The sequence below is a fragment of the Eriocheir sinensis genome, chromosome 1 (assembly GCF_024679095.1).
Source record: "Eriocheir sinensis breed Jianghai 21 chromosome 1, ASM2467909v1, whole genome shotgun sequence".
NCBI lineage: Eukaryota > Metazoa > Arthropoda > Malacostraca > Decapoda > Varunidae > Eriocheir > Eriocheir sinensis.
Genome location: NC_066509.1, coordinates 9,275,828 through 9,347,916, shown reverse-complemented (window position 1 = coordinate 9,347,916; position 72,089 = coordinate 9,275,828). Strand labels below are relative to the sequence as shown.

Sequence of the window (72,089 nt, the reverse complement as noted above, 5' to 3'; positions counted from 1 at the left end):
CACACATTTGAGAGCACTTGTGACGTTCCGAAAGTCCCGATTCCCTCTCTGAAACACAGCCCATGAGTGTTTCTAGGGAGGGCACTAATTTTATACGGATTTTTGAATAGTACGGGAGTCCTGGGTCCCTAACCCCCGTACTATTTGAGGGACGACTGTATGTATGTATGTATGTATGTATGTATGTATATATATATATATATATATATATATATATATATATATATATATATATATATATATATATATATATATATATATATATATATATATATATATATATATAAAATCCTATTAAGCATTTACCTTACCTTATACTAAGTAAAATTCAAAGGCAACAAACAGTTATTGATTCACAGTTCATATTGGGCTCTGGGTCCTACCAGACCCACCTGACCTAAACATTCCCTAGACTGAGGTTTTGCCACACCTTCCCTCACCTTTCCCTTGGAGTAAAGTACATAGTTGCTCCACGACCCGCTGACCCACTCCTCCACAGGACGACGAGGCTCTTGACCGCAACCTCCACCTGCGAGTGTCTCATAAGCTGGGCCTCCACTTTGACACCAATGGGCCCCAACACAAAGCAGCAGGAATCACCCTGATGGCTGTAAGTCTATGTGTAGTTTGTCTATACTCATGTTATAGATGAATGTTGCAAGCTCTTCTTCATGTTTGTTCAGATTACTTTAAATATTATGGTCAAACATTTTTACAAGTAGAATAGCTATTGAATTACTGTTTTTTCCAAATCTTTAAGCATCACCAGATCTTTATTTTCAGTCTCCATTTTGGCATGTTTAATTCAACTTGGTGTGTGTGAAGCAGCTTGATTGGGAATTTAATTACAAGATTCCTGACAGTACTTCACTGTCATCACAAGATGATAAATTAATAGATTGCTTTATATTGAGCAGCTATATACTAACCTTACTTGAATACCGTATAATTGTTTAACAAAGACCACAGCTGTTTTTTGGTCTTGCCTTAGTGCAAGTATAATGACATATGGTGTGGCATTTTATGGGCAGTCCTTGACATCATTATCATATATATCTTATTTATAATCTAATGCAGTAAGTGATATCACCTAATTCATGAAACTTCTAATTCGAAACTGGGTGTACTGCAATTATTTCCACAAACATCAAACAAAATGTGATGACAGTATATGTTCATAGTATATGAAAATGGTTTCCTTAAAAAATTGCTATATTCTATTAGATACATTATTCATACACTCCAAAACAATCATGAAAAAAAGCACAGATACAAACATACACCAAGTTGACTTTTCAATGAATGTGTTTCCTTAGAAAACAAGTATTTCCAGGCTTTCACATTCATTTTTGGCCACAAAATACCATAATGGGAAAATATTTGAGAGTTTATCTCTCGAGCTTTATATTAATGAATGAAGATATCAAGTTACTTATAGTAAATTATATAACAAACTTGAATCTGAGATAAACTGGATTTAAAATATTGAAATTCTGGAAAGTGACATTTAGTTCATGTTAAGACCCAATATTTTGTAATTTCTCTTGCCCTCCCTCCCCTTGTCCATGGTAAACCTTTTGTGTTGCTTGGAAGAATTAATTTATCAATTCTGTTGTTTACTTTGTGGGATTGAGATAGTCTTTATGTGAGAAGTAAATCTCCATCATAAAATAAAATATTAAAGTCACCCACTTGAAGTGAAGTTTCTAGGCTAAAATGATGAAAACATTATTAGCATTTTCAAAACATTTAGTAATATTTACTAGCTCATGCATTGTTTAAAGAAGGCACATGTATATTGGAAAAAATTCATTTTTTCTTAATCATAGCTACAAAGTGAACTGAGCTTTACTATACATACCTCTCTGAAGTACTGGTGAGGCATGACTTGGTTTACTTCTCACATCCAATAGCACCATGTGTGTGCACCATCCTGTTTTTATATTTTCTGATATTTGTTTTTTTTTTTGTTTTTGTGGCTGTTGTGTCCAGGCGGAGTCCACCCCCTGCTTGCATACAGTAGAAGTTCAGTAATGTGTAGCAAGCAGGCGGTCGTGGGCGGGTTGCAGCAGTAGGGGGAGTCTGGGGCCACTGACCACCTCCAGCATCACCTACACATCCCACACTTCTTACTTCTACACACTATACTTCAACTGAGCAATTTAAATGCAGTGTATATTATAGTCTATACACACAGGATCAAAATGATTTGCTCATATCCACTGTATTAGCCAGTGAGGCTAAAGCAGCTTTCCAAAATGATTGTAATATTACTTATAGATGTAGTCTGAGAATTCCTGTATTTATTCTGTTAAACCAACTAGTCATTTCTGCATTCAGCAGATCACTCAAATCTGATGGCTAACATCCTTTATACTTTTGTTACTGAAAAGATATACATAAAACACTGATCACGAACAAACCACATGAAGTAGGCGGCCGCTAACAGTCATGAGTCAGGTGCTAACACCGCGGCCACACAGGGGGCTTGACATGGCTTCTGAAGCAGGTGGGTTGTGTACTGACTCCTAATGTTACCTCTGCTTTCTGCCTGCTTGACAAATGCTTCAATTTCTGTTTCAAGTTTGATCAAATGACTTACAAAATTTGCTTGCTTAACCCTTAGAGCGCGGGCTTGTTTTGCCGTGCCTGTCCTCCCACGCGGGCATATTCAGGCAAAAACAATACCTCAATTCAACCTTTTATATCTTCACTTCTATTTACCTCACATGACTGAATGAAGTATCATTGTAAAGTACATACCCTTAACCATCCTTTGATGTTAATTTGAAGACTATATAACCATTGCTAGAGGAAGTACAGAATATTAAATAAGGATCACTGAAAACACATTATTATAGACCGTTTTCCACTCCTAGTGGATTTCCCTTCTATGATTTGGTAATAAAAAGCATAACTTTTATACAGTATGTGAAACACCCCCCGAAAAAATTAACTTCCGGGCCTTCCTGATGCCCTTGATTGGTGCTGAGGTCAAAGGGCCCCCATCTTGTGGATGAAATTCACTGGAAGGTGAGAATAGGTGGGATGTCTAGCAGACATCTTCTCAAAGCTAACACAAGGCACTGACCATTTATTAGTCACGGGAGCATGTTTGGGCATTGTTTGAAAGAAAACAACATGCTTGCTCTACTTCACCATAAACAAATTAAATTTGACAGTGTGCTAAGTCAAAAAATGCCTTGTCAGCTATTGTCAACACCCACGGTTTGAGCCCAGGCACCAGCTGTCGACTATTGTTGACACCCACGCTTTAAGGGTTAAATGACAAGTCTCTCTCTCTCTCTCTCTGGCTTCATAAACACTTCATAACCTATTTCAAATGGTACTGTACAGGTAAGATGGTTTGTGAATATAAATACAGCTCCAGTAACCCACAAGGTACAGTGAATAACATAATCTCTTCAACAGGGTTATGTTCTTCAGGCCATATCAGTTTTTAAATGTTCACAATTCTTGTATATGTATGTTTTTCTGCAGAACTATCTACTAACTTCATTTTCATAGATCAGTAGCATTTAGTCGGTGGTTCTCAACTTACTCATAGTTACTTGATCCCTTTCTCTCTTTTCATACCTGTATATGTGTGGCAGATGATTTTTGAGTGATGTAGATAAGTTTACAATGGAGTCTTATCCCTTTATGAGGAAAACTGTACAATGCCCTAAACTCAAGTTCCAAGTACCCTCAGTTAGTAGATTTGCCTCATCAATGGCTCCAGTGAATCAAGTAGCATCCCCACACTTCAGACTGCAGTCACGAGTTAATGAATAGGGGGGAAAAAAAGAAAGAAAAATATTTAGAGGATAGCTATTTTCTTTAGATTATAATGCCTTTATAAAATATGCTTGAAAATTTATAGTTGCCTTTAAACACTTGTTATCTGTGGGCATTTAACTTTTTTATTTATTTATTTTTTGCAACCTTGATTTGCCACTTGGATACATTTGGGATGTTACAAGCCATTTACTGTAGTTATAGTCTTTCAGCTGAAAGGGACAACAAACTATTAGTGGTTACTGAGAACCCACCATATATACTCGTGCAAAGGTTGAACTTAAATTTTAATATGTTAAGGTCAAGTGGCTTGAATGTATAACTCAGTTCTATGTGTCGTACCTAAGTAGAAGTTGCTCCACTAAATAACTTATTCATTATCTCTACTATGCTGTCTGTCTTATCCATGGTTTTCTAAAATTATTATATATACATCTTGTTTTACAGCTTAACACCATATCATGCATATACCTTACTGATGTCAGTTAGGTATCAGAGCTTAGCATGTTTTCTAGGCTGGAGTTGCACTCTATGCAGCTGGCATTTCTTGGCATTACTGCATTTTGACCAACCTTTAATTAATTCTTAGCAATTTTTGGCACAAATTTATTGATAAGCTTTTTGCTGTAAAATGTAAAATCTCTTAAGTAGTAGGTCAGTATGGGGTACTTGAATGCTTACAAGAAACTGATTAACTTATTTTCAAACACAGAGTTCATTATGTGAGAAGCATAACCCTAAAAAGAATATTAAGTAAATTAATAAAGCTTCAGTGGGGTAATTGATAGTGTCACTGGTCCATTCCAAAGGGCATGACGTTATGCAGACCCTCATACAAACTGAAGATCTAATGGGAAAAATTAATTTGGGACCTACCTACCCCATAAACAGCTTGAAATAAAAAAAAAAAAAAAAAAAAAAAATGTACAAATGCCATCTTAAACCCTTAATATTACCAACCTTAGTTTGCATTTGGTTTATAATATATTGAACTATGCTTGCATAACCCAATGTTGCCTTTGACCAGATTAGCCCTGTGGTATATTTAAACGGAAGTGGCTATTTACTGAGCAGACTTGCTGTCATTGGGTAAAGGAGGAAGAAAATGTGTGTGCATTAATGTGAGTTTATTCCTGAGTAGTTTTGCTTTTGCTTCTTTGGGGTAACTGGATTATTCAAGTGTCATCTTGCTATATACAGGTCAGTAAGAGATGCCCTGCTCACTGAGGGCAGCACAGAGATGTTACTTTCACTCATCCTAGGCTGCATCACTCCCACGACTGTGGCTGCACAGCCACTGGCATGGGAGTGACACGGCCTAGAATGAAAGTAAATATAACACCTCCATGCTGGCTGTTGAGTGATGGACAGAGGAGGAATGACTGACCTCTGAACAGCAAGTGGGGTGCCTCATGTGACCTGTATATAGCAGGATGATACCTCAGTTCCCCTGAAGATGGGAAAGCTAAATTAGTCAGGAATAAACTCACCTCAACACACTTATATTTCCTTCCTCCTCCTTTACCCAACTTGTCAAAATTGTCCTTGCCTTCATTATTTTATGGTGATTGATTTTACTTGAGTATATATGACGGTTGCTTGTCCTGCTTTTAATAACCAATATTTATTTTCTTGCTTTAATTTTAATACTTCATTTAGGTTTGGAATTGTAACACAATGGTAAGTATCTGCTTATCTAAACATACATATTCACCGAATGAGAAAATGTAAAGTTAGTGGCGGCAGAAAGCACTCACCATAGCTTGTCCCACACCAGGCCAGGCCTTTGTCCACCTATCAAACCATTTCATTTCCAATTAATTTACTTGTTGTGGCCTCTTGCTGGCAATATTTGCAGAGAATTTTGTATACTTAATGGCAATGATGATTTAATTAAATCAAGCACAAGGGAAAATGTCAATAGAGTATTTTCGTTGCATAAACGTTCAGATCAAAGAAAGCTGGAGGTACAGGATGGAAATGTTTGGGCAAGTCCTACATCCTGCTGTGGAATAATACACACTTATTATGACAATATACATATATGCGTCCGCAATACACATGCGACGTGCAGGCTTATGGTGTGGGCACTAGTTAAGCCTTATGATGGATCACCACTGACGTGCAAGCATTACATAGGCTCTTCGGAAGTGTAGCTGGCTAGCAAATTCTTTGCTGAGATATAAAATTTGGCATCTTTTAGGATAACCTGTTCCATCACAGTTAGGAAATTGTTCTGTAAAGTACTCTCTTTCTTCAATGATACCACACTTAGCTGGTAACTTTATGACGTCAACCTTTGCTATCTTCCAACCACACTTTCAAAGCTTCTTTCTGGCTTTGAAAGTGCCTTATTACTAACTAAAGACACCATTTGCCCTTCTTCAGGTACAACAATAAAACTAGCTCATTACGTTTTCTTTATCATGTAACTCAGTTATTTTTCAAGCTATCTTGTTATTTTATTTTGTTAATGAAGCTTATAACAAGTACAATTCAGTGATGCGTGTGTGTAAGTCCGTTGCTAATGCAGAAAATTGATAGCGTCACAGAGCAAGCTATCACAACAGCGTGTGTAAAGGGACTCTGTTGTCTGAGTTATGGCTTTGCCAGCCAGACTGTCCGCTGATTGGGTGCTGGGTCAGCGTCACCTCCCCATCACCCCCTCTGTACCCTGCCGCCTGGGATGTGACTCCCTTCTCTTGTGCCAGCGATCTCAGGCCGCAGGCGCAGGGTGTCAATAGGAGTGAGGGAACACACATTTTTGTAGGGACTTTCTACCTTACTTCTAACGGTGCAAGGGAGTCAAATCCACTACCATTGGATAGAAGAATGATTTATTCTTTCCATGTTGGGGGCCAACTTCAGCAAGTGACATGCTGCATTGGCATGGAAGGATTATCATCACTTCTCATTTGTTGATCAGAGCCATAACATCACTAATCTAACAACTGACAGCAGGAAAACTACTTATATAAAGACCATTGCACACAAGAAGTAAATACAAAGGATATAAAGACCATTGCACACAAGAAGTAAATACAAAGGCTGGTTAATTGAGTGGACACTGGTTTAGTCTTTTGGAGGATCACCCACAGCCATACACAGGACCAACATTCTCAGGTTCGAGTGGTATGTTATTAATGTATTGTACATTGGTGTACAGTAAATTGTAAGGAGAGGCTGTTTACCAAAAGTATGCGATCTTGATTTTGCCAACATTATTTTATACTAGCAGTATGCTCCCAGTTAGGTCAAGGTGGGCATCTGCTAGTTTATTAATATAGCTGGCCCACCTTATCTCCAGATACGTGCTTCAAGGATTGCCGCGAATGGGCAAAAACCAAGAACGTTCATGCCCCTGATACTAAGATATACTTTACCCTATAATGTCTTAATAATTTGCAACCCCATCTCTACGAATCACTACTAAATGCTTAAACCCACACAAATCATACCGACTACATTATTCTGTATTCTATTACATATTGTATGCCACCATGAGGATACAACTTAGTGTGAGGCTACTTAATGAGCAGTGTTCGGTAAGTAAGGTTGCTGAGCAGCCTAGCAAGATGTGTAGCTTGGTAAAATCAGTAAACTAGTAATCTACCATTATTTATTGAACTGAAAACTATTTATAAACTAACAGCACTCCACCTTAATCTAACTGACACTAAACCGTCAGCGTAAAATGGGGACACCAAGCCCATGGCCGCACACTGCTCGGTAATTAGCAACTCTATAGAAAGTTAATGTACAGTTATACTATACACCAGTATATATAGATGTACAATACAGTATCATACAAAACGTCAAAAAAAAAAAAAAACTTTTTCTAGAGGTTCAGATTCAACAGCCAGCCATACCTCTTAAATGTTGAGCCTCGGTTTGGCATGCTGGATCCCTTGCTGAGTAAGGACTGTGTAACAGATGAGTTAAGAAATATGAATATTTTCTGAATCAGTGAGTGTCGGGTGACAGATGTCAAGACACCCTTCCCACAAACAGCCAATCAGCAGCATCTTTACTTACTCAACTAGGAGCTAGGGACCCAGTTTAAGTGAAGGGACTATAGAGTACACTTGCTAGATCAGACCTTGTGTTTACTTTGTATAAGCAATCATACTCCTATATATAACTTGCTGCCCTTCATTGCTTCATCTGGATCTGGATAATAATGCGCAGGGCACCTATCAGGTGCATAGCACGCATCAATGCTATAATTTCAAAGAGGCAGAGGAAGAGTGATAATAATTCCTTCTTACCAAAGCAGCAAGTTCCTAACTAAAGGTAAAAGGCAGAGTGGTCCTCACATGGCTGCTTGTTGAGCACCCATTGGCTGCATCTACATCATCACTCTTCAATGACTACAGATTTTACTAGTTAAAATAAGCCTAGCCTCAACTTGTTATCTGTATTAATTAACCTGGTAGCAGCAACAGGCAAAATATGTGTGGCTTTACCGTGTACCAGCGACAGGCCAAATTCTTGCCATGACATAAACCCCTGAAAAAAAAAATATATATATATATATATATATATATATATATATATATATATATATATATATATATATATATATATATATATATATATATATATATATATATATATATATAATATGATCACAAATGCATTGATACATATAATATAATGGTTTGTGTGAGTGATGATTTTTTTCTCATTAATTCGCTTAGAGGGGTTCAAGAAACATGATCACCGCAGCTACGGGGTTAAATATCTCCTTATATAGGGCCCTTTTGGAGTTTTGGCCACTGAACTATTATGTTGATATCCTACATTAGGTGTTGAGAACAGGTGTGATTAAAATTACCTGTCTATCTAGCTCCCACCAGGGGATGGCCACGCCAGAAGAGTTTCCATCTCTCTCTATTCAGGCACTCCCTCCTTGCCTGCTCAAAGTTTCTCACTGATCTTTCCCCCCTCTCCCTAACATACTCCTGTACCCTATCTCTCTATTTCACTGGAGGTCGTCCTCTAACATTCCCTCCCTCTATCTCACTCACATACACCCTCCTGGTCATCTTATTCTCCTCCGTTTGCTCCATGTGACCAAACCACTTTAAAGTCTGTCGCTTCACTACTTCTACCACTCCACACTTCTTCCCTTCACCCCTGTGACACATTCCAAAACACTCATACACACTTTCATTACTCATTCCATCCACTCAACTCACACCACATGCACTCCTCAAATAACTCATATCCACTGCCTGCACTCTAGACCTCTGACTTTCATTCCACTAAACTAAACTTTTAATTATGTATACTTATCTTTGTCAACTTATCCCTTCCTTTTCTATTTCCAAATAACTTATGCACTTTAGATGAAAACATGCCAGATTCCTAATTATAACATGTAAACTGCCTTCCTCTTTACTGATTCTTCATTCATACCATGTCACTCACAAAAGTACCCCATAAAAATAATACACAAGTTATCTACACCCATCCCCAAATAGGTATCAGTGTATGAAACAGAAAGCTTGTAATTATGCATTTCAAAAATTTGCTTACTTAACTATGTGTGACTGAATGCCACAAATATACTGCAATGAAGTGGTTGGCTGGATATATTTGTGGCATAGCTCAGTGCTATAATATGATTTTCAATAGATGCAAATACCTAAATGTGACTGAGTAGATATTCAGGGAAACATTTACTTGAATGGCAACTTCTTGGAATGCATCCCTAGATGTTTACAGGGAAACAGTTTACAATGCATACCTTAGGTCATGTATTGGTTCCTTGCCACTCACATCTCTTCATGTTGCCAGGTCACTGCCCTTGACAAGGAGAAGCACAGCCTCTGTCGGGAGAATGACATCAAGGACCCTGCCAGCCCTCCCTGCAGCCCAAGACTCTCTCTCTTCACTAACAGCAGCCAAGTCTTCTGAGAGGCCTAATTATTGCCTTCTGTGGTGCTCTGTATGGCTGTAATAAATCATCATCATTATCATCATCATATCCCTTTTTTTTTCTCAATGTAAAATGACCTGATCAGATATTTTTATTAACAGTTTGATTGGTTATAATCACTGATGCCAGAATCTCCTACTGTTTGTCAAAGATGCTGAGCCATTTTAATTAATTGCAGATACTTCAAACCAAGAGGCAAGCTTTTCAGTAAAGATATGGACATTGTTTTCCCTGTGGGTGGGTAGGCTTTGGGCATCTAATGTGCAGAGATCTTAGTCAGCAGAGAATAAGTCAGTCACCTCTCATAAAACCACCAGACAGTGTGAATCCAAGGACCTTATAGCATCAGTATTTGAGTATATGCCATCAAATCTAAATGTAAATGCAATGTAAAATTACAGTCCAAAAGAATGTTTTTTATTCAGTGCCTTGTCGAAAGCTCCAAGGACTTTTTTTAAACTTTTAATTTACATGAATAAACACAAAGGAAAGGTGCTCAACTGTGAATTGATTTGCCAATCATTCAAACTTTTTACATCTTTTATATCCAAACTGTACTTCATGTCTCAGTACATTTCAGGTGGAATATATTTTCTCTGAATGCTTCCTTGTCTGAAATTTGAAAGATAAACTATTGTTAGGCTTCATCATTATCAAAGATCCAAATAATAAAGAACATTCTGTGCACATGAAGACCTTTGGTATCATGGGTGAACAGCTGTGCTCATAATGGCAGATGTAAATATTTTGTGGTTCTATAAAGGAACAATGACTACTTAAAATCTTTGTTGTGCTTGTGGCTTTACATCCTTAGTTTGGGGGTGGGTGGCTGTAGCACAGGTGGTGTGTGCTGTGTCTCATCCAGCATTGGTGTCCCTGATTTGTATTCTAGTAGCCAGGGTGAGAAGTGTCATGCAAATATTTTTAATGCAATACTTAATCATGATAGTTTGTATTTTTGTAGTGTGGTTATGATTTACTGCTGTATAATGACCTGAGTTTTATGCCTTCCCAAATTATTTATTCAAAAAAAGAAAAACTATGTAATTTACCAAACAAAACTGAATTTCTGTAAATCTCTTTCCCAGAAAATTGTTCCCACCATCAATAGCATTAAATATATGAAAAGATGTAGACTTAGGAGAATTATATTTAATAGAACTCCTTTCATAATGTGACAAGTATTTTATATTAAATCATGACCAAACCATTGGAGACCTGTGTTTGAGCGCTACTCCCCTAAACAAAAACAAAAAAAATAGTAAAAATAAAAATAAAACCATGATTAGTTACAATGCATATATGATCAAAACACCAAGATTATATTTGTAGGATCACATAAGTCATAAGGAATAATAAAAAAAATAAAAAAATGTTGAATCAGTGACATGGCTAGTCCAAAACACTTCAGACAACAGTGGTGGGTGATTCAACTGGAATGACTGGGCAGGTAAACGAATTAATTTTAAGATTCCTTGTTGAGCAACATATCAGGTAAATAGAGAAGATAATTAAAATATTTAAGGCAAAAGGCCTGCAAACACAATAAAGGTGCAGATGAAGATTCCAGTAGCATACAATGACAAACACTGTACAAAGAGACAAAGTGGGAAATTGGGGAAAAGCGAGGGGTCAGGTACTGATAAGATAAAGTTAATTGTAAAGAAAGACAAAATGGATTGTCAAGTACATTAAAATGAAGAGAAGAGGAACAATTCAGATCTTAAAGTCCCTGGATTATTAAAAAAAAAAAAAAAAAAAAAAAAAAAAAAAAATTTTCTTCCTTAGCCTTCCTTAGCAAAATATTGGAAGTGTTCCAGTAACACTTTTGAGGTAGGAATGAACATAATCATTTCCTTTCAAATTAAACTCAAATAATTCTATGCTATTTGGCATGAATCTTTGGTGAAATGGTCAATAATATCTGAGGTTTTGAATTACTTCTATATAATTCTAAACTGTATGGCATGAATCTTTGGTGAAACAATTAATAATAACAGAAGTTTTGAATTAAACTTCAATGCATGAATCTTTGGTGAAACAATTAATAATGACTGAGGTTTTGAATTAAACTGAACAATTCTGTGCTACTTGCATGAATTTTTGGTAGACAGTGGTGTCCCACAGGGCTCTGTCCTATCACCCACTCTCTTCCTGTTATTCATCAATGATCTTTCCATAAACTGTCCTATCCACTCCTAAGTTGACAACTCTACTTTGCATTATTCAACTTCTTTCAACAGAAGACCCTCACAACAGGAATTACAAGACTCCAGACTGGAGGCTGCAGAACACTTAACCTCAGACCTTGCTTTTATTTCCAATTGGGGTAAGAGGAACCTTGTGTCTTTCAACACCTCAAAAATTCAATTTCTCTACCTATCAACTCGACACAATCTTCCAAACACCTATCCCCTATTCTTTGACAACACTCGGCTGTCACCTTCTACAATAAACATCCTTGGCCTATCCTTAGCTCAAAATCTGAACTGGATACTTCACCTCTCCTCTCTTCCTAAATCAGCTCCCTCGAGGTTGGGCGTTTTGTATCGTCTCCACCAGTTTGTTTCCCCCTCACAGATGCTTTCCATATACAGTGGAACCTCGGTTCACGAACAAATTTTCCGAACAAAAAACATCTCGGGTAATGAATGGTGTCTCGAACTACGAACACGCAAGCCAGCAACATTGTGGGACGACAAGCAGGGAGTATCGGCGCAATGCAGGAGCAGTGTTGCCAGACTAGCTAATTTCAGGCTAGATTTACATGAATACAGTACCCTCCTGAGTTTTGCGCTTGCTTTGTTCCGCAGGTATAGCGCTAAACTCATGGATCGTGAAACTCAGGTTACTGAAAACACTGAAAAAGTGCTTATTTGTTCTGGCCCATGGAGAAGCTGACTTTTTTCCCCACTTTACTCCCTAGTTATCTCAAAATATGTACCGTGTAATAAGGAAGAAAATGTGAAGAGAGAACGGGTCATTTTGAAGCCGCAGCTGAAGGCGGCTGCCATGGCTGCCTTACAATTGGCTGACAGTTCAGAATACATGCTTGTGATTGGCCGAGTCCGATGATGTCATCAATGGCGCTCATCCAATCAGCAGCCTTTAACTCGGTAGCAGCGGGGATCATGTTTCTTAATGGTCCCTCTAAGCGAGAAAAATGAGAAAAAATCATCACTCACACAAACCATTTCAAAATATATATCGAAGCATTTGTGATCAGTTTATGTATCATCTATTTTGGGGGGTTTAAATCATGGCACAAATTTGGCCCATCGCTGCTACCGGGTTAACTATGACGAAACAAAAGCTTTGTGAATCTGAAGTCAACGTTGGTTGTTAAATCATTAGTTCGTAGCTTTTACCACGGGCCATTAGCATGCATCTCTGTGAATCTCGCCCCATCATATGTGAACACGGTCACCCAACTGCTAGTTTCTCGAGAATCAGTCACCAGCACGGCGGTTATTTTCTCGTGAGGTCAGTGGTCACAAGAAGAAGAAGAGCGTATCAGCTGATCGGTTTAGTAGCTATCCGCATGTTTATCAAGTACCACAATGAGTTTCACGAAGCTAGATAAGCTTGGAGTAACCAGGCTGAGCAGGTCTTGGACTTGAGTCTTGTCCAAGCATAGCCACTGCATTATCATGCTTGGGTCCTCACTGCTAAGTTCTCGTGCCATTTAATTAATGGTAGCAAGCTGTGACACGCTCTCACTTTGTCTCCGAGCTAACCACTCACGAACCAACAAACAAATGCTTTTTTTTCATTTTTTTTCTTTTTCTTCAGCAAACACAACTAAGCAAACTCTGCAACGTCTGGATCCATTGCTTGTTTTGCTTTTCAGCTGCTATATCCCAGAATGCAATAGTCTTCTGTGTGACCAAACCTGAGGATAAATTTGAGGCAGAAAATTGTCGGGTGATAATTTCGGTGGGAAATTCCCGAGAAACTAGCTTGTGTGACCGCGCCTGTAAGCTGCTTGTGTCACACTGGGCCTTTTTCCTCCAACCGCACTGGCGATAGGGGCGACCAGCAACTCCATCTTTTCCGAGTGTGTGTCACACATGGCCAAGGTCTGCTGTCTGTATTCACAACGTAAACAAAGCAGTCATCCTGTATCGATTAAATAATGAACAAAGGAACTCTAACAGTCTATGTTATGAGTTTCTTGGTTGGCCATTTTCCACTGCTCCTCACTCCTGAGCCACTGCCGTCGTCTGTTTGTTTACATACAGACGCACAGTTGCTCATACCCCCAACTATTTTCCATCCATACGGACAACTGACAATTCGCTCCCGGTTAGGCGCACAGGCAACCGCGGTTGCCAATAGCCCCAATGGTTGGAGGAAAACTGCCAGTGGGACGCCGCCTTAAGGAATTGCGTGTGACGCCGACAGTAGGTAGACGTGACCCGTACATGTCAAAACAAAACAAAACTCGGGGAAGCTATAATGCGCGAAAATTGGGATGGTAATTTAGGATTGAGCGCAAAATTCGAGGATTGTGAAACTTGGATAGCACGAAACTCAGGAGGGTACTGTATAGGTGAATCTAGCCAGAAAATATTGCTTTTCATACAATAGCCGGAAACCCACAATGTTTAGCCCCTTTTTAGCCGATGTTTGGCAATAGAGAAAACATGGGGAGGCGGTGGCTGAGTGGTTAGCGTGCCGGTGTGGCGTCGATTCTCATCCCCTTGATTTAGTCCGTCCGGTTTGTTACATACACACAGAGGTGGATGAATTTCAGCACAGTACCGTGTCTACTGTCGACTGTTTTTCATACAATGGGTGCAGGTTGTCTCATCACATTTACTGACATACAAAGGGTGTAGGTTAACTAATATATCACATTTACAAGCATACAAGAGGTGCAGGAACACACTTTCATATTTCAAGCATTTTTCAAATTCAAAAGATATGTCATCATTTACTCATATATATATATATATATATATATATATATATATATATATATATATATATATATATATATATATATATATTTATATATATATATATATATATATATATATATATATACATATATATATATATATATATATCTATATATATATATATATATATATCTATATATATATATATGATGAACAATAGGACCTGCGTTGTCACGAACATCCTTTATTTGTCGACGTTTAAACTCTTTCTTGAGTCATCATCAGGACTAGAAATGGACATAAAATATCGATAAAAGCAATACAAGCAATATGCATGAAAATATAAGACACTACACATTAAAATTTAAAATGAGTACAGTTTGATTGTGGGTAGTCTCTTAAAAGAAAATGGTAAGTTACAAAAGAAAGCTGCATAAAAGGAGCGTAAATTAACAATAAAGCAAACACCGGGAAAAATATTACAAAATGTAAACAAACCTTTAAAAACATGCTAATGGTATGGAAGATTCCTGTGTGCAGAGTGAAGGCTGCAGTCGTCTAATGAGAAGGGACTCCACCATTAAGCGTGACATGGTGTGTGAGGAGATGTACAAAATAGTAAAATCTTCGTTATATATAGGGTGATCCGAATCATGACAGTGTTCGAATAGTGGAGTGGGTTGGTTTGGTGAGTCGATTATTGGTCCGGTATGAGACTCCCTTGTGCTCGGAGATCCTGGTGATGAGCTGGCGTTTGGTTTGACCAACAGAAGTAGCATTACAGCTACTACACTTGTATAGATATACAGGTAACTCTCGATTTACGCGAGTATTGTGTCCTTGAAGAGGTCGCGTAAATCAAAAACAATGTAAATCAAACAAGAGGTAGATTTGTATCGAAAAATAAATATTCACTTCATTCAGTGGAGAGAGAGAGAATATCCATATCACCGAGATATCCACTCAGGCACTCAATCTCAGCCTCACTCGTGTGAGGAAGAAATGAGGGACACCATGAGCGACTAGCTAGTATTGGTACGGGTACCGAGCAGTCTGGTACTGGTACCATACCGTATAGCTGGTACCGTTAGTATCAGTACTTGTACCGGTACCTGCCCACCCCTATTGCTGAGTAGCGTGGCAGCGTGGGTACTGTATTGTTGTTCAAGTGGCGGCGAGAGAGAGAGAGAGAGAGAGACAGAGAGATAATATCCATATCCCCGAGATATCCACTCAATCTCAGCCTCACTCGTGTGAGGAAGAAATGAGGGACACCATGAGCGACTGGCTAGTATTGGTACCGGTACCGTACTGTATAGCTGGTACCGTTAGTACCGGTACCTGTCCACCCCTATTGTTGAGTAGCGTGGCAGCGTGGGTACTGTATTGTTGTTCAAGTGGCGCACGGGAAGAACTGCTCAGCTGTGTGGCCACGGCGCCGTGAGTCCAGTTGCGTGAGACATCTGGTGGCCAATCCATAAAATATCGCGTATAAGTGAAAAAAACGTGTAAATAAAACATTTCTTTGAATTTTGGACCCCGCGTTATTTTAAAAACGTGTAAACCAAACTCACGTAAATTGAGAGGATCTCACAGCACAAAGAATCACATCCCTGACCCGAAACCAATCACCTATTTTTGACTGTGGTTTGAATATGATTCGCAGAGATATTTGTGGGTAAAATTTTTGCATTAGACGTTGTACTTTCTTCCTCAAAGTTAAACTTCGTTTACCGAGATATGGAATGGGAAAATATAACACAGCCCGCTTGACACTTGTGATGGCCTTGGGAGGAAGTTTTACTTTACCTAACTGAACACCAATATATTTATCAATAAAGCTGGAAGGCAAACCATTGACTTTGAGTAGTCCCCTCAAAAACTGGCATGTTGATATCTCAACTCCTTCCATCTTTAATTTGGGTTTGTTTACGTTCAATTAACCTTTTCATTGCTAAACGCTCGCAGCGAGCGTTAGGCATATTTGCTGGTGGTGCTAAACGCTCGCTGCGAGCTCCAGCCGCACTCAAATCTCCCGCGTATGAGAGTGTTCCAACAATATTTCTCACAACACAGGATTGCCAATTGAGTGGGTTCTCCACTAAATTTGGTGGAAAATCATGTCAACCCAGCACGGAAAATCTACGGACGAGCAACTGGTGGATGTTGTTGACCAATATAGCGACATTTTTGCATAGCTTCACCTATCACATGACTGATATTTTGACCAAATAGTTGTAAATTTTGCAGTTAGCAATACTGCCCTGCTAGCACCCCATCATCAAGATATCTATAGTAGTTGCCTTACGGCTAACTGTCGCGCACATATAAATGTACGTCTTCACTGGCAACACCCCCTGAACGATGCCTGTATGTTCGCAGGAGAGGATTACATTACCAAATCTTATAGATCTTGGCCTCCACTTTCCAATGGTGTTTTTGTTTATTGGCTGTGATGAATATTTTTTGAGATACAGAGGCTAAAAGAGCGAGCACTAGCGTCACCTGCTGGTGGTGCTAAAAGCTCGCTGCGAGCGCCAGTCGCACTCTCAGCAAAAAACACCCCCGGAACGTGCCTGTACATTCGCAGGAGAGGCTTACATAACCGAATCTTGTAGATCTTGGCCTCCTCTTTCCAATGGTGTTTTCGTTTTGTAGCTGTGATGAATAGTTTTTGAGATACAGCGGTTAAAATAGATCCCCTTCCCCCGCTGGGGTGCCAGAGCGCGCCTGAGGGGATAGTCTCGTTGCGTGCGCTTAGCAAGGAAAGGTTAAAGAGCCCCGCCACATACCACGGCACTTGTTTTGTTGCTCTGAAGGATTTTGAAGCATTATTTTCCTTTTTTTTTTATGTTCTGGTAGTATTTCATAATATGGACCACCATATGTCAATGTCAAGCAGTTCTGGGTGGTGAATGTGGCGCATCAGTGAGTGACACACTCGGTGTTTCCTCAGACGCTTTGAGAGGAGGGAGTGTTGACGCTTTGTTCAACTGCTGAACGCCTTTCTCTCTTATTTTTCTTTCCACCACAAATAAGAACAACTCCCAGAATTAAGAAGACGACGAAGAAGAGGAAGGCGCAGACGGTGTCCAGCACGGGTTACAGTCCTGGTGGTTTTGACTAGGATAAGCAGTGGCTGAGTGGTTAGCGTGCGGGCCCCGCATTCACCGTGTTATGGACAACACGGGTTCGAATCTGCCGCTACCACTTGGGATTTTTCAGTCACCGCCTAGTCATGACATAAGACTACCCACATGCTGTCTTGAAGACTACTCATCAACCCGGACTCTTGAAGAACCATCCGAGTGAATCAAGAATGAGCTCCGGGGAACAGCATGAGCCAAGAATATATGGCCCCACTATAAACACATGCCTGCACAATGACAGGCTTAGGGCCAACCACCTGGCCCCTGCAGGAAAGCCTACCGGCGCTATAGGCTGGCACGTAAAAAAAAAAAAATAAATAAAAAATAAATAAATAAATAAATAATAATAATAATAATAATAAAAAAATAAATAAAAAATAAAAAGTGGTGCCTTCTGACATTTTCATCTAGAATGACTAATATCACATTTTTATAAGAGTGGACAAGGTGCCAATTATGTTTAGGACTTATTTATATATATGAAAACAATGATAAACCTAAAGTAAAATATTTATTACCAACAAAAACCTTCTATATACTAATAGCTGCAGCGTAGAACATACTTTGGCAGAAAACAGGCCAAATCTCAAAACTGAAGTTATCAGCGTATTTAATAACATGACGCAAAAAGTTCTCAATATATTTCAAAAATAAAAACATGTCTGTAAAAAGCATATTGATGCAAAATATCCCTGGTACAGATTTACTATACATGAAAAATTTTAAATCTGAGAGCTTTGAACGTGGGAAAATTTAGCCTTTATTAATTTCTGCTGAATACTGCCATATTCATTGCCGCTTTATTCTGCAACAGCACTAGATATAAAAAAATCAAAGAAATTTTTTCTTCTTCTTCTATGGCCTGGCATCTCCCCACCTTAAGCAGGCATGTAATGCCACAGAATTCCACTTTACCAGGAAGGAGGAAAGGTCAACTTACCTGGGCCCCACCAGGTGCCAAGTTGACCAGGTAAGTTGACCATTCCTCCACACGACCTCTGCGTGTCACAAAACACACTAAATTAATCTAGGCTCAGCAAGGGTTTTACGTGTGCCGAGGATCGAACCCACGACTGGCTAGATGGGAAAGCCGTTCCTTAACCGGTCGGCCAAAGAGGTACAGTACCCCCTTTGCTGAATGAGTTTGGGAGGCTTTCCCTTAAGGCGGGTCAGTCACTACAGGCATAATTATATGGATCAACCTCAATAAATCATTAAATATTTACAAATGAAATTCCAGCAAATGTAGTGCATGCTGCAACACACTAAAAGTAGGGAGTGAAGAACAAGCATGACCCAGGGCAACACAATGGACATGGGGGCCACAGGGTGGGTGAAAGCTCTGTGCTGCCAGGCTTCACAGCCTGACAGGCGGAGGCTTGAGCCCCGCTCAGGATGGGATTTTTCCGCTGACAAGGAGTGGTTACTATTCCCTCTTGAGCAAGGGGGATGGGGTTTGTGGTGTGAGGTCCTGGCAGTACCCAAAGATCGACTAATGAGCCTTGCTCTTGTCAGGAGGGTACTTGCTGACAACGACGAGTCCAGGTCGTGATCAGGCCGTGGTGAATTACACACACACACACACACACACACACACACACACACACACACACACACCTTCCTGATTCACTGGCAAACATGACACATATCTTCAAAACTGGTTCACACGACACACACTTTCAGGACACAGGTACACACGACACACACCTTCAGAACACAGGTACACATGACACACACCTTCAGAACACAGATACACATGACACACACCTTCAGGACACAGGTACACACAACACACCTTCAGGACACAGGTTTTTCTTACCTGGATGGGGACACGCCCCATCCAAAAACTGTGTGATGTCTCCAACCAAAACTGCAGCTGATGAATTTTCATGAAGATGGTCAGATGGTTGGCTAATATGACATCACAAGATGGCACGGACAACTACTAATTTTCAATACCCAGTCAAAAACATCAATCCAAACAAGACACCCAAGAACAACCAAACCATGTGGCAAATTAATCAAACTCGTATAAGATCTGACCAAGATGCTTGCCCAGCTGGTGCTTGAATGAATTCACCGAGATGACAGAAACAACAGAATCCGGCAAGCTGTTTCAAATGTTAATCACTCTCAATGAGAAGAAGCGGGCTCTCACATCAGTGTTACAAAGGGGAACAAAAAATTTATAGGAGTAACCTCTAGTGTCCCTGCTGTGATTTCTCGTCAGCAAATGATCAAGATTTGGACAGTCCTTTTGCAATTTTAAACACCACAATACGATCAGCTTTGGTCAGTTTGCCTTTGATTGAGTAGAGACTCAGTTGCGCGAGATGATCCCTATAAGGTATGTCACAGAACCCAATGATTTTCTTAGTTCACCTTCTCTGAACAGCTTCTAGTAGTCTTACATCACCCGAATATCCAGTAAAGCACACCACAGAAGCATAGTCGAGGATTGGCCTAATATGTGAAATAAAAACCTCTCTCATAAAATCTGGAGTTCTACAAATAGTTCCCTAAAGAATACTGTAGCTTATGCCACTAGCTTTGCCTGCAATCTCTCTGACAAGAAGATGGAACTCGAGAGAAGAATCAATCCTGACCCCAAGATCTTTGTGGTTGTCAACATCTAAAATAGGTTGCTCACCAATGAAGTACTGCAAGAGAACAGGTGCATCTTGAAAACTTTTACAAAAGTTCATTCTAACACATTTGCCAATTGAAAAAGACAAACCCCAAGATCTACTTGTATTGAAGAGTGGATTAATATCCCTCTGCAGATGAAGATGGATGCAGATTTCGATATTACTGAGGCTGGAAATAACTTGAGGTCGTCAGCAAAGAGACAAAATTTACAGTTTAACCCAGATACCACATGATTGATATAAATAAGAAATAGTAATGGACCAATCACTGAACCCTGTGGGACACTGCTACCAACCTCAACTTGATAACTCTCACAGCCATGCACAACCACTTTCATTTCCCTCCCAGTCAAGTAATCACTCAGCCAGCCCAGTAAACAGCCTTCAACTTCAATGCTAGCTAACATCCTAAGTAATGGTTTACGGTCAATTCGCCCACATGTCAGTTCGCCCAAATGTAGAGTTTGTTCACCCACACTCAAGAGTTAATTCGCCCACACTAAAGTTGGTTCGCCCACAAGTATTTATTCAACAATGCACAAATCATGTAGTAAAAACTTTATTAAAACGCAAGAGAAACATACAAAAAATAAAATGTATGAAAACTAATTTCATAATTCTAAAAGTAAAATAAAATGAAAACTAATTTCATAATTCTAAAAGTTAAATAAAATGAAAACTAATGTCATAGTTCTAAAAGTAAAATAAAACAAAAGTGAGCATTCATGTAAAATGCATGTAATTTAAATTATTATCAGCTTACTGGTACATTTAAATATGAGCAAACCTTGAGAAGTTGTAATGAGAATCTCTCACCCCTCATATATTCATCCCAAAGAATGAACAATTTATTTTGCAGTTCCCTGCATCGTTTTCGCTGGATCCTTCGGAGCTTTCTTTCCGACACCAGCCTTATCTGTAATGATGTTAATAACCGGAAGGAAACCAACACTGGAGGGGTTGCTTGTTCCTCACTTTCAAAGTCTTGCAAAAGAGGGTCTTCAGTTGCTGATTCTAGTTCCCTCAGAGGAATGGCGTGTTCTTCATTTTGAATGTCTTGCAGAGGTGAATCTTCAAGTGACGATTCTATAGTCAGTTCTACTGAGTCTGAAGTGTGCATTATTGCGCAACAGCAACCTGCAGCCTCATGGCGTGTCCGATTTCGTCAGTGTCAATAATATGCAGGCACCAGTAACAAATACCGTCAATTATAGTCAATGATGAGTTAAAAATATTAGTGTCATAAATAGCTGTTTTGTTAGTTTACAAGATCACTGATTATGATTAATAAACAGCCTTAAAGCTGTCCACCACCGAGAAAATTAGCAGGCTTTACATTAATAAAACAGCTATTTGCGACATTACTAATATTTTTCTAACTCAAAATCGACTATAATTGACGGTATTTGTTATTGCTGCCTGCATATTACTGACAGTGACGACTGCTTACTATGCGCAGGATAGTATACAGTATCCACGAAATCAGACACGCCGTGTGGCTGCAGGTTGCCGTTGCACGATGCACGCTTCAGACTCGGCTGAACCGACTATAGTTCCATTTGACAAATGGTGTGTTCTTCATTTCGAGTGTCTTGCACAGGTACATCTCCAAGTGATGATTCTAGTTCCATTGAAATGTTAACTTGTTCCTCGCTTTCAGTCTTGGAAAGGCAGATCTTCAACTGATGACTCTAGTTCCACTTGAGGGGTTGCTTGTTCATCCTTACACAAGTTACAACTCCAGTCAATTAATCCCGGATTTCACAGCTGTCTTGTAATCTACTCGAGATATACCATTATCATATTTCCTATGTTGCCACCTGCCACAGCCATCACACTGTAGACCTTCCTGTCTTGCCCGTACAGGGACACAACACAGAATACAGTGGTTTGAACAGTCTGCCATTATGTCAGGAATTGAGGGTATACAGTGGCTTCCCTCACTAACGAAACCTACCTTCAAGTTTCAATTTCATTATTCTTATTTCGGAACGGTTTCATTAATGACCACTTCCTGTACTGCTGTATGGCTATTACCACGACCCTGCAGTATGTTACATGGAACTGCCTATCTGCGGACTTATGGCTGTTAAGCAAATATTAAAAGAGAAAATGAACGATTTTATTTAAACATAATATAATACAACAAATATATCCCTTGAGGTTCTCGCGGTTGGCCACGGCCGGCTACAGCCACTAGGGAGGTAGATTCGAATATGTATATTCGATTCGACTACGGAATCGCTAAGTTAGATTTGACAAATTTTAATCTGGATTCGAATTAGAATAATAATTGTGCACTTCTGACGTCTAATCCAACTTGGCTTTGCACAGGGAAGGAATTATCTAATGTGGGCGAAATGACTCCACCGAGTGGGCGAACTGACTTTGGGTGAAACGACCTATTGGTGTGGGCGAACTGACATGTGGGCGAAATGACCGGATACCTAACTAATAGTCTATGGTTGACAACATCAAACGCCTTCTTAAAGTAAAAAAATATAACATCCACTGAAAAACCTTGATCATAGTGATCAGTAACATGGTCATAAGTGTATAATAATTGCTCAGACACTGACCTGCCTGATCCAAGGTGAAAGTAAATGACTATGTTCCAAATAGGCAGCCAATAGGGAGACTATAATTCTCTCAAAAGATTTGAGCACACAGATGTTAAGCTTATAGGTCTGTAATTAGGACACACCTGGACACAGGTACACACGACACACACCTTCTGGACACAGGTACACACGACACACACCTTCTGGACACAGGTACACACGACACACACCTTCTGGACACAGGTACACACGACACACACCTTCTGGACACAGGTACACACGACACACATATTTACGACTCACTGGTGTCGACCGGTACACACGACACACCTCCAGGACACACACATGTTGCTCGGCCCGGTAACTCGCCCCTGCACCACACTGTCCACACAGCCACGCTAAGGGAGGCACCAGGAGAGCGTGGCCACCCTCTCGTCTCACTGACCTTGGCTTTGTTCTTTTCTTCGGTGATTTTCCGTGTAACTTTCATTACCGCGCCTCACCGTGTAGCAATAAGCCAATAAGCCAATGATCGCTGCTCAACATGGCGTTGGTCTTGATCTTGATCTTGATGTCACAAGTGACAAGATTTCTCCAAAGACAGGCCTTTGTATCGGCAGCACATGTGAAAGAAACAAAACATACAGAAAGACAGTGTTCTACCCGAGGCACGGTATCATTGCCTACATCTTTCACGCCACATGCTCTCCAAGAACTCTTTCACCGCTTTAATCACTCGCCCATTCGTCTCTTTGATCCACTCCCTTCCAGTCCTCTCATTCATTTCATGTCCCATCTCACTCAGAAACAGTTGCATCATTTTCGTTCGCTCTCTGCCATACTTCTCGCATTCCAGCACCACATGCAACACAGTCTCGTCCACACCCCTGTCACACATCTGGCACACTTTGCTGCGGGACTCAGACCATCTATAGTTCCTTGCATTCACATCCAAACACTGTGCTCTAGCTCGGATCCGTGAAAACGGGATAGTGGGAACCCCGCCTTAGTTTGTCCAAGGCAAAGAGGGGTCTTTTCCGTTTGGCGTACAGCGCTAAAAGTAATTTTAATATAGATTTTTCTATGTATTTTTGTCCGTAGAATCAGAATATCACATTATTTTTTTGGAGAAATTAACAGTTTTTGAGTTATTTGCCTTTAAAGTTATTTTCTTCCTATCTATTACTGAAGGAATTCAAACTTTAAAAAGTCGTAATATTCAGTATTATATACAATTTATGGATCTTTTCCGTTTGCAAACCTTCAGCAGTCATGGAAACGCTTTGAAAATCCAATTCAAGGACTTTTTTTTTACTCTTGAAAATATGGGATAATGTTTACGAAAGCGCGTCGCCTCTGGTGCTGGCCGCGGCGAGGCTGCAGCGGGTGTTGCGAGAAATACCTCCTCGCTGAAATAAGTCACATATACATGAGGGGGGGGTCCAGGGAGGGGCGTAGCCCCCCCTGGTTATTAGGGGGGGTCGAGGGGGGCGCAGCCCCCCCGTTAGTAGGTCGTAAAGTTCGGTTGGAGTAGTTTAAATATGCTCCCCGACCCTAAGCCCTCTGCGAGCTATTTTGAGGCTGCGGCGGCTGCAGCGTAAAGGAAAATAACTTAAAAACTGTTCGTTTCTCCATAAAACGGTTGTCATATTCGGATTCTACGGACAAAAATACATAAGAAAATCTATATTAAAATTAATTTTAGCGCTGTACGCCAAACGGAAAAGATCCGCAAAGAGAATAGAAGGTAGGTTCACCCGGGGGGGGGCGGTCCGTATCTAAATTTGTCTCTTCTGCGCATGACGTCACGTGAAATTTGACAGAGGGGTCCGGGCATGGAAGAGAAGTTATTCTCGCGCGCACCAGCCTACTGAGAGACAGGCCAGTCCTCGTCGACAGACCGACTTGGTCGGCTAGATTTCGATCGCCGATAGAGTCGGTCTGTCGGCATCCTGCTACGGGCCGCCAATCGGCTTATCCCGTGCTCCCCCGCGCAGGGAGGGAGCATTTTTGCACTCCTAACGGGCCGTCTTAGGACAATGGCCCGTTTCCCCTAGTGATACTAGGGGATATATATTAAAAAAAAAAACAAAAAAACAGCCTACTGACTTGAGAGCCTCACTCACTCAATGGGAAAGTTAGCTAAAGTGTGTTTTCTTTCAATATGCCAACTATATTGTGCGCGGTTGTCGAGCAGTTTATGTGAGAGGAAACAGTAATGTACGGTTTCATCGGCTGCCAAAAGATCAAGAGCTTAGAAGGAAATGGATGGAAATATGTGAAATGTGTAATTTTGAGTTACATTCTTTAGTATCCCCTCACATTTATATTTTTCTCTTCAAATGAATCCTGTCAGTGATTGATGGTAAACTAATGAAGTTGAACTTTAATTTCATTCCCATAATTTCAATAACGATTGCTAAGAAATATGTGTTTTGATTTGAAAAAAAAGGGTCTGTCACACTCATTATGTTAGGCCCCTTTCGCACGAGCGGTTTCTGCCGCTGCGGCACGTGCCGGACGGTTTAGCTTTACATTGACTCCTATGGGTGCATTCACACGAAGCCGGAGCGGCAGGACTGCCGCTCCGGCAGCCGTACCCTGCCAGCAAGACCGCAGCGGCAGAAATGCCGCACAGCGGTTTCGGTGGTCATGTGTTGCTATGGGCGCGTTCACACATGCGGTGTTTGCCGCGTGCGGCGAGGGATAGTTGTCTGTCAACACTGGGAGGAAGGGCACGCGACCACTTTATCTGCATCATTGGAAAAGCAGGTATGCACTATATTTTCCATCTTATGAACTTACAATTAATGTATATTGAAAATGTAAGTGTCTTACATATTAATTCTGTATGCCTCTGTACAACAAACATCTGCATTTAAATTTCAGGGTTATGGCTAATAAAAAATTATCATGACACGGAGCTGCTGATCTCCGAGATTGAAAGACGGCCTTGCTTGTGGGATCCCTCAAGAGAGGATTACAAATATGACTGAAGGAGATACCGAAGCGGATGCGTCAGACACCACACTTGACCGTAGATGTCCAGTTGTCATGCGGCTGCCGCTCGCCGGAGCGGCAGAAACCGTTCATGTGTAAGGGCATGCGGCTGCCGCTCCGGCATGCGCCGGAGCGGCAGAAACTGTTCGTGTGAAAGTGGCCTTATAGTAAGATGGTATCATTCCTTATGCCCTGAAGGGTTAAGTGGCACCTAACATGTAGAAAAATTAAAAATTGTGATTTATGATCCGTGGCTAGATACTACTAGGGTGACTTTAGTGTCGTTTGCCGTAAATGGGTACCTGTGCATTTTTCTTAATATTACATCTGATCGGCAAAATTAAGGGCACAAAACTTTGATGTTTCTAACTAGTTAGATATGCCGAAAAAGGAATTAACACTAGCATAAATAAATTTCATGTTGGTCGCAGACATTAGTTCTCCATCACTGAGTATATACAAGGCTACCTGTCATTCTCTTTAACTTTAAATTACACAAATTTTTTAGACCTCCGCGCCAATATTTACCGTACCAATATGACGTCCGGCGGCCGGCCGGATAGGTCAGTCAAGCGCGCGGTATCTACTCTACCACAACCATATTTCACATGATGTCACACCATGCGCGGAGCGGCCGGTGTGAACCTACCTCCCCTTCTCTTTACCTTGAGTTTGTCAACGGCGTGATGGACCCCATCTCCTCCGTGCCGAGCGGCGACCGTTTGTCACGTCATTTTGACATCATTGATGTCGACGGATACCGTCAAAACGGAATTATGGGAACCCGGCTTAATCAGTATCCTTTCTCTCGAGTGCACGGTGCACCCATCTTCCTTCCTCTCCCTCTTCTTTCCGTCTTCCTTCCTCCCGTGTGCACTCTTCTTTCACGTCATTGACGTAAAGGCCTAAGACGGCCGTATCATATGTTTCTGAATTTCCAGTGGTTAGCGTCCTTGACTACTTATCTTCGGGGTGGATTGGAATATCGGCCTCAGTACATTGTATATGCCGATTTCTGAAATAACTATTGCACCCACACACAAAATGATACTTATTCAAACTTAAAGTAATAAGATAATATATCATTCACTTTCCACGGGTGGAAAAAATAAAGCAACGGCGCCATGCGGTTCTGATTATACCTTTATTTGGGATAATTATCGCGCCTTCCAGAGACACGCCAGTCCTCGTCGACAGACCGACTTGGTCGGCTAGATTTCGATCGCCGATAGAGTCGGTCCGTCGGCCCCTTGCTACGGGCCGCCTTTGGCAAAGGCCCGTGCTCCTCCCTCGTGCAAGAAGGAGCAATCTTCCACCCCCCTTTCAGAACGAAGGCCATACACGTTCATATTAAGAGGTTTTCTTTTGCGTGGCTGATAAACTACGAATATTCAGGTTAATATAAATGCAGACAACATTGTAAGATATACTTTATCTGGAACACATTAGTGATATGGAACTAACTAGCCTAAATTATGTGTTTCCCACAGAGTTAAAGATCTTTAAATCTGTGGTTGCCCATTTAGCTTATTATACGAATACCTATAACAATTTCTTGAAAGTAAACCCAGTATAAATTTCATCTTACAGGCATCAATAAAAAGGTGGCTAAAGGAAACTCGGAAAATGTAGTATTGGGGCGTAGCCTAGCTTAAGTGGGACCTAATATTGCTGTAGAAGTTGATCAGAGGAAATAAAACATGTAACAACAAACTTGTCCAAAACATTCATATATCAACTTTATTAGTTTATTTCTTTACTTTAAAAGTATCAGCAGGTTTTACAGGTTTGCTATCTATGTATACCTGAAGGATATACCAAGCTTGTTTGACTCCTCCCTTACCCACTTATCCATTTTTGCGTCGAGGTCTTGGGGCGCGTTGGCAGCCCAGCCACCAACCTTCCCGCCGCCGTGGAAGAAGCTCCCGCCCTCTTTGGCGGACGGAAACACTGGGTGCGTCTTCTCCCTAGCCCTCATTTTTTCAAGGCTGACGTGTTCCATCACGCTGCGACGAAACAAAGGAAGGGATGAGGAGACGTTGGATAACGATGGAGACAGGTGATAAAAAATTATAGGTGAGAGCGGTGATGATTCGGCCACTTTTTAGAAAAATATCTTTAGAAAAAAAAGTTTAAGAAGTAGTGTAATTTTGTTGATCTCAAAATGTTCCTCCATCATTTGGCTCTTTAGGCTGCTAATATGACACTCGTAGCTATTTCCAATTTTCAGATGTAGGTGCTGAAAGACAAGTTTCTAAGTCGTCCGAACCATCCCCACCCGTGGTGATGGTTCGGCCAGGGGGGTGGGATGGTACGGACACTCATAATACTCGCCATAATATTAATATAACTTAAGTTTGATTGGCTAATAAACAAGATTATATCTACTACAAAACATTTGTATAAGGACAAAAGTATCCTCTCTATTTATAGGGGAAAAAATAAAAGGAGAACTACAAGAAATGTCTCAAAAATTTTGGAATTATGGCTTTCTTCTTTTCTCACAAGCATAATATCTGAATATAAGTCAACCAAATTAACCTTTTTATAACCGTTGCAACACCTATATAATGTTTAGATTGATATAAATTTGATAAAAATCATGAAAAAATCAACCGTCCGAATCATCACGACTCTATAAAAAGCAAATGTGTGGTCACACTCTTTTTCCAGCACGAGAGCTGGGTGATCGTGTTATACGGCAATACCTTCGCCGTGCATCGCTGCGTCACCGAAATAATTTACATCTCGCTAATTGCCATGTTTTTGAGGTGAGAGCTTACGACACACCCTGAAAATATTACATACGAGATGCAAAAATACATAGACTCGAACTTGCATCGAAAAGAACAGCTCTGAGGGCGTGGTTGTCCCTTTGTGGGCCAAGGCAACAAAGTTATGTACATTCACACAAAATCTCGCGGCACTCACTCCCATACACTTTACAATAAGTGCTATGGCCGGACCATCTCCGCCAGTTCTTCTCCCCTGCACAGTTGCTGTCCATATACAGGGGCCTTGTCCGCCCTCGTATGGAGTATGCATCTCATGTGTGGGGGGGCTCCACTCACACAGCTCTTCTGGACAGAGTGGAGGCTAAGGCTCTCCGTCTCATCAGCTCTCCTCCTCATACTGATAGTCTTCTACCTCTTAAATTCCGCCGCAATGTTGCCTCTCTTTCTATCTTCTATCGATATTTCCACGCTGACTGCTCTTCTGAACTTGCTAACTGCATGCCTCCCCCCCTCCCGCGGCCCCGCTGCACTCGACTTTCTACTCATGCTCATCCCTATACTGTCCAAACCCCTTATGCAAGGGTTAACCAGCATCTTCACTCTTTCATCCCTCACGCTGGTAAACTCTGGAACAATCTTCCTTCATCTGTATTTCCTCCTGCCTACGACTTGAATTCTTTGAAGAGGAGGGTATCAGGACACCTCTCCTCCCGAAACTGACCTATCTTTCGGCCACCTCTTTGGATTCTTTTTAGGAGCAGCGAGTAGCGGGCTTTTTTTTATATTAATGTTTACTTTTTTTGTGCCCTTGAACTGTCTCCTTTGCTGCTGCTGCAAAAAAAAAAAAAAAAAAAAATCCCACTGTCCGAATCATCACCGCTCTCCCCCTACTGAATTAAAAAAAAAAAAAAGGAAAGTACACAAGCAGTTTAGGGCATCAGACAATAATACTGTGATAAAAAGTGGATGAGCAGATACAAATGGGAGTGGAGAGACGAGTGACGGAGGGAATCACACAAGTGAGCCAGAACATGCACGTATAGGAGAACAAGAGGCAAGCAAGACAATTAAATGAAAAAATATAGTTCATGAATCGTGTTTCACAGAAGGGTTAGCAAAAGTACTCCAAACACCAACACCCAGGTTCTGCTGTCCCATCCCTCGATACCTGCTTAAGCTGACATCACACTGGGCGTTTTTCCTCCAACCGTTGGAGCTAGGCGCAAGTTCGCGCAACAGCAGTTGCGGGTACACCCGACCGGGAGCGAGTTGTTGGTTGCTCGTACGGATGGAAACCCGTTGTAGGCACGGTCCAGTTGGACCTGGACCGTGGTTGTTGGCACGAGGAAACGTGCGGCTGTATGTAAACAAACAGACGATGGTAGTGGCTGAATAGTGGAAGATGGCCTGCCAAGAGAATCGTAAAATGGATTGGCAGAGCTGCTTTGTCTACAAGATAAGAGAATATCCTGTGCTGTGGGACCACGTACTTGAAAACTTTGCCAAAAAGAATTTAAAAATAAATTAATGGTCCATGATTGCTTCTGCTCTTCGTTCATTCCGGTGTTTTGCTTGGATACGAATGAGGCTAACATTTCCAATAGTTCAAAAAACTCTTCTTACTCCATTCGATGAAAATTGTAGTGGGACTCTACAACACAGTTCTCTGATGAGATTTGGGCAAACACTGTCCTCCCGTTTTTGAAACCATGATCGTATTCACAACCGCTTCTTCCTTCCATTTAACTGTAGCAACAAATTTATAACTTAAGTAACAGCAACACAAGTTGCAGCAGCCCTTATTTTAGCACCCGGCGCCATGTCGATACAAGGTGACTGGTTTGTTCACGTTTTGGATACAAGCAACAGACCTTGGTCGTGTGTGAGGAACACCTAGAAAATTTGTAGTTGCGGGTTGTGCCTCCCTCCAACGCGGTTGGAGGAAAAACGCCCAGTGTGAGCCCAGCTTTATTATCAACACCTCTCAACACTCACCTTACCAGCTGCTCATCGCTCACATCCACCTGTAGAAAATCAGACAATCGCCTCAGTTCTCCTTGCAGATCCACCTTCAAGTCCTCGAAAAAGATAATGTGGAGGTTTGGGTGTCCCCGCCGCTGCCATGCCTGCTGTAGGTGTGCCCAGTAGGATCCAAAGGTTATATCCCCGGCCATGAAGAGGTCTGCGACGTCCCTCAGTTCCCCAGTCATGTTACCAATCAGGCACAAGAAATTGTAGAGGGAGAGGCATACGTCTTTGGGGTTTCTTACGACGTACACGACCTTGAAATAAGGGGTGTGCGAAAGGTGGATTAAACATGGCTTCCAAATCTTGGGTTGTCGCTATTGTCTCAACAAAGGTACTCTAGACAAGACAAGACCCTATGATCGAGTTTCGATTGGAAAAATACACATCTGAGTTCCTTGCTAAACATTTCGTCTGAGAGGAATATAGCATAGGAGGAGATATGGGGAGGGTATGAGAGAAGGGACTGGAGATAGACTATTAGCTGGCTCCAGAATCTTGTATCTCGGCCAAGAATAATACACGAAAGAAATGAAAATACAGATTGGGGAGTTTCTATTAAAAGCACGAACTATGTAAATGGAATGAAATCATAATAGTTTCGGCGCCTAGAAGAAGGGGATAAAAGTGGTGAAAATGCACAATTATAGAATACCTCATAGGACGGGAAGGGAGGACGCGAAATGAGGCAAAGCTGACTCATCTTGGGGCGAGCAATTTACCTCATTATTTCTCGCACTCTTCCTTTATCTCGAAATATTACAAAGGTGGAGCAGTGACGGGAACAATGGAGGATTCTTCGTTTTTTTTCTTCTCATATATTCATCTTTTTCTTCCTCTTCTCACTAATGAAGGAACAGTGATTGGCGCAGGAAGCTACTCCTGTATCTCTTTTATCGCTCTTTTCTTTTCTTGCCTTTCTTCATTTTCTCTTCCTTTTTCTTCATTTTAGTAGTTAAGAGGAACCATTTTATTTCACCTTTAGTTGCAAGGTCTTCATTTTGATCACTTTTTGTTACTCCCTTTTCTACCTCTTCATACTCTAGCAGGAGCAGTAACGAGTGGAAGAAATCAGACCCTTTTATTCACCATTACTTTTCATCCTTATCCATTTATTTGCTTTTATTTTTTTTCTTTGCTTTTTCGTATGACTTTTGTAGCATTCGGAGCGCCAGCCGCCACCTTAAGCCAACGTTTGTTCGATAACGTTATTATCCAGGAAGCTGGAGGCCACGGGAAAGGTGATTGAGCCAGCAACAAGCCGGCACGCAGTCACCACAAAACTCGCAGGGAATCTAAAAGAATCAAATGCTCAATAACATCGTTTGAGATGCGTGTAAACCAGAATAAGAGACACGCCTACAGTTTTTTTTTATGTGTTTCAGTTGTGAGGATTCAGTTCGGAAACTACACAATACCAATGTTTTGAACAAGACAAAGGAAAATACTTGAAAAAACAATGAAATACAGAGCAAGTGTCGACGACATCCTGCCTCAAAAGAAGAAAACAACAAACGAGAGTTAATTTCATGTAGTCACACCTTGCACGTGTCCAGGAGGGTCGGGGCAAGGAGGGCGAAGGACAGGTGTGTGGCGAGGAGTCTTGGGGAGCCTCGGTGGGCCGCCGCCAGCTGCAGCACCGAGCCTCCCTCCGCCACGCCGCTGGAACACACCTGCAGAACTCTTTGGCTGCTTTGCAAACCGTTGCCTTTCATGTTGGGCAACACCATTTCCTGGGGGAGTGAGGGCATGGAATAACACACCTCTCCCTACATGTTAAAGAGCTATTAATATTTTATTTATTTACTCTGTTTCCGATTGTGTTATCTCTCACTATCTATCTACTTATATATATATATATATATATATATATATATATATATATATATATATATATATATATATATATATATATATATATATATATATATATATATAAAACACCATTTTCTTAAAAATATTCAACCATCTCGACTCATTTTCACAAAACTCCCTTACCACAAAGGATTGTATAAAACGAGTCGACCTGTGCCTAAAACACACACAGTACTTTACATGCACCTGAACTACTGAGTACGTGAGAACACTCCCAGTTAGAGCCAAACCCTCCTGTCACCTTCCCTCTCTCCACACCTAGGATCTTTATGCAACCCCACAGTCAAAAGAGTAATAAAATCCTAGTCACATTCCCTTATCTCTTTCAAAATCGACGAACACCTGTCACAGTAGGAGGGAACAGCCTCAGTCACTTACAGTCATCTCCATTCACCTGGTCAAAGTAATAGATCCTGTCGTGAATATGGGTGGCGTCGGCGAGGTGGAGGCGATCTACATTCCTCAGGGCCCACAGGATCTCCATGGTCCAGGTGTTGCCGCACTTAGGATATGCCATCAACAAGGTGTCGTCGGAGCGGAATTGGAAGGTGTAGTAGGCGTGTGCCAGCCTGCGATACCTTTGTGCAGGGGTGAGAGGGTAGGCGTGACTGTGGGGAGGGTTGGAGGACGATGAGTGAGATTATCCTATTCATGTAAGGAGGAAAATGGAAGATTGAATAGAGAAAGACTAAGTGGAAAGAAAAGTCGTGCGGTGTTAGCGCCATGTTAACACATAAAGTCTTTGTCTGTCTCCTCCTCCTCTTCCTCCTCCTCCTCCTCCTCCTGGAGAAGAGACGCTTATGAGGAGATTTGATTCAGGTCTTTAGGTACCTGAAGCTTAGTAACGTTGATTACTCCAAGTTCTTTGAGCTCCAAACCAACTGAAGGACAACTATACAATCACACGGTTAGAATTTGTTTTAGGCGAGAACGATCAGTCCCTATATCAATAGGATGTCAAGGAAACCCGAATTTCAAAGATCCAGTTTCCGCTGGCGAAAAATGGGTGTCCTTGCCGGCTGGTCAAGAACCCGGTGCCTGTGACGTCCCGGCCACTGCTGCCCGCCCTCCACCACATCCTGCGCCTGATCCACCTCTCCTATGCTTGACATGGACTGTGGTGACACACAGCCCCACGACAACCTGGCAGGCGATGACGACGTGCCTGGCGCCGGCGCTGAGCACTTTGACGCCCGCGAATACCTTGACGCCAATGGCAAAGGTGATGACATCTCTGATGAAGTTGAAGATTCTTACATAAGTACCTGGGATTCTGACAACCCGGTCGATGACCTTGGTAACCTGCTCGATGACCTGGCAGATGACCTGTTAGGTGAAATGTCAACTGACCTGCTAGATGACCTGCCAGGTAACGTGTCAGATGACGTGTCAAATGACCTGCCATATGACCTGCCAGGTGACGTGTCAGATGACCTGCCAGATGACCTACCAAATGACCTGCCAGGTGACGTGTCAGATGACCTACCAAATGACCTGCCAGGTAACGTGTCAGATGACGTGTCAAATGACCTGCCATATGACCTGCCAGGTGACGTGTCAGATGACGTGTCAAATGACCTGCCATATGACCTGCCAGGTGACGTGTCAGATGACCTACCAAATGACTTGCCAGGTGACGTGTCAGATGACGTGTCAAATGACCTGCCATATGACCTGCCAGGTGACGTGTAAGATGACCTGCCAGCTGACCTACCAAATGACCTACCAGGTAACGTGTCAGATGACGTGTCAAATGACCTGCCATATGACCTGCCAGGTGACGTGTAAGATGACCTGCCAGCTGACCTACCAGATAACCTGCCAGGTGACGTGTCAGATGACGTGTCAAATGACCTGCCATATGACCTGCCAGGTGACGTGTAAGATGACCTGCCAGATGACCTTCCAAATGATCTGCCAGGTAACGTGTCAGATCACGTGTCAAATGACCTGCCAGGTGACGTGTCAGATGACCATCCAGATGACCTACCAAATGACCTGCCAGGTGACGTGTCAGATGACCTGCCAGATGACCTACCAAATGACCTGCCAGGTGACGTGTCAGATGACCTACCAAATGACCTGCCAGGTGACGTGCCAGATGACCTGCCTAATTATCTGTCAGATGACCTGCCAAGTAACGTGGTTAGCTACATCGATGAAAACATTTCATCTGAGGACGCCAGGATGACTGCCCTGACGGAGGACGTGTTGCGGCAGCTCGCCGAGATGATGAACGACGACGGCAGCCTGGCGCCACAACGGGGCCTTCTGTCCCAGGCCAACGAATGTGTCATCCTTATCCTTGTGCTGACTGCGATGGGCGCGTTGCTTGTTCTCTCCGGAGGACTTACTACGCCTTGGTTAGGCCTCCAGCGGACGAGGCCGAGCCGCTGATCGACCTCTGAGCCCGCACGCAGAAACACGTCTACAAAAAAGCGACGGCAGCTCCTTGACTTTGTACGAAAAAAAAAACGAACAAGTAACTTTCTAACATTCAAGTGAGCTACTCACTAGTTCACTCGTGTTTGTAGGCACAGGCACACTGTTCAATTAGGTATATTCATGCAGAGTTACCAGCCAGCGGGTGTTACTGCCGACTACGTCTTTGGACCCACGACGCTTGAACTATTCTTTCAATTATCGTAAATTACCTGTGTTTCTCTGTGACTTTTAACAACAATACTTCAATACAATAAGTGATACTATTGTTAATAATAATGTAGTTGATTATTCTCGTTGTTTTATTTATTGGTAAATGAGACACAATAAATTACTAGTGGAAGCTAAGCCTCATTATATATCTTTCTTGCATGAAAGCCCTGCAAAATCAAGCAGACTTTGACATTTAAAAAATTATATTTATATTACAATATATGCTGAGTATCTGCTTAGGGTGTATCAGTCTCACCTTCGACGAAAAAAAAAAAAAAAAAAACATTTCAGGGCGTTTAACAACTCGACAGAAATAGTCCCAACACAAGGAAGATCAGGTGTTTGGGTCGCCGTGAGGTCACTGGCTTCCTCTCCCAGTATGTTACAACTCCGCCCTCAAGTGACTGTTGGTTATTGTGTGGGGTGGACGCTGCCGTTACCAGGAGGGTGGGCAGGTCAAAGGAGATGTCGTTTCATGCCAGGGGCAAAGTATTACACAATGGGAGCGGAAGCCAGTGACCCTCACGGAGATTCAAACAATGAATGCTACGGTTTCTGTCGAAATACTAGGCGCCCTAATGTTTCTTGTTGAATTTCGTCGAAAGCGAGACTGATACACCCAATGCAGTTATTCATCAAATATTGTAACATAAAAAAAGTCCAGTTCTGCCTGATTTTGCAGGGGTTTCATGCAAGAAAGATTTTTAACGAGTATAAACTTCCAATAGTCATTTATATTGTCTCTGAACCAGTAAATAAAACAGTGAGAATTATCATATTCATTTTTATTAACACTAGTATCACTTATTGTATTGAAGTGAAATTGTTACAAGTCCCAGAGAAACACTGGTAATTTACGATAATTGAAAGAATAGTTCAAGCTTCGTTGGCACAAAAACTTAGTCGGTGGTGACATCTGGTAAGAATGAATATACCCCATCATTTGTTACTTCTCGTTCGTCTGCTGTATCATTTATGTCCAATAAACACCATTCTCTGATTTACACATAGTTTATATCATTGCAGTACCTTTGTCAGTATTAGCTGAGATGTTTTTTTTTTTTTATGTAAACACCTCTACTCCCATCTAAGGCCAGTCTCAGGTAACGGCACGCATTGGACAAATCAATCAAACAGGGATTGAGGCAGTGGCGATGTTGGACGATGTCTGTTGGAAAATGTTAGAGAGAAATTAATGTCTTTAAATGTTTTGTTTCCTTTTGAGAGCCATGATACACTAGGAAGGATACCTAAAAGTGAAAAACCTACGAGTACCGAGGGATGAATGTGCACATGATGAAGGCACGACGCAGATTATGTTTTTCCTGTTTTTTTTTTTTAATTTAAACAACAAAAACAAAGGAGGGTCGTGTGACACGCTCATGGTTACGCTCCACATGAGGATGAAGGGAGGAAGCAGCAGGCAAGCGTGATGCAGGACTCACGCTGAGAACATGCTCGCTTCCCCTCCCCATGCCTGTAGCTCGCCAGATAAAGGGAAGCATTTTTAATTGCCGTCATCACGGAGGCAGTAGAATCACGGGGGAAAGCATGGGCGACACTCACCTCCCTCACGCTTGTACCGCAGACCCCACGCGTCTCGGAGCAAGGGAGAAGGGCCGAGAAGCCTTACACACCCCACCCACACTGGCAGACCCCAAGCAGCCCTCAGCTGGCGCCAGCAGCCGGGAAACTGAACATGTCACTCACGCCTTGGGGAGCATCGTGTCACCGGGCGTCACCAGCACCATCGCGGTCGCCGAGGTCAGGCCGCGGGCAACCCGCCGAGACGCCTCTTCTTTGTCCAAGTCCTCCACGGTGAAGGGAAGCACTTTCTCGGTCATGTCTCGCGTCTACCTCGATGCACAGTTCAAGTCTGGAAAGATCAAGATACCGTCGGTGTCGGTCTGCCTGACGCTTTAAATGTCAATCTATTTTCAATTCTACCGTGTTGTATGTAAGTCAATCTCTGTTATAGTGTTGATTAATGCTAATTTTGATAAAGAACTTGCTATTACAATTACTTTGTTTATTCTACATGGCATCTAGACAAAAAAATATATACTATACGAACTTGCTACTGCAGCTTTTTTTTTTCGTTTGTTTGTCCGTTTGTTTACTTACATTGTGAGGAGAAATTCATGTAGAAAATAATCTATTAAAGATATGGTTTGGATCATACGCTAAAACTGCACGTGGCCCCGGTGTTCATCTCCGTCACACTGACCCTTGAGACTGTTGCGGGAAATAACTCATTACTCCGGGACACGGGGCCAGTGTGAAATCCGGGTTACATCTTCCCCAAGTGTCCCCAGATACTATTGATGAAGGATATAAAAGGAATTACATATCATTATAGGGAACGGAGATGTTGGACACCCAAGAGAACATTAACATTACAACTTCATCACCACGACCACCACCACATCATTAACATTACCACTTCATCACCACGGCCGCCACCACATCATTAACATTACCACTTCATCACCACGGTCACCACCACATCATTAACATTACCACTTCATCACCACGGCCGCCACCACATCATTAACATTACAACTTCATCACCACGGTCACCACCACATCATTAACATTACCACTTCATCACCACGGCCGCCACCACATCATTAACATTACCACTTCATCACCACGGCCGCCACCACATCATTAACATTACAACTTCATCACCACGGTCACCACCACATCATTAACATTACCACTTCATCACCACGGCCACCACCACATCATTAACATTACCACTTCATCACCACGGTCACCACCACATCATTAACATTACCACTTCATCACCACGGCCGCCACCACATCATTAACATTACCACTTCATCACCACGGCCACCACCACATCATTAACATTACCACTTCATCACCACGGTCACCACCACATCATTAACATTACCACTTCATCACCACGGCCGCCACCACATCATTAACATTACAACTTCATCACCACGGTCACCACCACATCATTAACATTACCACTTCATCACCACGGCCACCACCACATCATTAACATTACCACTTCATCACCACGGTCACCACCACATCATTAACATTACCACTTCATCACCACGGCCGCCACCACATCATTAACATTACCACTTCATCACCACGGCCACCACCACATCATTAACATTACCACTTCATCACCACGGTCACCACCACATCATTAACATTACCACTTCATCACCACGGCCGCCACCACATCATTAACATTACCACTTCATCACCACGGCCGCCACCACATCATTAACATTACAACTTCATCACCACGGTCACCACCACATCATTAACATTACCACTTCATCACCACGGCCACCACCACATCATCACTTAGTATGCATTTACCAGCACCACCACCACCACCACCACCACCGTCACTACGTTCCACCCCATCACTTCCACACTTCAGCCCATTGGCATACATCTATCACCCCCTTCACCATCACCGCCATTATCACCACCTCACCACCACCATCACCACCACCTCATCACCGCCCCATTTCAGCTCATTAGCATACATCTATCGTCCCTTCAGCACGTCGTCAGTCCCCTGCAGGTCCCGACATGTCGCTAACGCACCCAAGTCAAGCTCCGTGACCTCCTGCCCTAAAAACCCGTCGCTCTCAAAGTCCCTCCCGCGGCCATGCAATTAAGACCAAAGTGATAAAAGATTCGGCACTGATTACATTGTGTTACGAAAATTAAAACTAAATTATTCCAGGTTAAACTAGGCAAACATTAATTCCCTTCCTAAGCAGAGACTCCCTTTTATCGCCCCGCCGGCCTGCGCAAGAGCTGACCGGGTGGCTGGGGCGGACTGAACGAATGGGAAATGTCATGCGTTCCCTCCTAGCCCCGCGCGGCGCCGTCACACTCATAACCTCACAGTCAGTCACCCGGGCAGGCCTTTTTTTCCGGAACTTCAACTGGGGCGTGTAATGGATCTAGTTTAAAGTCTATGGGCGGCTTTGGGTGAGGAGGAACAGGTAGGATCTCCTGATTTCCGGCCCTTGCCTACCTGTCTGACAACAAAAACGACAACAACAACAACAACAACAATAACAATAATAATAATAATAATAATAATAATAATAATAATAATAATAATAATAATAATAATAATAATAATAATAATAATAATAATAATAATGATAATGATAATGATAATAATAATAATAGTAACAACAACAACAACAACAACAACAACAACAACAACAACAACAACAACAACAACAACAACAACAACAACAACAATAACAATAATAATAATAATAATAATAATAATAATAATAATAATAATAATAATAATAATAATAATAATAATAATAATAATAATAATAATAATAATAATAATAATAATAATAATAATAATAATAATAATAATAATAATAATAATAATAATAATAATAATAATAATAATAATAATAACAATAATAATAACAATAATAACAACAATAATAACAACAATAAGCACATACATGTACATGCAGCTTGAGCTTGAGCTGCTTTCTTGATGTTGAAAAAAGGAAAACTTTCTCATACCCACCCTATATATAGATTCAAGTTAGGTTCGAATCCCCTAACTCCACCAGGTAAGGCTAGTGTCACACATTCACGATCTTGACTCCCGACGCCTCCCGAAGTTAGAACATGTCGCGCTGCCAGACGTACGTTACGACCATCGTAAATAAATCCCCTTAAAAGCCGACCATTATGGACATCGAAACGACGTTGTTGAGACGTTTTTGAGAGGAGCATCCAACGGCCGTGGTTTATTGCCGACGGGTGAAAGATGCCGGGGAGGGCGCCGATTGTTTTGAAATTTCCAAAACTGTCGGCGTGTGGCCTGACGTCAGAAGTCAAGATGGTGAACGTGTGATACTAGCCTAAGATACATTTAATCACCTTCCTTCTGCTCTTTGTCGTATATGCATTGAGGAATAGTCAGTTCACCTGGAATTTACCTGGAGTGTGATCTGTATTGGCCTGTTTGTTGCCTGGTGTCCGGTGAGCTACTGGGCAGGATGTATGGGCAAGTGAGACAACCCAGACGAGGCACAGAACATCCAACCCGAAAAAGGACTTTGTACTGTCCCTTCCTTCCACAGAAGACGTAATCATAAAAGAAAGAAAACAACCTGTTTGGCTCCCATCAAATGGGTCTGACGTGACAGACCATAACAGAGCACTGTCAGTTAAGTAGTGTTGCTGCTGTGTGCAAATGAGCTTATGTAACGGTTGCAGCGTCACCACATAATATATGGTAACACACACACACACACACACACACACACACACACACACACATACATATTATCAAGGTCACAATCAATCCATTTAGACATTTAAAATTTTAGGCCCACAAGTTGACTGTTTCCGTGTCCTTATCCTATTATACCTGCTTCTGTTCCCTTCACAACAGACAGATTAAAATCTGTGCTCTGAGAAATGCCTGTCCATGACAACCTCGTATTTCAAACTGTATGTTACACTTTATTGAAGCCATTCGGAGCCAATGACAAAGAAGAGAAAGAAATATACGTCGAGGATAGGTCTGATTCATGTGTTACAAGTTGTTAGATGTGTATGATATGGAGGTTATGTTCTACTTTTTAATGAACTGAGTGAAGGAGGAAGGGACATGCTATGGTTGTGCTGGCAATGCTGTTTGAAGAATTGAAGTCATGCCTTTTATTTCTATTCTGGTGATTTGTTCAAGTGAAAGAGATGAGTGGTGTGTTGTTATTCATTCTGTAAATCTGTCAGAGTATATTGTAATTATGATGATTCGTAACACTGTACCTGTTAAAAAATACTGCTCCTTTTATGGGACTAAGAAAAATAGGGAACTTTCAACACTGCTTCTATGAAGAGGACAGCACTGTACTTATTGGCGCTTCGGATATTATACAGGAGGACTGAGCGAGCATACCACCACACACTTATTACTTACATCTGTCACCCAAATCTCGGCCCAGTGTGTAGTGCTGCGTCTACTCATGTCCAGAAATAAAGTTAGGTTTCGATTTGTTAGATTAATATGAAGAGAGGGGGTGGGCCGCCTGCCACAGCATAAGGTTGTAAGGTTTCGTTTGGTTAAATTATAATAATGAAGGGTCGAGGAGGGAAGGGGAAGCCCCCCAAAGGGTAGGTTGTTAGATTACAATTCTTAGAGGTAAGGTAAAGGTGGGTGCACATGCTTTAGCTGTGCGTGGCTGCGGTGCTCATCTCCGAACCGTTGGCCCTTTGAGCCTGTGGTAGGTAAGAACCTATTGCCCCGGGGCACAGGCTGATGTTGAACCCGGGACTCCCACAGTTTACCTTTCCCAGGTTTCCCCAATTATCGACCAGCCCGACAGGGAGGGTGAGCAGCTGGGCAAGTGCACGCATATTGCCCGGGCCGGGATTCGAGCCCGGGCCCGCGAAGTCGTAGCCGGGCCCGCTGACCACTTCCACGGACGCGCGAATATAATTCTTCTGTATAATTAATTTCGACAAATGCTTGCGATTTCACCGCTACGCTTAGGGCTGACTTATCAGCGGTGAGCCGCGGTTTGGAACTGCCTCGGGCTATAGAAGTTTGGCGGCTGCACCCGAGCCACTCAGGCCTCCTGTATTTTTCCGTTACTTCCTTCTGGAATTAGTGACTGAACTCCAAGACCGAGGGACCGATAAAAGCAGACAGAAACAGTTTCAACACATTGATGGAACATTTTGCAAAAAGTATCTAACAACTAGACACATAGCACTCGGAGAGTGCACACCTCCGCCAAAGATCGTCCTGGATATTGGTATGGGCATCAACTGTGATCCTATGCATCATATGGAAGCATTTGTTTCGAAATTTGATGAAATTTTATTTTTTTGGAAACTTTGACCTTGGGTGAACTTTTCGAGGTCAAGGTCAAAGGTCAAGGTCAAGGCCATGCAAGGTGCATCATATGGAAGCATTTGTTTCGAAATTTGATGAAATTCTATTTTTTTGGAAACTTTGACCTTGGGCAAACTTTTCGAGGTCAAGGTCAAACATCAAGGTCAAGGCCATGCAAGGTGCGTCTTTCCATGAGTTAAAATATGAACCAAGTCTGTAGTCTCTACGATGACGAGAACCGAAGTTATGGCCAATCTGATGTTTTGTGCGACCCTGACCTTGACCTTTGACCTTTGACATCAAATATTTAATGGGTTCTATTCTGGATGGACACGAAGCTTCACTGAAAAATTGGTTGATATATCCGCAAAATTGTGCACAGGAGACTGTTAACGAACAAACAAACAAATAAATGAATAAACATACTGCCGGACCGAAAATACAACCTCCTCCTTTTAGACCCTTCTTTTCTTGTATTAAATCAACTCTTTTATCACTCATTAATTACTCCATAAATGATTTCACTGTCTCGTATCCCTGGTAGCGTGATCCGGCTTAAGTTGTTATTGGAGACTGGTGTTCGGGGATAAACAAGGGAAAAAGTAAATATACATTTATTTAAAATTAAATGAAAGTAATTGCCTTACGCAATATTCTATGCTCAGACGATCATAACACTGGCATATTCAGCAATGGATGCAACATATGACAAACGACATGTCTTAAACATAATACTACAATATGTGCTCAGTTGTTGCCAATAATAATAACACTCGTCGTTCCACAAGCAGTGGTTTGTATCTCTCTGCTTACATCACAATCATTATGTACTCTCTTCACAAAATCCTAATAACACATTCCTATAGTACAGTGATTCCCAACCGGTGTGCCGCGGCACCAAGGGGTGCCGTGAGATCTTTTGAGGGTGCCGCCAAAATTCAGGGGAAAAAATTGCATTAACTTCACTCTCTCTGCTTCTGCTGCTGCTGCACAATTTAGCGATCGAATTTTCAACTTAGCTACTTTTCATTGAATTTGTATAATAATTTGTACTTATGGAAAATTACAATCCAGGAGAAGCTCGATTGGATTGTATCACCCTTCGAACTGGCTGACATGGCTGAAGAACAGGACTTCACGGCAATAGAACGTGACGAATTTCTTGATATGTCTGCTGATTCAACACTGAAAGTCAAATTTGAGAAGAGTGACGTGACACTGGCAGCTTTTTGGCATGGAACATCGGGGGAATATCCTAATTTGGCTAAGAAAGCTATTTCTCTACTTTTGCCTTTCTCCACATCGTATCTGTGTGAGCAGGCATTTTCTGCCATGGCAACAATAAAATCGAAACAAAGAAATAGGCTTCTTTCACTTGAGGATGATATGCGGGTGGCATTATCAACAATAAGACCTGATATCAAGAGTTTGTGTTCCAAGCATCAATCGCAAGTTTCACACTAAGTATACATGCATGGTTCACTCTTGTCTATTTGTGTGTATGTCTTGTATCATAGTGTAACACTGTAACTACTTGAATACATTGTGCAACTACTGTAAAACTTGTCACAATTACATATTTGTATTATAATACCATTTTTTGTAATAGCAGGATCAGTGTAAAGAAAATTTTCATATCTATGTATAAGGTGTTGTTACATCGATGCAAAATGTCGAAATGAAAAAAATATATATAATAAAAAAACAACGGAGATTTTAAATATATATTTCCTTATAAGGGTGCCGGGAAGTTTTGAAAGGCTTGCCAAGGGTGCCGCAAACTAGAAAAAGTTGGGAACCACTGCTATAGTATAATCTACTACAAGTCATTGAAACACCCAATTTTACCACACCCAGTGGTTTTACCTTTGCTTTACATCGCAAACAAATAATCACAATCCTGTCCCACTCACAATCCTACTTCACATCTCCTACATTATAATCTCCAGGACAATACAGTCGGTTTCCCTTAGATTCTCGAATTTCTACTCACGATTAAGATCACAACAGCCATTCTCGGCTGAGTGAGTAGCAGGTCTGCTTGAGGCGAGAACCAAGCTCGGTCTACTCATACCACTGATTTCTAGGCCACATTTTTCTTTGCTTTAGGCGGACTTACATCCTTGACACGCCCTTAATTTTCTACATAACCAATGGCCAATACTTCCTGTCACACCCATCTGCTCGCTCATTATGTTGTATTGTTTTACTTCTCCTGCTATTCGTGAGTCAGTCTTAAGACACTCCCTCAGTGATTTTTCTGTTAAATTATTGGCTCATAACATGTCGCCACGACTGACGTCACGGGTCAGAGTCTTTTTCAATGGTTGTTCACACTTTCTGACCACGCCTACTGGGTATCTGTTTTCTGTATCTGAGTCTGGGTATCTGTTTTCCTTTACCCTCGTTGTTTCCCCTCTTTTGTACTTGAGATGTTTACACTTATATATATGTCACCCTTTTTGTTAGTGTTTGTCCTGTCAGATGTTTACACATTTGTATATCTCTCATTCCTCTCTGGGTATCTGTTTTTCTTTATCCTCGTTGTTTCCCTCTTTGTTAGTGTTTGTCCTATGAGATGTTTACTCTGTACTGTTATGGCTATTCCTCTTGTTTGTTCGTTTTCTGGTTCCTGACAGCTCCTTGACTTTGTACGAAAAAAAAACGAACAAGTAACTTTCTAACATTCAACTGAGCTACTCACTAGTTCACTCGTGTTTGTAGGCACAGGCACACTGTTCAATTAGGAATATTCATGCAAAGTTACCAGCCAGCGGGTGTCACTGACGACTACGTCTTTGGACCCACGACGCTTGAACTATTCTTTCAATTATCGTAAGTTACCTGTGTTTCTCTGTGACTTTTAACAACAATACTTCAATACAATAAGTGATACTATTGTTAATAATAATGTAGTTGATTATTCTCGTTGTTTTATTTATTGGTAAATGAGACACAATAAATTACTAGTGGAAGCTAAGCCTCATTATATATCTTTCTTGTATGAAAGCCCTGCAAAATCAAGCAGACTTTGACATTTAAAAAATTATATTTATATTACAATATATGCTGAGTATCTGCTTAGGGTGTATCAGTCTCACCTTCGACGAAAAAAAAAAAAAAAAATTTCAGGGCGTTTAACAACTCGACAGAAATAGTCCCAACACAAGGAAGATCAGGTGTTTGGGTCGCCGTGAGGTCACTGGCTTCCTCTCCCAGTATGTTACAACTCCGCCCTCAAGTGACTGTTGGTTATTGTGTGGGGTGGACGCTGCCGTTACTAGGAGGTTGGGCAGGTCAAAGGAGATGTCGTTTCATGCCAGGGGCAAAATATTACACAATGGGAGCGGAAGCCAGTGACCCTCACGGAGATTCAAACAATGAATGCTACGGTTTCTGTCGAAATACTAGGCGCCCTAATGTTTCTTGATGAATTTCGTCGAAGGCGAGACTGATACACCCAATGCAGTTATTCATCAAATATTGTAACATAAAAAAAGTCCAGTTCTGCCTGATTTTGCAGGGGTTTCATTCAAGAAAGATTTTTAACGAGTATAAACTTTCAATAGTCATTTATATTGTCTCTGAACCAATAAATAAAACAGTGAGAATTATCATATACATTTTTATTAACACTAGTGTCACTTATTGTATTGAAGTGAAATTGTTACAAGTCCCAGAGAAACACTGGTAATTTACGATAATTGAAAGAATAGTTCAAGCTTCGTTGGCACAAAAACTTAGTCGGTGGTGACATCTGGTAAGAATGAATATACCCCATCATTTGTTACTTCTCGTTCGTCTGCTGTATCATTTATGTCCAATAAACACCATTCTCTGATTTACACATAGTTTATACCATTGCAGTACCTTTGTCAGTATTAGCTGAGATGTTTTTTTATATTTTTATAAGCCCAGTCTCAGGTAACGGCACGCATTGGACAAATCAATCAAACAGGGACTGAGGCAGTGGCGATGTTGGACGATGTCTGCTGGAAAATGTTAGAGAGGAGTTAATGTCTTTAAATGTTTTGTTTCCTTTTGAGACCCATGATGCACTAGGAAGGATACCTAATAGTGAAAAACCTACGAGTACCGAGGGATGAATGTGCACATGATGAAGGCACGACGCAGATTATGTTTTTCCTGTTTTTTTATTTTATTTAAACAACAAAAACAAAGGAGGGTCGTGTGACACGCTCATGGTTACGCTCCACATGAGGATGAAGGGAGGAAGCAGCAGGCAAGCGTGATGCAGGACTCACGCTGAGAACATGCTCGGTTCCCCTCCCCATGCCTGTAGCTCGCCAGATAAAGGGAAGCATTTTTAATTGCCGTCATCACGGAGGCAGTAGAATCACGGGGGAAAGCATGGGCGACACTCACCTCCCTCACGCTTGTACCGCAGACCCCACGCGTCTCGCAGCAAGGGAGAAGGGCCAAGAAGCCTTACACACCCCACCCACACTGACAGACCCCAAGCAGCCCTCAGCTGGCGCCAGCAGCCGGGAAACTGAACATGTCACTCACGCCTTGGGGAGCATCGTGTCACCGGGCGTCACCAGCACCATCGCGGTCGCCGAGGTCAGGCCGCGGGCAACCCGCCGAGACGCCTCTTCTTTGTCCAAGTCCTCCACGGTGAAGGGAAGCACTTTCTCGGTCATGTCTCGCGTCTACCTCGATGCACAGTTCAAGTCTGGAAAGATCAAGATACCGTCGGTGTCGGTCTGCCTGACGCTTTAAATGTCAATCTATTTTCAATTCTACCGTGTTGTATGTAAGTCAATCTCTGTTATAGTTTTGATTAATGCTAATTTTGATAAAGAACTTGCTATTACAATTACTTTGTTTATTCCACATGGCATGTAGACAAAAAAATATATACTATACGAACTTGCTACTGCAGCTTTATTTTTCTCGTTTGTTTGTCCGTTTGTTTACTTACATTGTGAGGAGAAATTCATGTAGAAAATAATCTATTAAAGATATAGTTTGGATCATACGCTAAAACTGCACGTGGCCCCGGTGTTCATCTCCGTCACACTGACCCTCGAGACTGTTGCGGGAAATAACTCATTACTCCGGGACACGGGGCCAGTGTGAAATCCGGGTTACATCTTCCCCAAGTGTCCCCAGATACTATTGATGAAGGATATAAAAGGAGTTACATATCATTATAGGGAACGGAGATGTTGAACACCCAAGAGAGCATTAACATTACCACTTCATCACCACGGCCGCCACCACATCATTAACATTACCACTTCATCACCACGGCCGCCACCACATCATTAACATTACCACTTCATCACCACGGCCGCCACCACATCATTAACATTACCACTTCATCACCACGGCCGCCACCACATCATTAACATTACAACTTCATCACCACGGTCACCACCACATCATTAACATTACCACTTCATCACCACGGCCGCCACCACATCATTAACATTACCACTTCATCACCACGGCCGCCACCACATCATTAACATTACAACTTCATCACCACGGTCACCACCACATCATTAACATTACCACTTCATCACCACGGTCACCACCACATCATTAACATTACCACTTCATCACCACGGTCACCACCACATCATTAACATTACCACTTCATCACCACGGCCACCACCACATCATTAACATTACCACTTCATCACCACGGCCACCACCACATCATTAACATTACCACTTCATCACCACGGCCACCACCACATCATTAACATTACCACTTCATCACCACGGCCGCCACCACATCATTAACATTACCACTTCATCACCACGGCCACCACCACATCATTAACATTACCACTTCATCACCACGGCCACCACCACATCATTAACATTACCACTTCATCACCACGGCCGCCACCACATCATTAACATTACCACTTCATCACCACGGCCACCACCACATCATTAACATTACCACTTCATCACCACGGCCACCACCACATCATTAACATTACCACTTCATCACCACGGCCACCACCACATCATTAACATTACAACTTCATCACCACGGTCACCACCACATCATTAACATTACAACTTCATCACCATGGCCACCACCACATCATTAACATTACCACTTCATCACCACGGCCGCCACCACATCATCACTTAGTATGCATTTACCAGCACCTTCAGCACCACCACCACCATCACTACGTTCCACCCCATCACTTCCACATTTCAGCCCATTGGCATATTCAGATTCAGATATTCAGATATTTATTAGAAAAGGTTGGGGGAAGTTACAAAGAGGGGGGGGGGGTGTACATACAGAGATAAATACATCTATCAGCCCCTTCACCATCACCGCCATTATCACCACCTCACCACCACCATCACCACCACCTCATCACCGCCCCATTTCAGCTCATTAGCATACATCTGTCGTCCCTTCAGCACGTCGTCAGTCCCATGCAGGTCCCGACATGTCGCTAACGCACCCAAGTCAAGCTCCGTGACCTCCTGCCCTAAAAACCCGTCGCTCTCAAAGTCCCTCCCGCGGCCATGCAATTAAGACCAAAGTGATAAAAGATTCGGCACTGATTACATTGTGTTACGAAAATTAAAACTAAATTATTCCAGGTTAAACTAGGCAAACATTAATTCCCTTCCTAAGCAGAGACTCCCTTTTATCGCCCCGCCGGCCTGCGCAAGAGCTGACCGGGTGGCTGGGGGGGACTGAACGAATGGAAAATGTCATGCGTTCCCTCCTAGCCCCGCGCGGCGCCGTCACACTCATAACCTCACAGTCAGTCACCCGGGCAGGCCTTTTTTTCCGGAGCTTCAACTGGGGCGTGTAATGGATCTAGTTAAAAGTCTATGGGCGGCTTTGGGTGAGGAGGAACAGATAGGATCTCCTGATTTCCGGCCCTTGCCTACCTGTCTGACAACAAAAACGACAACAACAACAACAACAACAATAACAATAATAATAATAAAAAAAAAATAATAATAATAATAATAATAATAATAATAATAATAATAATAATAATAATAATAATAATAATAATAATAATAATAATAATAATAATAATAATAATAATAATAATAATAATAATAATAATAATAATAATAATAATAATGATAATAATAATAATAGTAACAACAACAACAACAACAACAACAACAACAACAACAATAACAATAATAATAATAATAATAATAATAATAATAATAATAATAATAATAATAATAATAATAATAATAATAATAATAATAATAATAATAATAATAATAATAATAATAATAATAATAATAATAATAATAATAATAATAATAATAATAATAATAATAATAAAGGTTCACGCGAGGATGATGTGATTTCTGGAAAGAGAAGAACTTCCCCAGGCACTGGCATTAATGTTTTGAACACTAACACACTAAAAAGACTAAAAAAGAAGATATCCAGACTTATTTAAATTCTCTCAATACATTCAGAGTGCTGGCGCGTTCTCAATGTCTTGACGCACCTTTATCACAGGCTACGTGGGTCACCGAATGCCTATACTCTGACGGTGGCAGATCGTGAGACTCAGTGAGACTATTCATCTCCTGTCACCTTCTGACGGCACATTCCGACGGATGATGACCAAACTATTGTCAGGTATGAACGCATAACGGTGGGCTGGCGACACTTGCTGCTGTAGACACACAAACTGTTTCTCATAAACTCCCCATAGGTCACTGGCAGCTGGCTTTCAGTTAGCTGTTACGGAAGTTGTGCATATTTGACACAAGTGTTCTCATTAGGGAAACTGCATTAACAGTTTAACACAGTGAAAATATTCACTAATAACACCACTGAGTACCTGGGATCGAAGCCGAGCCTTCTGAGTATAGAAGTCTGGGCAGCATATCGACTATGCCACCGATGACCTTAGCTCATCGGTGGCGTAGTCGGTATGCTGGCCTAACTTCTGCTCAGAAGGCTTGGGTTCGATCCGCGGCACTCAGAGGTGTTTCAGAGTGGACAAGTGTGCTCAATTTCAGAGTACGACCAGTATGGCTATGAAAGTAAACAACACAAGAGGAAGCGTACACGTGTGTTTGAAAAGCCCAACGAGAGTTAGGTCAAAGCTGGCGGTCAAAGCTTAAGTTGTAGGTATTCCGTCTATCAAGGTCTATTGGAATGTGCCGTGACGTACGAGACGCGTCTTACTTCACCACGCGGCCGAGGTGACGATTGGCACCACGAGGCGTCTCTAAGATATTACAAGTATGCTCAAGTTCTCCTCGTGGAATGCAAATGGCAAAAGATTGAGTCCCTAAGGCAAACTCGTGGGCCATTGATTGCTAAAAGACCTTGAAAAAATATCTGCTTGACTGTACAACACTGCATCTTCTATATGGTTGTATAGTAGTATTCAATATGCTAAATATTCCGAATTATTTTTTTTCGCGTCATTTTTCGTGCTGCTGAATTTCTAATTTAAAAAACAAAAATTTATGATACATATCTAAATTCCTGAGCGAGTCAGATAGCGACAGACTGACACACATATAGATTGGCACAGAGACAGAGAGGAAGCAAAACGTGTTTATTAATTTTTGTGTGTGTGTGTCATCCCCTAGAGCCACAGTTATCGCTGCATCACTTATCAGGGGCATTGTTGTCCTGCCGCTGCGTCCACCCCTATAGATAACGCCCCTGGCACAGCGGCACCCTAACCGCAGCACAGCGTTGACAGATCACTCCCGCGCCAGAACCCGATCAACATCATTTAGCAGATAATTAGCAATTAATGTTTGTACAAGAGAATCAAAGGTCATAGACAGGTGGGGTTAGGCTATCTGTCGATGGAACGAACAAAGAAGAGGGTGAATAAATGCCCCAGTCAGAGGATCGTTGTAGAAAACTGTGTAATGAAGCGTCGTACATGGCCGCGGAATGGGGCGGGGCGGGGCGGGGCATCGAGCAATGATAAGTTGTGTGGAGGTGACGCGCGGTGGTGATGACGGTAGTGCTGGGACGACGACCTGACAGTCATTCCGCCGACGACCACCAACACCAACTGACGACAACCTTCGGCAACAACAACAAGTCACCATGTCAGGTAAGGTCGCTGGTTGAACGATTAACTGGCTGACCGATTGTTTATTATTGGGTATACTATAATTTTAACACACAGTTTATTTAGGCTAACACATTAAGGTATACATCAGCACTCATTTCCAGTGTGCCGCGGGTGTGATCCCACGATACCTGCCCTCTGTGTACATGTGAAACGCTTCTAAAATAGTGTTACCCACGTATACACACTCGGTCCCTTTTGATGTTTAATTTTCAATCAGTGCAGACATCGGCGGGCGGCGCGGGAAGGTCGGTGAAGTGGGTCTGTCAGCCGTTCGGTCTGTTCCTGTTGTGTCCGGTGATGCGTGAGGATTTTTCAAACTTGTGGTGACATTTATTTGGCATACGAAGCTAATTTGGGATACTATTGACCCAATCACCCTACCAAATCTATTATTAAACTCACATTTCCCGTACATGCAAGTGTTTTGCCGTGTTCTTTATAGTCAGTCTCGTTGCCATTTGAGAACCTAACTATTATTTTCTCATAGACAAAATAATTTTATTTAACGCGATTCTTTGAGGCCAGCTTCATTTGTCTCCTCCTCTACTGAAGTACTCCTATTTTCGAATAGTGATGTGAACCACTACTACTATACTACCATCACTACGACCTACTACTATTACCGCTACGTACTGCTTCCATTGTTTTGATGAAGTGGCTCTTTTCCCCTTCAAACAGGCTATGGACAATATCCGCCAGGCCAGTACCCACCCGGACAGTATCCACCGTCACAATACCCACCAGGACAGTACCCGCCTGGACAGTATCCGCCATCCCAATACCCACCAGGACAGTACCCACCTCAAGGGGTTTGTGTTCCATTGATTATTGTCTTTGTGTGTGTGTGTGTGTGTGTGTGTGTGTGTGTGTGTGGCTCGCATATATTTTTGTAACTTTGTCCTGTATTCCTTTTCCTTCCACAAAGTAGTTAATTTCACCACTTCTTTTACTATGGCTACTACTACTACTACTACTACTACTACCACCACCACCACCACTACAGCGCTAATGCAATAATAACAATCGCCACCGCCATCACAGCCCAAACATACAGAGGGCGAGGATATAATTATTCCTCCCATATTTTCACATAAGCTCCGGTCAACCGCAATTTACATAATCATAAAGCCCTTCATATAAGTTGTAAAAGCCTACTCAACTGGCACACACACAAAAAAATAATATATGCTGGTTTTTAATTATCTAATGAAAATGCTTTATTCATCGAGTAAATCATGTATACAACTCTTTATAACTCAGCTGCGGGTGAGTCAGGGGGCAGGGTCGCCGGGCAGGTGAAGCAATGGGTATACGTTTTCGGTGTTAACGATCTCAGCGACTCCTTCTACTACTACTACTTATTCTAAGTGCTGGCAATAGCGCCGGTAGGCTGTCTTCAGGGTCTCTTGAACGACCCCAGCCTGTTAGTGGCGCAAGCGAATTTTATTTATAGTGGCTGTTGTGTATATGAGTCTTGCTGGGCCCGTGCTGCCCCCGGTGCTCCACTTGAAGGAAGTCGCTGAAGTTAGGGTTGACTGAAGATCTGAGCAGCACGCGGGTAATCTTTCGCCACTCGGCGATGGTTGAAAATTGTCAGCGTGCATCGGTGGGACTCGAACCTAGGTCCTCGGACTCACCACGCCCGCACTCTGACCACTTGGTCACCGCCTACCCAGAAGTACTGCTACTACTACTACTACTAGTAATAATAATAATAATAATAATAATAATAATAATAATAATAATAATAATAATAATAATAATAATAATAATAATAATAATAATAATAATAATAATTATAAAAATGATAATAATAATAATAATTTTCTTTCTCCTCTGCATTCTTCGCGTTTTTCGTCTTCATTTCCAGCAATAATCTCCCGGATAATGTGTGAAGACATGCACGTGTGTTCGCTGTCTTCTTGAATAATGCACATGTAGCCTTATAACGAAGGCAGATTCCCAGAACAGTATTCGAATTCATAAGTTATCGCACACTCAGCTGATCCAGAAACCCAGCCCCCTCTCCCTCCCTCCCCCCCTCCAAGGTAACATTTTGGGTCATTCTTAAACATTTCGGGTCCCAAGCACACACGAACAGTTACCAAGGCTTTCGTAAGAGTTGTGGGCATTTTCATGGGTAGTTTTGTGACCCTGGTGCTAGATTGACCCTTCTTCTGTACATTGAACCTAAAAACTTTGACTACCGACCATTGTCTTCTAACTCCAACCTCCTTTCAACTAGCCGGTCATGTCGTTTAGCTATGAAAGATGGGGGGGAGGGGGGCGGCACTTGGTCAGTTTAATGTACGGTGACATTTTTTTATAGTTATGTCTTTTTTCCCCTTTTAAGTTCTAGTCCAGTCAAGTTATAGGCGTGGGATGAGCCTTTGTATGGGCTCCCACTATGTAGTCCTTGTTTGCGGTAATGTTTCTTCTTATTCTGTTCTATCTCTTCTTCTGCTTTCCCTTTTCCTGGGCTTCACTTTTTTTCAGTCTTTTCACAAATTATTTTCTGATGCAGGATTATTGGAAGTCGCAGTTAAGTGTTGCCTTGGCTTTGCTGCTGCTGCATGTGGATCGGGTATGGAGTGGTGGGGTAGAGGGGCGGGGGGTGTTCTCCTTAGCTGTGGCACGTGTATGTGGTGACGGTGATTCTGTTTGCAGGCGAACGTGGAGGTCGTGGTGAAGGAGAAGCGTAACAAGGGCGGTGGTGTGGTGAAGGAGAAGGTGATCATAAAGGAGAAGGTGAGTGAGTGTGATCGGGTTCGAAAGTTGACATCCGATTCATGTCTTCCCTCCACTGTATGCTTGTTCTTCCACCACAGACTCAAGGACTAATGCGATGGAGATGAGCACTGAGGCCACGCGCAGATATAGCTAATGCTCCCACCTTTACTTGCTTCCTCATGTGACTGGTATTTCCTTTTTCCTTTTTCACCTCCTATTTCTCCTTGTCCTCATTATCTTGCTCTTCCTCCTCTTTCTACTGCTGCTACTTTTACTACAACTACTACTACTACTATTACTACTACTACTACTACTACTACTACTATCACTACTAATACTACCACGACTGCTGTTGCTGCTTATACAATAAAAATAATAGTATGTGTGTGTGTGTGTGTGTGTGTGTGTGTGTGTGTGTGTCGGTGCAGTGTGGAGGATGCATCTGTAAAAAAATTCAGTTTGCAAGAAAATACCCGTGCGTCAGACTTAACTCATAATCTCCCTCGTTAAGGCTAAGCCCCGCCGCGGCCCTCATAATCTCCCTCACGACGGCCAAACTTCGCCATGGCCATCACGGCCCCTCATAACGAATAACGAAGAAAAAGGCCGCTGCAATCTCGTTACCTTCATCACTACGGCCGCTCCTTATTCACGCATGCGCCTCGTAATGAATAAACATTTCCTCAACCCTCATAAGTATTCTCCCTCACAATGGTTAAGAAATAATAGTGATAACGAGGAAAATATATTTAAAAGCCAATGTGTGAAACTGTTTAAACATCGCTGAAGCACATACATATACATGCAGCTTGAGCTTGAGCTGCTTTCTTGATGTTGAAAAAAGGAAAACTTTCTCATACCGACCCTATATAGATTCAAGTTAGGTTCGAATCCCCTAACTCCACCAGGTAAGGCTAGTGTCACACATTCACGATCTTGACTCCCGACGCCTCCCGAAGTTAGAACATGTCGCGCTGCCAGACGTACGTTACGACCATCGTAAATAAATCCCCTTAAAAGCCGACCATTATGGACATCGAAACGACGTTGTTGAGACGTTTTTGAGAGGAGCATCCAACGGCCGTGGTTTATTGCCGACGGGTGAAAGATGCCGGGGAGGGCGCCGATTGTTTTGAAATTTCCAAAACTGTCGGCGTGTGGCCTGACGTCAGAAGTCAAGATGGTGAACGTGTGATACTAGCCTAAGATACATTTAATCACCTTCCTTCTGCTCTTTGTCGTATATGCATTGAGGAATAGTCAGTTCACCTGGAATTTACCTGGAGTGTGATCTGTATTGGCCTGTTTGTTGCCTGGTGTCCGGTGAGCTACTGGGCAGGATGTATGGGCAAGTGAGACAACCCAGACGAGGCACAGAACATCCAACCCGAAAAAGGACTTTGTACTGTCCCTTCCTTCCACAGAAGACGTAATCATAAAAGAAAGAAAACAACCTGTTTGGCTCCCATCAAATGGGTCTGACGCGACAGACCATAACAGAGCACTGTCAGTCAAGTAGTGTTGTTGCTGTGTGCAAATGAGCTTATGTAACGGTTGCAGCGTCACCACATAATATATGGTAACACACACACACACACACACACACACACACACACACACACACACACACACATACATATTATCAAGGTCACAATCAATCCATTTAGACATTTAAAATTTTAGGCCCACAAGTTGACTGTTTCCGTGTCCTTATCCTATTACACCTGCTTCTGTTCCCTTCACAACAGACAGATTAAAATCTGTGCTCTGAGAAATGCCTGTCCATGACAACCTCGTATTTCAAACTGTATGTTACACTTTATTGAAGCCATTCGGAGCCAGTGACAAAGAAGAGAAAGAAATATACGTCGAGGATAGGTCTGATTCATGTGTTACAAGTTGTTAGATGTGTATGATATGGAGGTTATGTTCTACTTTTTAATGAACTGAGTGAAGGAGGAAGGGACATGCTATGGTTGTGCTGGCAATGCTGTTTGAAGAATTGAAGTCATGCCTTTTATTTCTATTCTGGTGTGTTATTATTCATTCTGTAAATCTGTCAGAGTATATTGTAATTATGATGATTCGTAACACTGTACCTGTTAAAAAATACTGCTCCTTTTATGGGACTAAGAAAAATAGGGAACTTTCAACACTGCTTCTATGAAGAGGACAGCACTGTACTTATTGGCGCTTCGGATATTATACAGGAGGACTGAGCGAGCATACCACCACACACTTATTACTTACATCTGTCACCCAAATCTCGGCCCAGTGTGTAGTGCTGCGTCTACTCATGTCCAGAAATAAAGTTAGGTTTCGATTTGTTAGATTAATATGAAGAGAGGGGGTGGGCCGCCTGCCACAGCATAAGGTTGTAAGGTTTCGTTTGGTTAAATTATAATAATGAAGGGTCGAGGAGGGAAGGGGAAGCCCCCCAAAGGATAGGTTGTTAGATTACAATTCTTAGAGGTAAGGTAAAGGTGGGTGCACATGCTCTAGCTGTGCGTGGCTGCGGTGCTCATCTCCGAACCGTTGGCCCTTTGAGCCTGTGGTAGGTAAGAACCTATTGCCCCGGGGCACAGGCTGATGTTGAACCCGGGACTCCCACAGTTTACCTTCCCCAGGTTTCCCCAATTATCGACCAGCCCGACAGGGAGGGTGAGCAGCTGGGCAAGTGCACGCATATTGCCCGGGCCGGGATTCGAGCCCGGGCCCGCGAAGTCGTAGCCGGGCCCGCTGACCACTTCCACGGACGCGCGAATATAATTCTTCTGTATAATTAATTTCGACAAATGCTTGCGATTTCACCGCTACGCTTAGGGCTGACTTATCAGCGGTGAGCCGCGGTTTGGAACTGCCTCGGGCTATAGAAGTTTGGCGGCTGCACCCGAGCCACTCAGGCCTCCTGTATTTTTCCGTTACTTCCTTCTGGAATTAGTGACTGAACTCCAAGACCGAGGGACCGATAAAAGCAGACAGAAACAGTTTCAACACATTGATGGAACATTTTGCAAAAAGTATCTAACAACTAGACACATAGCACTCGGAGAGTGCACACCTCCGCCAAAGATCGTCCTGGATATTGGTATGGGCATCAACTGTGATCCTATGCATCATATGGAAGCATTTGTTTCGAAATTTGATGAAATTTTATTTTTTTGGAAACTTTGACCTTGGGCGAACTTTTCGAGGTCAAGGTCAAAGGTCAAGGTCAAGGCCATGCAAGGTGCATCATATGGAAGCATTTGTTTCGAAATTTGATGAAATTCTATTTTTTTGGAAACTTTGACCTTGGGCAAACTTTTCGAGGTCAAGGTCAAACATCAAGGTCAAGGCCATGCAAGGTGCGTCTTTCCATGAGTTAAAATATGAACCAAGTCTGTAGTCTCTACGATGACGAGAACCGAAGTTATGGCCAATCTGATGTTTTGTGCGACCCTGACCTTGACCTTTGACCTTTGACATCAAATATTTAATGGGTTCTATTCTGGATGGACACGAAGCTTCACTGAAAAATTGGTTGATATATCCGCAAAATTGTGCACAGGAGACTGTTAACGAACAAACAAACAAATAAATAAATAAACATACTGCCGGACCGAAAATACAACCTCCTCCAACTTCGTTGGCGGAGGTAATAATGAACATTTGAGCAGCACTTTTGATTTACATATTTATGTTTCCTTTTTTTTTTTCACTGTCAGCCGAACGTGGTCATTGTCAAGGAGCGTGCGCCTCCTCCGCCGCGCCCCAAGGTCGTCGTGAAGGAGACGGTGGTCATCGAGGAGAAGGTGAGTGCCCCGTGTCTCAGTCTTTCACCTCACCCCGCCACACCCTTCTTGGCCCCCTTTCTTCCTTCCTCTTTTTTCGTCTCCCACCCTCACCCTTTTTGTAGCCTTTACGTCTGTAGAAGCCTTTATATATTCATCAACTTCCTCTTCTCCTTTTTTCAGCTATTCCCTCCCTCTAACTTCTCATCTCTTTTCAGCTCCTCCTTCTCTCTCATTCTACCTCCATTTATTAGCTTCCTCTCTATAATCCTTCCCTCCCTTTATCAACTTCCTCTCCTCTCATCCTCCTCTCCCTTTATCAGCTCCCTCTCTTTCTCATCCTTCTCTAACTCGTTTCAGCTTCATATCTCCCTCATCTAACTCTCATCCCCCTTCTTAATTAACTCCCTTTTTCAGCTTTTAACCTCCCTCACCTCCCTCTCACTTTCCATTTTCACCATTCCATTTTAACCCACCCTCCTTCTCCTTTTCCTCCCTTATCTCTACCTCTTCTCACTTTCCTCCATTCCTCTACTCAATCTAGACTTTCCTCCATCACCAACACCATCTCTTTTCTAGTTATTCCTCCCTCCTCTTTCTTCCCATCATCCTCTCCCCTCTCCTCCCTCCACCCCTTTCTTCTCCCATCACACCCCTTCCTCTTGCCCCTCCCTTAACACATTACACCACGTTAGGCAAACATATGGGAATTGAAAGTAAACACGGCTGGCATATTCGGAAACATGCGAATTCTCTCTCTCTCTCTCTCTCTCTCTCTCTCTCTCTCTCTCTCTCTCTCTCTCTCTCTCTCTCTCTCTCTCTCTCTCTCTCTCTCTCTCTCTCTCTCTCTCTCTCTCTCTCTCTCTCTCTCTCACACACACACACACACACACACACACACACACACACACACACACACACACAAGTAATAAACAACAAAAGAGAATAATACTAATAATAACTGATCTATAAGTTTGCTGTTAGTGTTTTTAATTAAAGAAAGTCATGGAAATAGAAAGCTTCAAAAATTTCCTCCCGCTAACATTGCCTCCTCCTCCTCCTCCTCCTCCTCAATCTCTTTGCGCTGGAAAAGTGACGTTTACGAGGAGATATGATACAGGTGTTCAAGTACCTGAAGAACTTCAGTAATGTCAACCACTCCAAGTTTTTTGAGCTACAGTCTAACTTAAGAACTAGAAACAACGGTCTACATATTCAAGCGAGGCGGTGTAGTACTGATACTGGCAGGAGCTTCTCAGACCGAGTCATCCGCCATTGGAATAATTTTCCCTCAGAAGTAGAAAATGCGAATACCATCAACTCCTTTAAAAATCGAATCGACTGTAATTTCATTGCAACAGGAGTATATTGAATACCGAAGTGCTTTCATCTGCTCTGCGGGCACCAAGTGACTGTCGAGCAGATTAAATCACCAAAGCTTGCAACCTCGTAATGAGCCAAAAGGCTGCATTTCCATGTTTCCATGTTTCCTCCCCAGCACCGAGGCGGAGGGGAAATCCTGGGGGCCGCCGCTCTGGGGGTTGGGGTGGCGGTGGCGGAAGCTGCGCTCGAGGGTGACCGCCACCACCACCACCACCATCGTCACCACCACCACCACTAACCGGGGAGAGCGATCCGGCCTGCCGTAGATCGTGCATATATTCACCACGATTCTCGTTACTACTACTCCTACTCCTACTACCACTACTACTACTATCAAGAATATGGATGTATGAAAATGATAACCGTAGAAATAAGGCCAAGTTATGTGATTCGGAACGTCATAATTGAATAGGTGGATAGATACGTAAGAAAAAAAAATAATGGAGAAGAAGTGGAGCATGCAGACCAATATATGTGATTTGGAACGTCATGAGTTAATAAAAGGTGAAAATATAAGCAAAATAAATGGATTAGAAGAGGAGCAAGTAAGGGATGCAGGGTGAGGAAGGGCGAGGCAGGGTGAAGAGGCAGGGCAAGGGAACAGAAAGGCAGTAAGGGATCAGGGTGAGGAAGGGTGAGGCAGGGTGAAGAGGCAGGGCAAGGGAACAGAAAGGCAGTAAGGGATCAGGGTGAGGAAGGGTGAGGCAGGTGAAGAGGCAGGGCAAGGGAACAGAAAGGCAATAAGGGTAAGGATCCTCTCATTCCCTTCATCCTTTCCTTCTCTCCTCTCCTTCCCTTCACCTTCTCCTCCTTTCCTCTCATTCCCTTCATCCTTTCCTTCTCTCCTCTCCTTCCCTTCACCTTCTCCTCCTTTCCTCTCATTCCCTTCATCCTTTCCTTCTCTCCTCTCCTTCCCTTCACCCTCTCCTCCTTTCCTCTCATTCCCTTCATCCTTTCCTCTTCTCCTTTTAACTCCTTCACCCTCTCCTCCTCTCCCTTCACCCTCTCTCCTCCCCCTTTACTTTTTCCATCAGCCATCTCAACTGTCAGACATTATAATTCCATGGATGCACCCTGAAAATATACCTCAACAGCCAGTACGTCAGCCATTTCATCAGCCTGTCAGCAAGCCCTCTCTTCAGCCATCCCAGCCATGTGTCAGCCAATCAACCCGTCACCTTGTCACCTATATAGTCCACCTGTCAGCCAGACCCGTCAATACATCACCCAGTCTGTCGGTCAATCTGTCAGCAAGTCCGTCAGTATATTACCCAGTTAGCCCGTCACCTTGTCAGTCACCCTGCGCGGTTCACCAGTCATCCAGTCATCCAGTAAATAATCCAGTCAACCAGTAGCCATACCATCTCGCCCAACCATCCCGTCAGGTCATCCAGTCATCCAGTCCGACGGTAGGTAGCTATATCGCCTCGCCCAGTCACCCCTGTCATCCACTCCGCCCGTCCCCTAGCGTGGTTCACCAGTCATCCAGCCTGTCACTACATAGCCAGTTAACCAGTAGCCGTATCACCCGTCAGTCAGTCCACCCTTCCCGTCAGTCACTTCGCCCGTCACCATACAACAAAGGTCAGTCTAGCCGCGCCGTGCAGCCACCCTGTTAACCCCTGCTGGGCCCCGGCGGACCTGACCCTCCTGACACCCTTGCCACGGCCCTCATCTACAGCATTATTCACCTGCCCGCGTGTGGTGACCCATGTAAGCACCTGTAGCCCCGCCCCGCCCCGCCCCGACCAGACGTGACCCCCCCCCAAATACCTGATACTACTTTCTACATTGCAACACCATCCCACCCCGCCTCCTCCCCGCTAAACAAATGACGCCGATTCATGAACTGCCCCGCCCCACCCCGTCCTGCCCCGCCAAACACCTGACACTGGTTCCCGCATCGCCCCCCCCCTCCCCTCCACCCACCAGCCATCCCTTCAAGAACGAATGTGAGGGAGCAACAGACAGCGATAATAAAGAGTGTCAGCATGTCCTTGTATGTAAAAATCCTTTGGTCTCTCTCTCTCTCTCTCTCTCTCTCTCTCTCTCTCTCTCTCTCTCTCTCTCTCTCTCTCTCTCTCTCTCTCTCTCTCTCTCTCTCTCTCTCTCTCTCTCTCTCTCTCTCTCTCTCTCTCATTAGGGAGAAAGTATCACTAATGTTGATTAAATATGACGAACCTTACACTGGTTTATTTTTTATCTGAGTTTTGGCTTCACCTTTTTTGACATTTCCTTCTCTCGTTTACTTCCTCCATCTAAACCTCTGATCCACGTAAATGATGGTGCAGATGTGGAGGGGCAACGTGGAGAAGCTGACGAGATAGATAAAGAGAGGGAAAGAAAAACTGATTAATATCGAGAAAGTGCATAAATGATAAAATGAAGTGAAGAGTATGTGGAATAAAATGTACTAAATTGAAAATAAGATACGTCAGATAAACACGGCAACAGCAGAGTGGAACAAATAAGAAAACAGGTAAATCAATAAAGTACAAGAGCAGGTAAGATATTGAAATGGGAATAAAATTAGATCACGGAAACTGGTAAATGAACAAGGAACAAGAATATACGGTAAGAAAACACGTGAAAGGGAGCAGGTTAAGGAAACAGGTAAGTGAAAAGCACGGACAAAAATAAATATCGAGGAAAAATAATATTATGAAGGACACAAGTGTTTGGTGTCGGAAAGATGTTAGAAAATATATAAACGGGAAAACGTAGGAGAGGCAAGTAAAGGAAATAGGAAAGAGAACTCGTGGTATATCAGATATCAAGGCCAAATACTGCAGTTGATGGCTTTGACACCCGGTGGAGCGTGCAGGTAACAAGTGCGAGAGAAACAAGACCAAGTGTTCTCTCTCCACCCATCTGCTACTCACAGCCCCTCACCCTACGCACTCACGGAGACTCTAAAGGAAATGTGAAGGCCAAGGACACGCTCAAAGGGAGAACCGGAGAACCAACAATGCGACAACAGCTTGATGATGGGAAAGGAAAGCGACAAAGGTAATGCTGAGAACAGGTGCGAAAAACGGAGACGTGTCGGCAACGAGAAAAATAAATCACAAACACACTGGACGGGGACGGTAATAATTAAAGCAGTCACATGATGGAATGGAAAGTGACGAAGGTTGTACTAGAGACAGTGGAGGTGTCTATGGTACGTAAACAAGAGTGATAAATAAGAATAAAGAGACATGACGAAAGTAGGACATAGCTGAAAAAAAAAAAGGAGGATGGCGAGAATAGAGCAAGGGAGGCAATTGCTTTCATGTATAACGAATTTGAAACGACATTCGGAGGACAGTAAAGACTATATCGTCACCTTCGTAAACAAACCGCCTATGTCACTATTTTCTACTTTACAGGAAATCAGAAAAGAACTGTCATTATCTCATTTGGCTTAGGATTTAGGCAGAAATGAAAAGGCCAATTCTAGAAAACTCAAACCCTGAATGACGAAGGCAACTATACAAAAAATGGGCGTCACATGTTGAAAAATTGATGTAGACTAAAACCTGGATGCGATTATTTTAAGAGGGTGACGATATGATAACCACAGTGAAAGGATAACAATGAAAAGACTGAAGATGAAATTAATAAGGAGAACGACATTACGATAGCACACGAGGACATGAAGGAGGATGTGTGAAAGGAATAATATGGGGGTTAAGGTGATAGTGAGGAGCATGAGTGTGGCTGCATAAGGGTGACAACGGTGAATGAATGCCGGTGTCGTGTTTCTCCGCGTCCTCCTATTTCCGTCCGTCCGTTTTCTTTATAAACCAAAAGGCAGTGTTTTCAAGCACGGGACGGCATAGTGTTTTATTCTTTCATAGGAAAACATCAATGAATCGAGTACAACGCTCTGTTTTGTAATAGGAAACTGAAGGACCAATAAAAAGCCTTCATGCAGTGATTCATCAGCAAATTTACGGGAAATAGCATCTTGCTATTTTCAAAAAAATAATTGTTTTACCCGACCAGCTGCGTACACGGATCCGTGTTCATAGCAATCCGCCTTTTGGTTTGTAAACAAAACGGACGGACAGAAATAGGAGGACGCGGAGAAACACGACACCGGCAACGCGGGCAGGGGAGGACAAGGGGCTCTGTGGCTGTGGCTGTGTGCATGCCTGAGCCCCGGTGCTGTGGCATGTAATGGGGGCCGTGAGACCCGCCGCTCCTCATCCACCGCTGCTCAACGGGTTATGGGCAATGTTTTCGCATATTTCTTCTCAATGGCTCCATTCCATGCTCCCCCAAAAGGACGGACCACAAGAGAAAAATATATTTATCCCTTCATGTTCATCACGACGGGTAATAATAATGATAATAATAATAATAATAATAATAATAATAATAATAATAATAATAATAATAATAATAATAATAATAATAATAATAATAATAATAATAATAATAATAGTAACAATAACAATAACAACAACAACAACAATAATAATAATAATAATAATAATAATAATAATAATAATAATAATAATAATAATAATAATAATAATAATAATAATAATAATAATAATAATAATAATAATAAAAACAACAAATAATGAAGTGACGCATTGTAAAGAATACGTATCACTCCTATTGTCAATTTTTTTTTTATCGGATCTTATCAACAAGGAGCCGGAACACTCCCGCGGGAAACAAAAAGCAGAAAGCACTTATGGGTTGGTATTGTCAGATGCTCCCGCCCCTCACACCAACTATTTCCAAAGGCCAAAAAGAAGGTTAATCGTATTCTAATGAGCGTCCTTCTATGTTCACGGTACAGAAGAAGGCTCAGACTACCACCAGGGTCATAAAAGTACCCCTGGAAATGCCCTAAACTCCCACGAAAGACTAGTAAACTACGTGTTCTTGTGCGCAGAAATGTTTAAAGGGCGGGGATGGCGATAAATTGAGGGATATAATCATTACCAGGCAAGTAGTTCAGGATGAGATAGATAAGCTTAAGAAGAACAAGTCGCCAGGTCCTGACGGGATATTTCCGAGGGTATTAAAGGAGTTAGGTGATGTAATCAGTGACCCACTAACCGACATCTTTAAGATGTCGGTAAATACTGGCTATGTGCCGAGCCTATGGAAAGTAGCTAATGTGACGCCGATTTTTAAAAAGGGGGACAGGTCAGTTGCTTCAAACTATCGCCCAATTAGCTTAACATCGGTTATAGGGAAGATGCTGGAGTCCATAATAGCCAGGAACATTCGGGAGCATTTAGAGAAACATAGCTTAATTCACGACTCGCAGCATGGGTTCACAAAAGGTAGGTCATGCCTCACCAATCTCTTGTCCTTCTACAATAAAGTATTTGAGGCGGTTGACAGAGATGAAAATTATGATGTAATCTATCTTGATTTTAGTAAAGCGTTTGACAAAGTTCCTCACCAACGACTGTTGCTTAAATTACAGGCTCACGGAGTAGAGGGTAAAGTTTTGAACTGGGTCAAGGAGTGGCTTAGCAATAGGAAGCAAAGAGTGCAAATCAATGGTAAAAGATCTGACTGGGGATGTGTTACGAGTGGGGTCCCACAAGGTTCGGTATTAGGTCCACTTTTGTTTATTATTTATATCAATGACTTAGACACAGGAATTAGTAGTGATGTTAGTAAATTTGCAGATGATACCAAGATCGGAAGAGTAATTGAGTCGGATCAGGACGCTAGTATTCTCCAAGGTGAACTCAACAGATTATATGACTGGGCGGATAAATGGCAGATGGAGTTCAATGTAGGGAAGTGCAGTATTCTGAGTGTAGGTAGGAACAACCCCTCACATAACTATTGCTTAAATGACACTCTCATAAGTAGGTCTGGGTGCGAGAGGGATTTAGGGGTCTTAGTGAGCTCTGATCTCCGTCCAAGGGCACAATGCATTCAAGCTAGAAATCGAGCTAATAGGGTACTGGGATTTATTTCAAGGAGCGTAAGCAACAGAAGCCCCTAAGTCTTCCTCAAACTATATTTAGCATTAGTTAGACCTCATCTTGACTATGCGGTTCAGTTCTGGTCACCCTACTATAGAATGGATATCAAAATGTTAGAATCAGTGCAGAGGAGGATGACTAAGATGATTCAGGGGTTGAGAAACTTGCCATACGAGGAAAGACTCAAACAGTTAAACTTGCATTCTCTAGAAAGGTGAAGGGTGCGTGGAGACATGATCGAGGTTTATAAATGGATGAAGGGCTTTAATAAGGGAGACATTCATAAGGTTTTGTTGGTAAGAGAACCGGGTAGGACACGAAGTAACGGGTTTAAACTGGATAAATTCAGATTCAACAGGGACATAGGCAAAAATTGGTTTACTAACAGGGTGGTGGATGAGTGGAATAGGCTTAGCAGTCATGTGGTGAGTGCCAATACAATTGTCACATTCAAAAATAGACTAGATAAATTCATGGACAGCGATATTAGGTGGGGTTAGATACACGGGAGCTTAAGGTCAAAGGAGCTGCCTCGTACAGGCCTACCGGCCTCTTGCAGACTCCTGCGTTCTTATGTTCTTATGTTCTTAAAAATAAGGCCCCATATGGTTCCGTATTCTCCAACCTTTCGGCGCTCAATTACACGTATTTGACAAGGCTTTCGCAGGCGTTTCGGGCATTTTCAGGGGTAGCTTAATGGCCCTGGTGGTTGTCTAACTCTTCTTCTGTACCATGAATGTGAAAAATCCCTCATGAAAGCCAAATTAATCTCCATTTTGACCTTTGAAAATAATTGATGTGCGAAGTGGAAGCGTTTGAGAATACCGCCCATGGTCTGCCTCCCACCTCCCGGCTGCTTGCGGTACTCTCAGGAGGCACGCGTGGTGGTGGTCTTTCCTCAAGCCACAGGCGCTTTTTTCCGTGTGGCCTCCCTAAGTTGTTCAGTTAGTCATTTTTTTCATTTATTTGCCACCATTCTGTCAGTTTTTCATTTAATTGTCCTTCAGTCAATTTTTTTTCATTTATTTGCATTCATTTCATCATTTTTTTTCATTTGTTTTCTATCATGCAGTCAGTTTTTTTTTCATTTATTTGCATTATTTCAGCATTTTTTTTCATTTAATTGTCATTCAGTCCGTTTTTTTTCATTTATTTGCATCATTTCATCAGTTTTTCATTTAATTGTCATTCAGTCATTTTTTTTTCATTTATTTGCATCATTTCATCAGTTTTTTTCATTTACTTCCTATCATGCAGTCAGTTATTTCATTTATTTGCAATCACTCACTCGGTGTTTTTTCCTCTTTTTTTTATTCGTCATCATGTCATTTTCTTTTCATTTCATTGCCACCATTCTGTCAGTTTCCCTCAGAGTTTTCCCAAAAGTGAATAAGTTCCAGATATTCACCTAAGGATGGTCTCACGTGTACTTGGCGACTATATGTCAATCCGAATTTGATATATTTTGATAACGGTTACACAGACAAACAGACAAACACAGACAGACATATAAGAACGAAAACTTTATCGACTATTTTTTTTACAGCAAGGGAGGCAGCTCAAGAGTGGTGGTGGTGGTGGTGATGGTGATGGTGATGGTTTGATGGTGATGGTGGTGATGGTGGTGGTGGTGATGATGGTGGTGGTAGTGGTGTATGCTGTGCTGAGTCTAATGAAGGGTATATATTTGTACTTAAATACCTTGCCTCATGACTGAAAAGGGTATTTGTGATGTCAAGGGTATTTTAACTCGAAATTATACCTTAGTTACTGAGGCATACCCTTTTTATACCCTTCAATTTTTACACTGAAGCAATGAGTAAAGCTGGGCACATCTTTACTTGCTTTAGACTAGATAGTGAGCTAATTAAGTACTGGATAGAGATAAAATGGAAGTGAAAATATACAAATACTCACGAAAGAGGAGGCTTCCGAGACGATACGTGTGTTGAAAGGCGTTCGAAACAGCGCCATCACTTGTCTGCTCATTCACGGCGAAACATCACATCTCACCCTACAGACTGCACGGCCGCAATCCACAACAAGTCATGCAAATCACCACCACAATCATCACCACCACCAACGCCGCACCCGCATTCACTCACATGCCGGAAATGCCATGATGGGGTTAAGAAAGCAAAGGTTCACGCCATTCGATCCTGATTCCACGCCCAGAGCACATGTTTGTCGGACCATCTGTTCCTCCTTCCGACCCGCCGCCACCAGAAGGAACTAAGCGATTGTGGTGGTCTCCTTGGAAGTGATCGTGGTGAGAACTTTTCAATATACTACTACTACTGCTACTACTACTACTACTTGTATGGTATGTTCTTTCCCGGAGTCTACAGGGAGGTGATGAAGCAGTGTTTGGTAGTCACGTGAATATGTTCAATGATAATACGAAAACACACATTTTGCTTGTATAACGAAGCACACATTTTAACACGTAGAGTTATTTAGTTGTCATGTTTTCTTTCAATTCATATTTATAAATGACATACCGTTTTTCGCAAATATCTTTCAAACGAAGACTCGGATAGGCATGGAACTTTGGCACAGATTGTTTCACACACTCCGCTAATTTTTGACGCTATTGTGCAATGCCAGATGTGGTTAATTATGGCGTTTACTCTTGACTGTGATGGCAAAACCTGCGTGAGCCACTTACACATTCGAACAAGTGAGGCGTGACGTATTTGTGACGTGTATCCACCACCTACCTCCACCCCTGGCTTCCCCTACTCCCATCCCTCCCTTTCCCTCCCTCCTCCTTTTCCCCTGCACTCTTTCCCCCCGCCCTCTTTCTCCCCCATACCGCCTCCCTCCCCCCTCTCTCTCTCTCTCTCTCTCTCTCACAAACACTTGTGCTGTACACGAGATATGAATCCATGCACATCCGACGTCACGCTGAGTCGGTTGGATGTGTTTCAGAATGAATGTTTGCGTAAGTGCCTTGGAGCCCTAAGATGTACACGCACAGCCCGGCTCGAGGTGGAGGCAAATGTTCCTCCCCTCCGTATCCGTCGAGAGCCCTTGGTGCTCTCGTACGGGATTAAAACACTCCGGAAAACCAACATTGGCAACGTGGCCTGCGCCCCACTGGTGCAATATGAGCACGGGCTCAGAGCACCGCGCAGGCCACTTGCCGTGTGCCTCCACTCGCTGTGCCAGGAGCTAGGTGTGGATTTGAGTGACTGCGACAAACTGGTGACGTTAAATATAGCGCCATGGGAAACACCGAACATACACATAAATTGTGACAAGCTACCACGACCTAAACCCATGACGCCGGAGGCGGAGGTCCACCAGCACTTCCTTGCTGGTGTCACCAAAACTCCCACCACGTGTACACTGACGGCTCCAAGACGGATGAATGTATGGGTGCAAGTGTTTGGTCGAGTGAATGTGCCTTCAGGTATCGGCTGCCGAACCATACATCTGTCTTCTCTTCAGAACTTTTCGCTATTGATAAAGCCATAGATTATGCTACTAATTCTCATCATAATTCAGTCATTATATTATCAGACTCAATGTCAGCCCTTCAGGCCATTGAGTCCTTGCGAACAGACACAAATGAAATACAGGGTCGTATCATTAATAAACTCCACTCATGTCCCAAGTCCATCTCGCTGATCTGGGTGCCTGGTCACTGCAACATACACGGCAATGAGCAGGCAGACGCCTTGGCTAAATCGGCTGTCGAACTCGAGGGGACCTGGGAAGTCCCTCGTGATCTTCAGTCGAGTCTCTCTCTTGGGAAAACATCAGTACATCTTCTGTGGCAAAGTCAGTGGACCGACCTGGCTCTGAACATTGTCAAACCAACGCTAGGCGAGTGGAGCACTGCAAACCGCTCCACTCGCCGCGACGAAATCGTCCTGAGCCGGGTGCGCATGAACTGCACCCGGCTCACACACCTGACCCCTTACATCAATAGAACATTTCCACCGATATGTCAGACTTGTGATGTTATACTGTCTATCAGTCACCTCATCTTGCACTGCAGTAGATTTACCCGTGAACGCAGTCCACTGGTAAACTACTGCAGAGCGAGGGATATTCCCATCACCTTGGACGCAGTTCTTGGTGACGGAAATCCCGAGGTGACCGACATATTGATGCTTTTCTTAAGATCGACGATATGTGACGACATTACTTTTTTTTTGGTTCTACTTTATCACTATATATGAAATATATACATAACATCATGGTAATGCTACATATATCTTATGTAAACAATGTACTATTACTGTTGTGGTCCACGTGATAACCTACAGGTGATACATATAAAATTGATATATATGTTATCTCATTTTTATATGCGATGTTGGTCTATTGCTGGGCCACACAGCCCTGTGTGTGTGTGTGTGTGTGTGTGTGTGTGTGTGTGAATGTGGTATTCCCTGTGTCCCCGCCCACCCCTAGTTAGCTAGCTTCGGATAGGTCCCCTCATATGTATTTGTTCTATTTTATTTTTTTCCTATTTTATATATATATATATATATATATATATATATATATATATATATATATATATATATATATATATTTTTTTTTTTTTTTGGTAAGCTATGTGGAGAGGTGAATGAATTTCCTATAAATGATCAAGCGTCAGCTACGTGCTTCATGCCATCATACGCTCAACGTAACCCGTGTGAAAGAGGGTCATATAATGATGTTGATGACAAATAAAGATTAAAAATAAAACTACAAACCTCAAAAAAATAATAAATATGGCCTAATAGCCCAGCCAGGGCTGATGGCCAACAAAAAAAAAAACTCCTTTTCCCCGCACTCTCTCCTCCTCTTTCTCCCATACCTCCCCCCTCTCTCTCTCTCTCTCTCTCTCTCTCTCTCTGTACATGCGATGTGAAGCGTTGCACACATATGACGTGTCTACAATGGCGGATAACTCGAAAGTCTGTGCTAAGTATGGTCTGGTGTTTTATGCACACGACCCTGATTCCTGTTCCAGCGTAACTGGATGTTGCTTAAGTGCTGTGTGAGGTTTGTTTGGCAATTATACAACCATTGAAAGTTGTACGAGTATGTGACCCTCCTTCCCACAGGTTACGTTGAGCGTATGATGGGATGAAGCACGTAGCTGACGCTTGAGCATTTATAGGAAATCGCGTAAGAGACGGAAAGGAATAACGGTGGAATTGAAGCGGGAATTCATTGCAGAGTAAAAACGTGAAACGAAATTGGAGAAATATATGAATAATTTATTCTGATGTTAGGAAAAGACTGCCATACGATATGTGTTCATGTAGATATGTTAAAAAGTCATAGCAAACAAAAATAGATAGCGAATATATGATGGGTGGATTAATAATGTAAATAACTGACCACATAGGCTGTTACTTCAACATTCATCACCATCGACAAACAGGCCATCCTCGTCATCACTGTTGATGCTGATGCAGACGGGATATAATTTCTATTTATCTGCCATTAATTCAAGTCATACGTGTGCATGGATTCATATCTCGTGTACAGTATAAGTGTTTGTGTGTGTGAGAGAGAGAGAGAGAGAGAGAGAGAGAGAGAGGGGGGGGGGGGGAGGTATGGGGGAGAAAGAGGGCGGGGGGAGAGAGTGCGGGGGAGAGGGAGGAGGGAGGGAAAGGGAGAGATGGGAGTAGGGGAAGCCAGGGGTGGAGGTAGGTGGTGGATACACGTCACAAATACGTCACGCCTCACTTGTTCGAATGTGTAAGTGGCTCACGCAGGTTTTGCCATCACAGTCAAGAGTAAACGCCATAATTAACCGCATCTGGCATTGCACAATAGCGTCAAAAATTAGCGGAGTGTGTGAAACAATCTGCGCCTAAGTCCCATGCTGATCCGAGTCTTCGTTTGAAAGATATTTGCGAAAAACTGTATGTCATAGGGTCTGATATGGATAGTAGGTTTACTTGATACACTTAGCAGCTTGTTTCATCCTTATTTCCTATGACAAATCAATCAGTCTATTAACAGTTAACTTGAGTTCCTAGTTTGCAGTATTAGTATTAGTATCAGTATTAGTATTAGTAGTAACAGTGCTGACTCATATGCCATTCTTCATAACTTAAAACGCTATCTAACTACCTATTTACCAATATAATTACCTAACAATGTAATTTGGACTCTTCCTATCTGCATGCTTACTCACGTACCTACCTACCTACCTTCGTACCTACTTACCTACTTACTTATCTAACTACCTGTCCACCCATCTACATTCCTCCCTACCTAACGACCTCATTAACTAATTAACACGTCAGTTTCCTACATGCCTACCAAATTACACACAACTAATTAATCCATAAACACATCCCTATCTTTCCAGCCAACTAAATAGCGCAGAAAAAAATAAATCCCGTGCCATACCGCGGCCACTGATCTCTACCGTGCATCCTTTTATGCCGCGAATGGCCGCATATTAAGCCCGGGCTACGTTACCGCCGGCTATGAACTGTGTCCCCCGCTAATACCTGTTAATTAATGAGGAATAAACAGCGGCGAGCAGGTTATATTTAGGCTGATTTTCTGATGGGCCATGATTTGAACCCTCGCCCGATCATTTCCCCAATAATATAATCAGAGGATGTTTTTATTGTGGTTGACTGTTACGAGCCGAGTGAGGCTTTTATGAAGTCCTCAAGGGATTATATTAATTTGTTTGCTATACCTGTCCGAATAGGAAAAAAAGTATGCTAGTGAGGTAAGGTAAAGGTTAAGCTGGGAGCATACGGTATATATGCGCGTGGCGGGGGTGTTCATCTCCGTACCATGTGAGCCTGTGGTGGGAGAGCAAAGGATACCCGTACCCTGACAGTGTGACATTCGAGTTATTTTTTGGACCTTTTCAGCTTTTGAGTATTTCGTCAAGAACCAAACATTACAGTGATCATACTTAGAATTTACTTACCCCTTCATGTTAGCACTGGACAAACACCAGAACGGTCTCTTGTGTATAT

The 72,089-nt window shown here is 42.4% G+C and overlaps 3 protein-coding genes and 1 long non-coding RNA gene across 9 annotated transcripts in view; 2 read left to right on the top strand and 2 right to left on the bottom strand.

The window, feature by feature from the left end:
• The window catches only part of LOC126989308 (serine/threonine-protein kinase DCLK1-like), a 21,620-nt gene extending 10,103 nt beyond the window's left edge, over nt 1–11,517 (top strand). The window contains exons 9-10 of the mRNA XM_050847960.1: nt 500–610; nt 9,601–11,517. Of these exons, the coding sequence (XP_050703917.1) occupies nt 500–610; nt 9,601–9,720 (231 nt within the window). The 3' untranslated portion in view covers nt 9,721–11,517. The remainder of the gene's footprint in view (nt 1–499; nt 611–9,600) is intronic.
• A 15,742-nt stretch (nt 11,518–27,259) lies between these two features.
• LOC126989019 (luciferin sulfotransferase-like) lies at nt 27,260–57,713 on the bottom strand. Of its 3 annotated transcripts, none has more exons than XM_050847672.1 (6): nt 55,301–57,713; nt 46,720–46,885; nt 33,034–33,217; nt 32,306–32,497; nt 30,735–31,021; nt 27,260–28,010 (listed from the first exon to the last, which is right to left on the bottom strand). In XM_050847672.1, the coding sequence occupies exons 2-6, from the start codon at nt 46,851–46,853 to the stop codon at nt 27,800–27,802; spliced, it is 1,008 nt and encodes a 335-aa protein (XP_050703629.1). In that variant the 5' UTR covers nt 46,854–46,885; nt 55,301–57,713; the 3' UTR covers nt 27,260–27,799. The 3 variants fall into 3 exon arrangements, with proteins under 3 accessions (XP_050703629.1, XP_050703560.1, XP_050703509.1); XM_050847603.1 differs by lacking the exon at nt 46,720–46,885 and adding an exon at nt 37,005–37,170 and having other exon boundaries at nt 27,265–28,010; XM_050847552.1 differs by lacking the exons at nt 46,720–46,885; nt 55,301–57,713 and adding exons at nt 37,005–37,170; nt 40,283–45,170 and having other exon boundaries at nt 27,265–28,010.
• LOC126989150 (uncharacterized) lies at nt 51,124–61,170 on the top strand. Of its 4 annotated transcripts, none has more exons than XR_007743052.1 (6): nt 51,124–51,269; nt 51,969–52,099; nt 53,958–54,038; nt 57,728–57,814; nt 59,292–59,755; nt 59,885–61,170. XR_007743052.1 is itself a non-coding variant. In XM_050847755.1 (5 exons), the coding sequence occupies exons 1-5, from the start codon at nt 51,263–51,265 to the stop codon at nt 59,412–59,414; spliced, it is 429 nt and encodes a 142-aa protein (XP_050703712.1). In that variant the 5' UTR covers nt 51,124–51,262; the 3' UTR covers nt 59,415–59,852. The 4 variants fall into 4 exon arrangements, 1 of the variants encoding a protein (XP_050703712.1); XR_007743035.1 differs by having other exon boundaries at nt 59,292–59,820; nt 59,903–61,170; XR_007742974.1 differs by having other exon boundaries at nt 59,292–59,820.
• Nucleotides 60,140–61,712, bottom strand: LOC126989255 (uncharacterized). The gene is made up of 2 exons (XR_007743141.1): nt 61,106–61,712; nt 60,140–61,061 (listed from the first exon to the last, which is right to left on the bottom strand). It is a non-coding gene; the product is annotated as an uncharacterized LOC126989255 (long non-coding RNA).
• Between the last annotated feature and the right edge of the window lie 10,377 nt (nt 61,713–72,089).

What these genes read in the sequence shown, in the direction of transcription:
- LOC126989019 (XM_050847672.1), bottom strand. Translation starts at nt 46,853, where the DNA reads ATGACCGAGAAAGTGCTTCCCTTCACCGTGGAGGACTTGGACAAAGAA. An exon ending in CCCTCCTGGACACGTGCAAG is followed by an intron (nt 31,022 to 32,305) that starts GTGTGACTACAT and finishes CCTTATTTCAAG; the next exon opens with GTCGTGTACGTCGTAAGAAA. An exon ending in AGCGATGAGCAGCTGGTAAG is followed by an intron (nt 28,011 to 30,734) that starts GTGAGTGTTGAG and finishes GTTTCGTCGCAG; the next exon opens with CGTGATGGAACACGTCAGCC.
- LOC126989150 (XM_050847755.1), top strand. An exon ending in GACAGTACCCACCTCAAGGG is followed by an intron (nt 52,100 to 53,957) that starts GTTTGTGTTCCA and finishes TTCTGTTTGCAG; the next exon opens with GCGAACGTGGAGGTCGTGGT. An exon ending in CGGTGGTCATCGAGGAGAAG is followed by an intron (nt 57,815 to 59,291) that starts GTGAGTGCCCCG and finishes TTTCCTCCCCAG; the next exon opens with CACCGAGGCGGAGGGGAAAT.